The sequence below is a fragment of the Trichomycterus rosablanca genome, chromosome 8 (assembly GCF_030014385.1).
Source record: "Trichomycterus rosablanca isolate fTriRos1 chromosome 8, fTriRos1.hap1, whole genome shotgun sequence".
Taxonomy (NCBI): Eukaryota; Metazoa; Chordata; class Actinopteri; order Siluriformes; family Trichomycteridae; genus Trichomycterus; species Trichomycterus rosablanca.
In genome coordinates this window covers 5,954,371-6,024,133 of record NC_085995.1, presented here as the reverse complement: position 1 = coordinate 6,024,133, position 69,763 = coordinate 5,954,371, and the positions used below count along the sequence as shown (strand labels likewise).

Genomic DNA, 69,763 nt, shown 5'->3' with positions numbered 1-69,763 from the left:
TGAATGACAGGGTAAAAGCAGGCTAAAAAAGTATGTAGAGAAACAGATGGACTACAGTCAGTAATTGTAGAACTACAAAGTGCTTCTATATGGTAAGTGGAGCTGATAAAATGGACAGTGAGTGTAGAAACAAGAAGTTGGTTTTAATGTTATGGCTGATCAGTGTATATACATATCCTTTGGAAGCTGGGATTAATGCGCAGGGTCAGCCATTGTATGGCACCCCTGGAGCTGAGAGGGTTAAGGGTCTTGCTCAGAGGCCCAACAGTGGCTGCATGGCAGATCCAGAACTTATACCCCCAACCTTCCAATCAATAGCCCAAAGCGCTACCCACTAGGCTACCACTGTCCGTTATTCACTGTCCCTTATTTCATTTCAGCCAAAGTATTTGTTTAGTTTCTGGTATGCAGGACGTCCATAGCTCAGTGTAGCCATGTAATTGCTTTCTGTGACCTGCACGGCACTCATTTTTAGTAAGGCTGATGAAAAAAGGCAGCCTTGGTTGCATCATTTATTTTGAACAGCTTTTGAAAGTCTCAGCTGTCATAATTTTCAGTACACCGTAGAATTGATGAATTATCTAAAGCAATCACTGGTTCACATTATTGGTTCGTGGTTTTTTTCATCTCACAAAGTAAGTGACAGTGAAATCCTAAACACATTTCTCATTCCCAGATTGATTGGGAAGTTGATTCATGAGTTTGTTTCATCATGCACTATTTGTATATTCTATTTATGCATTTTCCTACTTTTCTCGCAATCTAGTCGTATCCAGTCCCCTCCAACATGTATGCAGTAGCCAACTGCTTCTTTTTACCTGCAAAAGCAGGGTTGTGCTCTCAATACCATTGTGAAATTGTCTCATTATTATATCTAATAACGCTAAAAACAATTACAATGCTTTGGACAACATGGAGAGAGCTATCTGTAAAAATCTACTCAGTGTACGTATCTACCCAGGAATGTCTGACCTGATGGAATTTCTTCAACACAAGAAGAACTGCAGATATCTCTAGCCTTCGCTAGACCAATCAAGTTTCATCCTTTACAGATGAAGTGCTCTTATTATATTATGATATGAAAAAATATCAGCTTCTGCACAGGGCAGATTCACACAGGGATCAGGATCACGTATGAAGAGTCCATTATTCCCTGTTCCTCTGGAAGCACCATCGACCAGCCTGCAGAGGCTGTAATTGCAGCAGCAATGAGAAATCCCTTTGACCCGCTATCCCTCAGGCATAGCCAATCACGTCTGTGTAGGCGGCCTGCCAGAGGATAGCAGAGCTGAGATTTGACCTCAAGAGCTTGATATCTCAGCAGTCGTTGGCTAGCGTCACCTACACCAACCAGGCATAACATTATGACCACTGACAGGTGAAGTAAATAACACTGATTATCTCTTTGTCACGGCACCTGTTAGTGGGTGGGATATATTAGGCAGCAAGTGAACATTTTATCCTCAAAATTGATGTGTTAGAAGCAGGAAAAATGGGCGTGAGGATTTGAGCGAGTTTGACAAGGACCGAATTGTGATAGCTAGACGACTGGGTCAGAGCATCTCCAAAACTGCAGCTCTTGTGGGGTGTTCCCAGTCTGCAGTGGTCAGTATCTATCAAAAGTGGTCCAAGGAAGAAACAGTGGTAAACCAGCGACAGGGTCATGGGCGGCCAAGGCTCATTGATGCACGTGGGGAGCGAAGACTGGCCCGTGTGGTCCGATCCCACAGACGAGCTACTGTAGCTCAAATTGCTGAAGAAGTTAATGCTGGTTCTGATAGAAAGGTGTCAGAATACACAGTGCATCACAGTTGCAGGACTGTTTTGGCAGCAAAAGGGGGACCAACACAATATTAGGAAGGTGGTCATAATATTTTGTTGAGTACTTTTTTTTTCAATTTACATGGACTTTACCTAGAGTCATTAAAAAAGTAATAATTGGGAAGGTGGAACATGCCACCCTATTTCATCTTCTCATCAGGGTGACAGAACCATCATTACCAGCTAATTATTGTTATGACTAAGAGTTCTTTGCACATTTTGGAGCTTTCTGTCCATAACTAAAGTGAGTTAGAGCTAATTTTTTGACCTGCTATGTATACAGGCACAGTGCATTCTAGCATAAACTTCTCACAGACGTGTTTTGTCATCAGCTCTAATTATTGACTGATGAGGTTTTCTTTGGAGCAGATAATGCCTTCTTGCTCCCTGTCCATTTTTAGAACTCTATTTTCAGAATTTCAGTTTAATCAGAGCACTCGATCGCTGGAATGTCAGTCTGTCTCAAAACGGTCTGACAAGCTGCCAGATCATAGGAACAAGTAGCCTGTCCGGACCTCTGAGCTTTAGATTAACGAGCTGAAGCCAGGATGGACACCACAAAACCAGACTGTCAGACCTGCCAGAAAACATCCAAGTGATTTTAAATGTGCTCATGGACATGATGCCATGTCATAACTAAGGTGCCACATGCAACTGAAAGGTATTGATCTGATTTTAAGTGGTTAGGAGTTACAGAGACACAGTAATTAATTATTATCAGTTCATTTAGCATGTGTGAGAATGCACCAGTCCTATAAATCTTATGAAGTTATAACTGACTTCATTGAACATTGATGTAAGTCTTTAATGAGTAATTATTACTGATCATTAAGTTAATTATTTCTGGTGAATAATTAATCCATATTAATCAGTAAATGTGATATTTTAATATTTTAAGGCTTGTGTTTATATAATTGAGAATCATATGCTAATTATGAATTTAGTAATGTGTCGATCATGTGATAAAGACATTATAATTGAAAATGATTTTGGATGTATTTTTGCTGTCTCTGCATGCATCTCTGCAGACAACATGACCTTGGGATATAATGACAAAGACACATTTAGGGTTGAAAAACAAATTGTACTGCTTTCTGGTGTCATGCATCTAACTATGGTTTATCTGTAGGGTACCAGTGACCGACAAAGAAATGTTGTTAATTTTTAAGATAGATTAAAAAAAACTGTGTGCCCAGGTGGCGCAGCGGGATATTCCGCTAGCACACCAGCGCCGAGATTCTGAACTCCTCGGTTCGAAACTTGGCGTTGCCACCGGTCAGCTGGGTGCCATCTAGCAGGCATAATTGGCACTGCCTGCAGGGAGGGATGACCGGACTATGTGGGTGGGCTCTTCAAACGCAGTGTAAGGACCCAGATTAGTAGATAGAGAGGCGCCTGTGCAGAATGCATGGGTGAAAAAAGGGTTCCGCTAAGGGCTGCACGGAGGCGTGAGCAGCAATATACCCACCTCGACTGCATAAATGCATAAATAAAATAGAAAAAAATACAGTATATTAGAGGAAAACACAGAATCGTGTAAGAGAAGGCCAAACAACTCTAAATTAAAACCTAAACGTATTCTTAAATATGCACAACATAATGTGATTTTGTGATGTTTTGATTTTTATAATGTTTACATTTTCTTCTTTAAATGTCACTGCAATAGAAAATCTGATTTATTAAACCTAACTAACCTATTTGGCCAAAAGTTGGACTCTACACGAGTTCAGGTGTCTGATTCACACCCATTATTAAAGTTGTATAAAATTAACTACAGTATATTCAATAACTCAAATACTTGAATTTTTGCTACAACAGTTTAGAAACTAGCTTTTAATTTTTAGCATAAACCTAGACCCGACCCTGTGCACAAAGTTTAGTCTATAAAGACATGCTTTAGTATGGTTCGTATGAGGGTAAGCATAGTTTTACCACAGGGTTACAAGAACCCTCATGGTCAGACATCCACATACTCTTGACAATATAGTGTAGTTGTTTATTATTAATATTTACATTTTAATCAACACCAGATAATGGTATTCAGAGCTGTAATAGTAGCGTCAGTTTACTCAGAAATTGTTTTAATTATTACTACACAGTCAAGTGACATTATTATGACCACTTCTTACTTTCGATGGCGGCAGAGTGTAGCTCATGAAGGAAGTCATGTTTCGTGAGCTGACTTGGTGGGTATATATGGTGTGTGACAGACTGTCTGCACATATATCCCTCATTGCTGTCATGGGTAAAATCATCTTCCCTGGGGTGGATGGGAACTTCCAGCAAGACAATGCAACATGTCACACATCTAGAAATGTTCAACACTGGCTGGAAGAGAATGACCAAGACTTCCAAGTACTACCCTGGCCCCCTAATTCCCCAGACTTGAGCCCAATTGAGCATCTGTGGGACCACCTCAAATGTCGTGTTTGCTCTATGGGTCCTCGCCCACGCCTCCTTCAGCAGCTGTGGGATGCTCTGCAGTCAGCATGGCTCCAGATACCTGTGACAACCTACCAGGATCTTATTGAGTCACTCCCAGCCTGTCTAGCTGCTGTCCAAGCAGCACACGGTGGTTACTCTAGATATTTGCTGGTGGTCATAAAAATGTGACTCAACTGTGTATATTTATTCAGATGAAATTAGGTTTTATTTTGATAGTGCTTTTAACAACACATTGGTAACAGTGTTAAATTACAGCTTTACAAAGACTTATGCAAGCCAGAATAAACCCTAAAATGTGTTAAGAAAAAACATTAAAAACACAGACTTAGAAGGGAAAGCTGTGTACCTCGGAGCAACAACAAGAAGTGAGACTAAAGTTCTTAAATGGAAGCATAAAACAGGATTTGTAAAGCTGCAACAGTTTAAGTATGGTAAATGGGTCCTGGTGAGATTAGTATTCTTCAGATGGCTCTAAGATAAGGTAAAAAGGTAAGGTAAGAAAGGTAAAAAACTAGCTTGTGACAAAAACCATTTCCATTGTCCCATTGCTAAAGCATGTTACAGCTAATCACCTCTTAAAGAAAAAATCAAGAAAGATGACAGGGAAAATAACTGCTTGGCTACAGATGAGGGATAATCAATTTTACCTCTTAAAAATCCCATCCAGACACACTCTTTGCGTAAGTGTATGTATTACACACACTCCACCCTGGTGAGTGTTTTTTTGTAATGACAATTTGGTTTGGCCTGATAAAAACTCCTTCAGGAAACTACAAAAGATTCTAGAAAAAATAACATTCTAGATAAAATAGGTATCTGGAGCCATGCTGACTGCAGTGCATCCTACCGCTGCTGAAGGGGGCGTGGGCGAGGACCCATAGAGCAAACACAACGTTTGAGGTGGTCCCACAGATGCTCAATTGAGTTTAAGTCTGGGGAATTAGGGGGCCAGGGTAGTACTTGGTAGTCTTGGTCATGCTCTTCCAACCAATGTTGAACATTTCTAGCCATGTGACATGTCGCATTGTCTTGCTGGAAGACCCCATCCACCCCAGGAAAGACAATTTTACCCATGACAGCAATGAGGGATATATGTGCAGACAGTCTATCGCACACCTTACATATCCACCAAGTCAGCTCATGAAACATGACTTTCTTCATGAGCTGCTGCTTTCACTACCACACAACTGTTTTGACTCAGTAGAATATAAATCTCAATTATTCTGAACCGAAACATTACTTTAATAGTCACCTTAAAATTTTGTCATAATATAAGAAATTGTTTATAATATCTAGGCTATATAATGCTGGCATTTCAATTTTAATGCTGTGAGACCACATAAAGAGAGCTCTCTTTAGAAAACTACTCAGTGAATCTACCCAGGAATGTCTGGCCTGATGAAATTTCTCCAAAGGCTCATAAAAACCCATATAGAAAGTCACTAAAGATCCTAGAAAAAATTTATGTAAAGCCTTAGCTAGACCAATCAAGTTTGAACTTACTGGGATCTTATACCTTTCTTTACATACTGTATGGTTTGCAATATTGCTGAGTTAATTATTACCTTGGGTACTTATATTGCAAACTAAGCACTAATGAAGCATAATGGGACGTCAAAAGAAAGAAGTGCTTTAATTATATTAATATAATAAAATAGAACACTGTACAGTCAGTGCTTTGCGGCATCTGTAAACCTGAATTTGACAGTACAGTACAATCTAACTGTTTCAGCCTAAGTAGATACAAATACATTGCTGTTTGTTTTGCAGCTGCAGAAAACCTTGTTGAATATTGAAACCTTGTCGAGCAGGGTTACTGGGGTATGACATTGTTTTGGCCAGATTATTGCACTGCACAGTTTACTGACAAAAATTGTCAACAAATCATCACATCACATTAAATTGCCTTGCCAATTTTTAGATCGATAACGTTATTGCCTGCACAGTTCACTCTAGGAAATGAAGCTGAGCAAAACATGATTATTTCATTACATTAGGAAGGATGTGATTGAGCTGTGGAGATATATTTGCTACTATAAAATCAATGGCTGCCTCAGACACATCAGACTTTTCGTTTGCTCACAGATTTAATAGATTATTAACCTTCAACACCAGCTGTAGTTTATGAGATAGAAAGAATAATCTATTCTGCTACTGATCAATTTTTTGGTCATAAACACCATCCATTACAGATTGTTTGCAGTACTTTATTAATTATTCAATTATAGTCAATTATTACTTTAGGTACATTTATTGCCAATCAACAAGTCATAGCAGCATAATGGGAATCTGAAAGAAAGAAGTGCTCTAATTATATTAAGATAACAAAACATACAATACAAACAATAATTAAAACAAAATAAATTAGCATTAATACATGAAAATTTATACATAAATAAACATACATATGTCATAATTGCTTGGATTATACTGTTATACTGAGAATTATTTAGCATAGACATTTTTTTAATTGGCTGGTATTATTTGATTTTCATGTTTGACATATTAAATCATAACAAAACTATCAGCTACTATTTATTTATTTATTTATTTATTATTATTTTTTAATGCATTTTGTCATATTTTCTCCAGATTTTAGCGTGTCCAATTTTTACCCAATTGCGTTATGTTTCCTCTCTACTTGAGCTGACCCCCGCCCCGATTGAGGACAGTGTGACTGTCACACGCCCCCTCCGACATGTGAGCAGTAGCGGACTGCATCTTTTCACCTGCACGAGGCGAGTTCATATGCCGATCAGCTTTGTGCATGGAGAGCCACACCCTGATCAGCATTATTTTGTATGTTACATTTTTACATATCTGTTTCTATGCATGCTTTTTTAGCCCCCTTTCATGCTGTTCTTCAATGGTCAGGACTCTCCCTGGACCACCACAGAGCAGGTATTATTTGGGTGGTGAATCATTCTCAGCACTGCAGTGACACTGACATGGTGGTGGTGTGTTAGTGTGTGTTGTGCTGGTATGAGTGGATCAGACACAGCAGCGCTGCTCAGTAATTGTAGAACTATAAAGTGCTTCTATATGGTAAGTGGAGCTGATAAAATGGACAGTGAGTGTAGAAACAAGGAGGTGGTTTTAATGTTATGGTTGATTGGTGTATATATATATGGTGTATATATATATGGTGTATATAAATATATATTTCTATATAGAATATAGAAATGAAGAAGAGGTTGATTAAAAGAAACTTGCCATGTCACTGTAAAGTGGTGCTATGCACGTATATAATAATATACAGTAAAACATTGTGCTGTGTCATTGTCCTTATGAACGTATATGTAATTTGGTTTAGCAGTTATTAAATCTTACAGCAGCAGGTATAAATGACCTTCTGTTCCATTCCTGCTCCTACTGTCTCTTACTAAGGTTCAACATGACAAATGTGAGAAGGAAAATAATTCAGACATCACTAACCATGTTCTGTTCTTTTTATTCAGCTGTTGAAAGAGATGAACAAAAATAAAAGAGCAAATTTTACTATAACAATGAACAACCCAGCAGCAGCCGAGGAGGAATCGAAATCCGTTTGGTCGCATGACAACCTTTTCGCTTTATTAAGCATGGCATCAGAAACAGATGGACTGGATCTGATGAGTCTGTAGTTTGAAATAACATTCAATTTACAATTTACAAAAAAAACAAAATTATCATCGTAAGATTACAAATGAAACAAGAAGTCAGGTTTCAAGACTAAATACAGCAGAATCCAGTTAATGAAAACACTTTCCTTTAAATCTCCTTAAGAACAACAGTATAATAAGGAGTAAATAAATAACTTCCAACTTTCCATATTGGACCATATATTACAAGTTTATCTACAAGTAAATGAAACACTAGAATGAACCGTTTACAAAGCATTATTACATTCCATATGCATACGGTTGTAACCAGCAATGCAAGCTTTACTTACACTGTAACTTTATTGCTCAGACATGTTTCTGCATACCCACAATGCATTCTGCAATCCTTACACACAATCAAAGCTAGCTAAAAAACTTCAACTGCACTGCTTGATTAGGAAATAACACTGTCATACAGATTTAGACAAAATGGCAAATAGGACAGATACATCAACAAATCAATATCTAGCTTTTAAACTAACTTGCTAAATAAATAATACTGTCTGTCATTTATCCTCATCTCCAGTAACCACTAAATAAATTAATCAATAATTAAATAAATAGTTCAGTTATTAAATAAAAGTCTATTAAATGTAACATGCTGTCATTTGTCCTCATTCACGTCCAGTAACCCCTAAATAAATTAATAAAGAATAAAATAAATAAATTCTGTTATTAAATAAAAGTCTATTTAATGTAACATGCAAATGTATAATGTATTATTCCACAAAGCTCTGCCATTTCTTCATATAGCCAAGACAATACTGCAGCATGCTTAGTTTGTCAAAATGTCCTTCCCTACGATGTTATTAAAAACCAATTATTTATGCTTACTGTACGTCTTGCACAGATCAGCAACAAAACTGTACACCCCTGCATTGATAAAAGCACATGTTGACCGCTATCGTTAGATATTCCAGCATGATAAGTAAATCAGACTTAAAAATAATTACATATAAAAAATAGTCATGTTATTATAGAGGGTAAACAGCTCTGGTGAACATGCATTATTTCAAGCACTTGAAGGTGTTTTGGTCCACATTATACCATTTAGATATACAGTGTATCACAAAAGTGAGTACACCCCTCACATTTCTGCAGATATTTAAGTATATCTTTTCATGGGACAACACTGACAAAATGACACTTTGACACAATGAAAAGTAGTCTGTGTGCAGCTTATATAACAGTGTAAATTTATTCTTCCCTCAAAATAACTCAATATACAGCCATTAATGTCTAAACCACCGGCAACAAAAGTGAGTACACCCCTAAGAGACTACACCCCTAAATGTCCAAATTGAGCACTGCTTGTCATTTTCCCTCCAAAAAGTCATGTGACTCGTTAGTGTTACTAGGTCTCAGGTGTGCATAGGGAGCAGGTGTGTTCAATTTAGTAGTACAGCTCTCACACTCTCTCATACTGGTCACTGAAAGTTCCAACATGGCACCTCATGGCAAAGAACTCTCTGAGGATCTTAAAAGACGAATTGTTGCACTACATGAAGATGGCCAAGGCTACAAGAAGATTGCCAACACCCTGAAACTGAGCTGCAGCACAGTGGCCAAGATCATCCAGCGTTTTAAAAGAGCAGGGTCCACTCAGAACACACCTCGCGTTGGTCGTCCAAAGAAGCTGAGTGCACGTGCTCAGCGTCACATCCAACTGCTGTCTTTGAAAGATAGGCGCAGGAGTGCTGTCAGCATTGCTGCAGTGATTGAAAAGGTGGGGGGTCAGCCTGTCAGTGCTCAGACCATACGCCGCACACTACATCAAATTGGTCTGCATGGCTGTCACCCCAGAAGGAAGCCTCTTCTGAAGTCTCTACACAAGAAAGCCCGCAAACAGTTTGCTGAAGACATGTCAACTAAGGACATGGATTACTGGAACCATGTCCTATGGTCTGATGAGACCAAGATTAATTTGTTTGGTTCAGATGGTCTCAAGCATGTGTGGCGGCAATCAGGTGAGGAGTACAAAGATAAGTGTGTCATGCCTACAATCAAGCATGGTGGTGGGAATGCCATGGTCTGGGGCTGCATGAGTGCAGCAGGTGTTGGGGAGTTACATTTCATTGAGGGACACATGAACTCCAATATGTACTGTGAAATACTGAAGCAGAGCATGATCCCCTCCCTCCGGAAACTGGGTCGCAGGGCAGTGTTCCAGCATGATAATGACCCCAAACACACCTCTTAGACGACCACTGCTTTATTGAAGAGGCTGAGGGTAAAGGTGATGGACTGGCCAAGCATGTCTCCAGACCTAAACCCAATAGAACATCTTTGGTGCATCCTCAAGCGGAAGGTGGAGGAGCGCAAAGTCTCGAATATCCGCCAGCTCCGTGATGTCGTCATGGAGGAGTGGAAAAGCATTCCAGTGGCAACCAGTGAAGCTCTGGTAAACTCCATCCCCAGGAGAGTTAAGGCAGTTCTGGGAAATAATGGTGGCCACACAAAATATTGACACTTCAGGAACTTTCACTAAGGGGTGTACTCACTTTTGTTGCCGGTGGTTTAGACATTAATGGCTGTATATCGAGTTATTTTGAGGGAAGAATAAATTTACACTTTTATATAAGCTGCACACAGACTACCTTTCATTGTGTCAAAGTGTCATTTTGTCAGTGTTGTCCCATGAAAAGATATACTTAAATATCTGCAGAAATGTGAGGGGTGTACTCACTTCTGTGATACACTGTACATATAAAAATCCCAAAATTAAAAATGAAGGTTAAAAAACTAAAGAAAAAATTTTAATAGCCTAATTTAATAGCTAATACCATCATTTGATAAGGTACAATAATTGACATGTAAAATAAACAACAAAAAAATTTATACACAGCTACAAAAAGGTCTGAAACATTACTTGGGTTTCTGAATTAATTACTCATAAAATGTGGTCTGATTTTTATCTATGTTAAAATAATAAACACATTCAGCCTAACTTATATTACGTGAACAAATTGTATTTTTTATTTATATGGTAATAATACTGATTGTTCACAGTCCAGACTGTAAACCTGTATATACCTTTATGCTAACAACTTCTCCAAAGGTTGAGTAGAATCTTTAAAGAATAAGTTAGAGATGCATTAAGCTGAAAACTGTGACAAATGCATTTTCAAAGATCTAAGTGTTTATCATCCCACTTAAATGAAAACACACAGAAATGAAGGATATTCAATGCTCTCGCTGTTCTCTTTAGAATTAGAGTGCTGCAAAGATCACACTAAAAGCACAGTGTGCAATGCTGAAGGAGAAACAGCAAACGACCTGCAGTAATCTGTAAATATCTGCACTACAGTACAGTCAGTCATGTTACAGTAACAAGGAACCACATAGATGCTTCTGGAAGCAACGCTCTCTGGGTAGGTAAAACAAATGTTGCATTTCTTGTCAAAAATGTTTAATGGAATGTTTACAGCACAAAAGGCACTGCAGGCCAACACCAAAATCTCATCCTGAATGTGAAATATGGTGGAGGGTGCATCATGGTTTATACTGTTACTGACTCAAACAATGAATTCAAACTTGTGTCAAGCGATTTTCAGGAAAAATGATAAGGAATAAGATGAGGATGCAATCCAACAATAAGCCAAAACATAAGGGTAACCATACATGATGGTTTAAACAGGAAGGTTTGTGTCATCCAGACCTCACTTAACCAATGAGCAGGTAATGAAAATATTACTGCTGCTTGTTACTAGTAAATTACTAAGTACAATTGTTTGTTTTATACACAATCTGTCTGTACACAATTATTATGAAAAGAAAATCAGACCACATTATATTAGTAATAATTCCATAAACCAGGTTATTCCAGAGGTTTTACAGTTCCAAGGTTTTTCTTGCAGCTGTATGTAGAGAGCAGTGCTGTGTTCAGCTTTTCTCTGCCAAAAGTTGACATGTAAAGATACACAGTAGCTTCTGAATAGCATGGATTTAAAACAGATTGCACTTAGGGCTAATATCCTAAATCCTAATCAAACAAAAAAACTGATCTAAATTATTTACCCACCCAGCGTTTGCTCAGAAGTCAGTATATGCTGTTGTATTCCTGTTTAAATAAATGTTTTACTGTTATATGAATAAATAAATAATGATACATCACAAAAATGTAAGAATCTTACAAATGCCTCGTTTGTACTTTTAAATTTCCCTTTTTAACATATACACAGGATGGACAAAATAACAGAAACCCATGATTTTGTATTTATAATTGGAATCCAGCTGTTCAGTTCGCAAACTGCTTTGATTCTTCTTGGAAGGATGTTATACAAATCATGTATAGTTTGTGGTGGGATATTAGAAATATATCTAGTTTAAGGTATGAAGAAGGAGGAGATTTACTTCACAGTCTGCACTCCAGTAGTTTAAAAAGGTTTAATTGTGTTTAATTATGTAAAGCTGGTGGTGTGGGAGAATATGGAAGGCACTTGATTACATCCTGGTGTATCAAATCCCTCTGGCATAATATTAACAGTTTATATGGGGGGGAGGGGGGGTCCTGAAATATAAGGACATTATTAGGAACAAGGGTTTGCACTATAGGGACATTGTTATGTCATTGTATTCAACAAATTCCTTCAGATGGTTGTCCATAACCTTTTGGCTGTCTCTCTATAATCAATAGCTGGCAACAAACATTGTGGTTTAATGAAATCATTAAACTTATTTAAACTTAATTTATCCAGATGTAAGAAAAAGGTTGAGGTAAACTTACTTATTCATATTTTCAATTGTTCAGAGGTCCAAGATTTGCTCCATACACCAAGTAATGCATCTCTGTGTGTTGATATTTTATAAGAAATGCTTTCAAACAGCAGCTCTGCAATAAATTCCAGCTTTGTGTAATATAATATACAGTTTTTGTTCAGACTGGCCTGTAGACATTCTGATTCAATTCTGAGCTGATTTATTTGGCAACTATCCTGTAAAGTTCAGTCTATCACTGATGCTGTTTGTTCATGTTTCTCATTCGCCATCATGATGTCTTACAGGTCCAATTTAAACATTTAATAAACCATTTACTTTTATTTAAGAGCTGTTAGCCGCTCCATGCTGCTTGAAATCTCACATATTACACACACACACACACACACACACACACACACACACACACACACACACACACACACACACACACACACACACACACACACACACACACACACACACCAATGTGCTAATTGTCAGAGCGCTCTTACAATGATACATGCTGTTTTTTTAACAATCAGCTGATTATAACTCACCAACAGCTGGGTTTATAATTGTGATTTGGTCACAGCTCTTTTTATTGTAGTGTTTCTGGTTTTTGTCCACCATCTGTAAGTGTTCACACCAGTCCCCACAAAAAATTAATAAAAAAATAGAAAAATAACATTTTCATCACACCCCAATCGGTGATGTCATTAAGGTAGCAATAAAAAAGTCAAAACAAGCACCATTACAAAAAGGCAAGATTTACAAACAAGTAGGTCAAATAAATAATATGCAAAAAATAAAAAAAATTACAATTTATGAAGTACGATACAATAAGCCAAAGTGGTCACAGAAAAGGTCAAAGTTTTTTTTTCATTAGAACTTACACTCACAAAACAGAAACGTTCACAAAACTGCAAAACAAAAACACACCAAACCCAACAAGAACAGCCATATTAAAATAACAAACATATACAGCATATACTTTTAGGCAGAAATACATATTTATATAATTGATCATTTCAAAAGCACAGCAGAAAACAGTGTAGAAAAGAGAGCAGAGACAATCAACGATCCACAGCTTGGCGGCTGGATAGCGTTAAACTGCTTGTGTGTGGAAATGAGCGTAATGGAGTCCCTGGAGTTTTTTTGGCTTCCTTTTTAGTCCTGGATCTTGAGCGCTACTACACAGCATGACTAGTTGGAAGGGACCATGTCCTTGATAACCGGTTCTCTGTTTAAATAGGTGGCCCAGTAGACCAGGTTAAAGCTACCGAAGAGCACGGGGAACATTATGCGGGACATGCGGTCGATCTTGCTCACGCTGTTGAAGGTTTTCTTGTTCTCTACTGGTTTGCTCTCGGATTTGGCTTTGCCTGGATCGGTCACTCCGCCTTTAGCAATAGTGGGGAGGACGGAGTCTTTGGTGATGTTGGGAGCGTAGTTAGCCACGGCCACAGCATATGCATTATTCTTCTTAATCACTGAGGCTTTTTCCTTCTTCTGTGAAAGCAAACAACAAAAAAAACCAAACATTGTTTATTGTTATATATCATTCTAAATTAATCTTTGATAAAAATGGGGCTGTAAAGGAACAAACAATGAGTGGGTCCAAGCTGTTAGTGTTTGCTTAACCTTTTACATTCCATAAAAACATTTAAGGCTTTTCAATTAGACAGAGAACCATGTATAAGCAAAGAAACAAGTGAAAAGCCGTTTTATTCTATTGTTTGGTAAATGGCCAAAAGTTCATTGTTACATTTGTAAAGCTATAGACTGCTGAAATATTGCCAGAAGTCAATAACATCACTATTCCCAGGGTAAGTAGAAAGGATGTATTTTAAAATGCCACCCAATGTAGCCTTGCATTTCCTTTATATGTGTGTAAATAATCATTATTATTGTTTGATAGAAGTGTATACCTGTCCACTCGCAAGCTATAGACTGTATAAGGAATTCATTTTGCAAACCACTACTTTTATTACTGCTAAGTCGATGATTTATTCAGGCTGAAGCTGGCATTTCTGGATATCTCAATTTAATTAAAAACAACCTCATGTTCTGAGCAGTTGGCTGTCTGGTGAGAGCCGCCTGTAGAACAAATCATGTGGGTTTAGAGAGCAGGAGGGGAAAGTGTTCCTCCTTATGCAGATTAGAAATGTAATAATTTCATCCCATAGAGAGGAACACTCTGGTACTCTAGTTCACCGTGTCTCATTCTGCATCTTTGGAGTAAATTCAAAATGCAAGCACTAGGAAAAGCAAAGTACCATGTAGCAAAGGTCAATGTTTGTGCTTTTTACTATACGTAGGTTCCGAATTAGCTACAATGACAGACTATCTTTGGCAAAAATCTTTCATTCCTGCCCTTACATACACTATATTGCCAAAAGTATTCACTCATCCATCCAAATAATTGAATTCAGGTGTTCCAATCACTTCCATGGCCACAGGTGTATAAAACCAAGCACCTAGGCCTGCAGACTGCTTCTACAAACATTTGTAAAAGAATGGGTCGTTCTCAGGAGCTCAGTGAATTCCAGCGCAATGCAAAGTGTCGGATGCAGTGGTGTAAAGCATGCCGCCACTGGATTCTAGAGCAGTGGAGACGTGTTCTCTGAAGTGCATATCACGCTTCTCCGTCTGGCAATCAGATGGACGAGTCTGGGTTTGGCAGTTGCCAGGAGAACGGTACTTGTCTTGAGGGGGGATTATGGTGTGGGGTTGTTTTTCAGGAGTTGGGCTCGGCCCCTTAGTTCCAGTGAAAGGAACTCTTAATGCTTTAGCATACCAAGAGATTTTGGACAATTTCATGCTCCCAACTTTGTGGAAACAGTTTGGGGATGGCCCCTTCCTGTTCCAACATGACTGCGCACCAGTGCACAAAGCAAGCTCCATAAAGACATGGATGAGTGAGTTTGGTGTGGAAGAACTTGACTGGCCTGCACAGAGTCCTGACCTCAACCCGATAGAACACCTTTGGGATGAATTAGAGTGGAGACTGTGAGCCAGGCCTTCTCGTGCAACCTCACAAATGCGCATCTGGAAGAATGGTCAAAAATTCCCATAACTCCTAAACCTTGTGGAAAGCCACAAAGCCACTCTTCCCAGAAGAGTTGAAGCTGTTATAGCTGCAAAGGGTGGACCGACATCATATTAAACCCTATAGATTAAGAATGGGATGTCACTCAAGTTCTTATGCGTGTGAAGGCAGACGAGTACTTCTGGCAATATAGTGTACATCCACAAGGACCTGGACAGACAGCTGTTACTACTTCATCCAAAAAACATACAAATGTTTCTTATATTGCTAATAAGCTGAAATGATCCGATTCTGTGTGAATAGTTGTTTACATTGTCAGACCAAAACAGAAAAACCAGTATTGTATAGTGTATAACACAAACTGCTGCATTAGGCCACGTTTATCTGAAATATAAAAGGCAAGTTTGCACAGTTGGATTTTTAAATTGTATTTATAAAAAACTATAAATAAAATTATTAAAACTTTATTTTTTTTAATTGATTCCTGAAATGAAGTGAATGAAGTTCATTTCTTGTCTCAGCTCATGGATGAGAATTGTCAAAAATAAAACAGAAAATATGGTAAATAAAATGTGTGTGCTGAGATGGGTCAAAATTTAAGTTTATTTAAAAAAATGTCATTTTTGTTTGATCACTTGAAAAGTTGATGCACTCGACTCACGCAAGACACATTCATGAATAGGCAATGAGTTCCTTATTTATAGCCGAGCTCTCCTCCAGACTGACAGTGTGAAATTTGATGGGTCATTATTCCCCTGATGTAAATTGATTGTGGAGGAAAAAAAGGACTCTGTTAGAATCTTAATTAGTCTTTCTGGATATAACGAGACAAGATTGACAGCATGCCAGGAGAAATGTAATTTTCATAGCTAACCTATTTGAACTGCATTACTAGCTGTATTTAGAGCTTAAAAACTCAACTTAAACTGATTTATTAAGAGCAACATCTAAATCTAAATGTGTTAGAAACTACATAAGCAAATCATGAATTAAAAAACATCTAATTTATGTTTGACTGTTTAAGCCATATCAGTAAATAAAATTATGCACACAAACACAGTCTTGACAAACAAACATTTTTAATTTCCTTCCGAAATCAATAAATCTATCTATCTATCTATCTATCTATCTATCTATCTATCTATCTATCTATCTATCTATCTATCTATCTATCTATCTATCTATCTATCTATCTATCTATCTATCTATCTATCATTGCCATTAGACTGGGTTTTACTAAGTGGCTCAGTGTGTTTCTTTTTTGCTAAGTAAATTGGTTATTATAAAGTGGAAAAGTTGAGAAGAAACAGCAGATTAATTACAAAGTGTGAGCTTATAGAACAGATCTGTCGAATTTTAATGTCATTCATAGTGTAAAAATAACCTATCCTCGCTATGCCGTTCCAAACTACCAGGTGAGCAGTGATTTATGCTTCACTGAGTGGCTGTCTTGCATGAACTAGATGAAAGCATTACTGTAGAGTTTGGTGTGTGATAATTATACTACTTAAATAAAGTTTGTTGGGCTAATTTTGATGATGTAAGCTTGATGCCATAGTTCCAGTAAATTAAAATTCTAATGCTACAGAATACAATGTCAGTATTGCACAATATTAGAAGATGAAAATTTGCACAGACTCAGTGGCTCAGTGGGGTTAACTGGAGATACAAAATTGCCCATGACTGTGTTTGACATTAACCTTGTAAACTGATGAATCTTGTGTAGTGAGTAACTACCGTTTTTGTCATGAATGTAACCAAAGTGTGTAAAGTGAAGTGAAGTCTGTTAAAGCAGATGTTAGAACAGCAAGAGATCTAAAAGAAATCTTGCCGTTCTGATCCTCTACTCCAGTGTCATTTGCTGCTATGAGTTTGAGTTTGAGAGAAAGAGCCCTGCAAAACCGTGTGTGCATGGGAAGAAACTCATCACACGCAGACAGTCCGAGTAAGCTTCCAGTTTATTGTACGAAGTAAGGAGTTTAAAAAAATGTATACGTGAGAATGTGCACCTTGTCCAAGCTTAGTAGAATTTTAATAAGAGCAGGGACCAAGGAGAATTAGTCATAAGCAGAACCAAGTTAATGGTTAGGGGTGTTGGGGTTGTATGGACATCTTGATGTTTTACCTAACAGTAGCCACAGTAGACAAAATAAATTTCATATTAACAGCCATGAGTTTAGAATAAGAAGTTGAGCAAGCATATATGGATGGGATGTTTGGGTGTCCACATTCTTTTGGTCATGTAGTGTATGTAGTAGTTGTTTATAAAATGTTATTTTATAAATGCTCTGCATCAGAAAATGCTTTTTTTTTTGTTTACAGGAACCAATCATTGAGAATGAATTCATCTAGAAATATCTAAGCATCTCAGAATACATAGTTGGTTTAAGGTTGTTTGACTTGATGAGAACAGTCACCTCAATTCAGCAGAAGTATTTGACCATTTTTGTTAAGCTCCCTTACAAACTGTAATATTCTTGAACTGTATTACATCAGACTCACGTTAAAATCTTGTAATACTTTAGGAACATATTGGATATTATTACATTTTCATGTGTTTCATGTGTGGTGTCTCATCCGTCAAAGCCTGAGAGAACCACAGAATTTCATTTTCATTGAATGTTTCAAAGAAGATTAATAATAATGGTTTATGCTCCGGCTTTTTCTAAGAATGACAATAAAATGAGCAGAATTATCACATTCAGGTAGAAGGACACATAAACAGACAACCAGACAAATGCAGTGAGAGACATGTAGACATCAAGACAAAAGGCTGTATAGATGAACAGACAAGCAAACAAAAGGATGCCTAGACATACAGTGTATCACAAAAGTGAGTACACCCCTCACATTTCTGCAGATATTTAAGTATATCTTTTCATGGGACAACACTGACAAAATGACTTTTTGACACAATGAAAAGTAGTCTGTGTGCAGCTTATATAACAGTGTAAATTTATTCTTTCCTCAAAATAACTCAATATACAGCCATTAATGTCTAAACCACCGGCAACAAAAGTGAGTACACCCCTAAGAGACTACACCCCTAAATGTCCAAATTGAGCACTGCTTATCATTTTCCCTCCAAAATGTCATGTGATTTGTTAGTGTTACTAGGTCTCAGGTGTGCATAGGGAGCAGGTGTGTTCAATTTAGTAGTACAGCTCTCACACTCTCTCATACTGGTCACTGAAAGTTCCAACATGGCACCTCATGGCAAAGAACTCTCTGAGGATCTTAAAAGACGAATTGTTGCGCTACATGAAGATGGCCAAGGCTACAAGAAGATTGCCAACACCCTGAAACTGAGCTGCAGCACAGTGGCCAAGATTATCCAGCGTTTTAAAAGAGCAGGGTCCACTCAGAACAGACCTCGCGTTGGTCGTCCAAAGAAGCTGAGTGCACGTGCTCAGCGTCACATCCAACTGCTGTCTATGAAAGACAGGCGCAGGAGTGCTGTCAGCATTGCTGCAGAGATTGAAAAGGTGGGGGGTCAGCCTGTCAGTGCTCAGACCATACGCCGCACACTACATCAAATTGGTCTGCATGGCTGTCACCCCAGAAGGAAGCCTCTTCTGAAGTCTCTACACAAGAAAGCCCGCAAACAGTTTGCTGAAGACATGTCAACAAAGGACATGGATTACTGGAACCATGTCCTATGGTCTGATGAGACCAAGATTAATTTGTTTGGTTCAGATGGTCTCAAGCATGTGTGGCGGCAATCAGGTGAGGAGTACAAAGATAAGTGTGTCATGCCTACAGTCAAGCATGGTGGTGGGAATGCAATGGTCTGGGGCTGCATGAGTGCAGCAGGTGTTGGGGAGTTACATTTCATTGAGGGACACATGAACTCCAATATGTACTGTGAAATACTGAAGCAGAGCATGATCCCCTCCCTCCGGAAACTGGGTCGCAGGGCAGTGTTCCAGCATGATAATGACCCCAAACACACCTCTAAGACGACCACTGCTTTATTGAAGAGGCTGAGGGTAAAGGTGATGGACTGGCAAAGCATGTCTCCAGACCTAAACCCAATAGAACATCTTTGGGGCATCCTCAAGCGGAAGGTGGAGGAGCGCGAAGTCTCGAATATCCGCCAGCTCCGTGATGTCGTCATGGAGGAGTGGAAAAGCATTCCAGTGGCAACCTGTGAAGCTCTGGTAAACTCCATGCCCAGGAAAGTTAAGGCAGTTCTGGGAAATAATGGTGGCCACACAAAATATTGACACTTCAGGAACTTTCACTAAGGGGTGTACTCACTTTTGTTGCCGGTGGTTTAGACATTAATGGCTGTATATTGAGTTATTTTGAGGGAAGAATAAATTTACACTGTTATACAAGCTGCACACAGACTACTTTTCATTGTGTCAAAGTGTCATTTTGTCAGTGGTGTCCCATGAAAAGATATACTTAAATATCTGCAGAAATGTGAGGGGTGTACTCACTTTTGTGATACACTGTACAAGCATGTAGAGTCTACACTATGAGACTAGTCGCTCATTTCCAGTGTATCTTCTGATTTACACAAATTTGATTTTGTTAGGTAATTTGATCATATAATATTTGTTAAGGCTAGGATCTGTAAAATATGTCAGCACCTGTTTTACTGAGACAGGACGCCAATCCATCGTGAGGCCTTGCCAGTCATGTCTGTATTTAAGACATTGCTAATCGTGTCTGTCTGTCTGTAGAATTCTGACCAGCCGTTTGCACTGCTAGGGATTCGAACCTTGAATCTCAACAGTAGTGGGATAGCATGATTTACCGCTGTGCTATCCAAGTGCCCACAGATTATAAAATTAAGTGTAAGTGCATTTAACAATGTAAATGTCATGCAGTTGATTGCTTATTTGCTTATACTTACCACTTAACACATATATAAACATATAATTTAGGTAATGAAGATGTTACTTGCAGTCTTAGAAATCCTGCAGTAGGTCATTAACGTTATTAAAATTAAAAAGAAAAAAAATCACTCCCGTTTCTAATGAAATGGTCAGAATATAAAGTAGTCAGATCAATACAGTAACCCTTTCTGTGTCAGATCAGAAAAGGTCACTGGGTAATTATACACGTTCATTACCTTGTCAAAGACCACACTCTTGCCGTCCCAGGCCCAGCCGCGCTTCGTGAAGTAGTTGACTGTTGCAAATTCAATGAGGGCGGAGAAGACAAACGCGTAGCACACGGCAATAAACCAGTCCATGGCAGTGGCATAGGCTACTTTAGGCAGGGAGTTGCGGGCACTGATACTCAGAGTGGTCATGGTCAGTACAGTTGTCACACCTGAATAACACAGAGACATGAACAGGGCTGAATAAACATCCAATTACAATGCAGACTGAATAAAAGAATTGCAAGAGGTGATAATGAATTACTGCAGACTGCAATGTAAATTAAAGGTTTAGCAAAGCAGCAACACTCTTGGAAGGCAAACCAAAAATATCCTCTACACTAGACCTATTACGTAACTAAAAATGGTTACACAGTGTCCTGTAATGCCTCATTGAACTAAATTATCTCTCCTCTCTAATTTCCCTGCCCCTGTCCCCAGTATTCAACACTAAAATGTATTTATAACTGGATTTTGTCTAGAAAATTAAAACAAAGGCTTGTTGAATGGCTGCTGGCCTGGGTTGTTTTTAGTATGTGTAAATAATGCATTGCAGTAACCATATCCCAAAGACAAAACACCAAGCTTCATTAAGCTCCCCTCGCAATTTTATTTCAAGTGTACATTAAATGTCTTGCTTTAGCTTTGCTAAAAATGACAAAGCTGGTGCGCTTGGCTGGAGCAGTGGTCTACCCACCATCGAAGAGCGCTTGAGCTCTCCAGTTTGTTTCTTAGCTGTGCTATTAAGCTGACCAGGTAACTAACAGGCACAGTTGGGTGTGTCAAAGGAGAAAAGGTCAAGGAGGTTTCAATGCTGCTACATAAGTGTGACCTTTGCTGTTTGGGTCATTTACAGGAGCACAGTGTGGCTCTTCATATGTAATACAACGCTCTCTTGGAATCCACTGCTGGAAAGGGGCAAAGAAGTAAGCAGCAACTGCATGTACGCAAGGAGTGTGTGATAGTCTGCGTCAATCCTTGGCCAGTGCAGGAGTGGTGCATGCAGAAAGAAAAATGCATACAATGATATCATAAGGTTTGAGGTTGGCAAGTTTTAGGGGATGAGTGTCACACCTAATCACATCTAAACCTGTGTTCAGAGCAGTATAACTTTGGCATGCACAGAGGAACAAGCTTTGCTCCTAATATTCCTCTCCCAGCCTTAACCCAACAGTTTACAGCCATTGTTGCTTGTAAAATACCCAACAACTGATGGATTAGTGCATTTGACTGACACGCCAACCAACCACACAACCAAGTACTTGTTTTTGAGCCTGGAAATTGAAGAAGCCGATATGAATGTCTGAAAATGTCTTTTTGATATTTTTATATAAATTCTTCATACATTGCATTCTCTAGGTTAAGTTTTATATTCTCTACGACTTTGTAAACATGACTTTCATTTAGACATATTGTAGTTTCAGCAAACTGTCAGACAGTGGTGTCAGACTGAATTGGATATTGGATAAGAAAAAAAAGTGATTCCTGAATAAGATGCCACCCATCATGAAGTATACTAAATACAACCCTGGTGGACAGCTAGAATTACATTATATTATTGTTTTTTCTTTGGAATTCCAAAATGAATGAAATTGTTAATTGTTTATAATAGAAATTGTGAGAATCCTTAAACAATTGAGATAGAACAAAGCAGAGGTGAACGTAATGGACAGAAAAATAATTTGTGTAATAAAGCAGCAATGTATAAAGGGAGTGGCATTGCAGCGGCATTGAGCTGGGTAATAAAGCAGCATTGTATTAATATAGATTATTTGGGATGAGCAGGAAATGCGAATGAATGAGGGGTGCTCACATTTCTAATCACCTCATTTATATTGATAGGAAACGTACTAGTGATAATCTGAGAATTCAGACAGAGTGGATCTCATATAGCTTTGCTTCAAAAGAGGATCAGTCTCCTGAGAGTAAATAAGGGGATTTAAACACCCACTGAATGCAGGGGAATATTGGCAGGTAGATTTGCTTCACCCACCAAATGTGGCACAGATTAATAAAGATGGTTCATAATACCCCTCTTCTGCTCATTTCTAATCTTGTATGATTAAACAGTCAATCATTAGAATGTGACTTTACAGCCTGAATCCATAAATCCATAACATGCCTAAGGTTTTCCTTTATTAAAAAGTTGGATCAGGAACTAAACACATCTAAATATTTTACAGCTGCAGTCTGTCATTATTTTATAAAGCTCTGCAAATTTCAATTCACCCTAAATTACATGTAGACAATATTAATACAGAATAACCTACAGTTTCTGAATAACAAAATAGTATACACTAATATTTTCTTTCTTTTCATATTAACACTAATATTTAAAATATAGTTCACAATTTATTCAAAAATTAAGCATTTCTTTGGTTCCAATATTCTCAAATATTTGCATGTTTTATTGTTCAGAAAAAGCAAAAGATAAAAGTGGTGTATGTTTATGCTGTTAACAGAACTGATTATTCACTACTTCAATAAATAAAGGCCAGTGTCCATTCATGACTTGGATAAGGATCAGATCACATTTTATTAGTAATAAATGTAAAAATCCATGTTATTCCAAAAAGTCTCTACTATTTTTCTTGCAGGTTTGATAAAAACAAGAAAAAGATTAACATGTAGAATGGTTACAAATTGGGTTTCATTTCACAGATTGTTGTCCTGTTGGAATTCTATTTAATAATCATACAATAGCACACGTTCTTACCTAGCCATTCTATAATAATAGCACATAAAAATAAAAAGGCACTATGCATTTTATCAGTCACATACTCTACATTAGTCACAGTGAACCATTGGCCTGACTAAAATCATCCAACAGAAGAGAGATGGTGTTTCTCTCCTGGCATCGTGACTCACATCTGACATGCATCACAACACAAGACCTGTGTAACACTGAAAATACAACCATAATATAATAATAATAATAAAAGACTGACATCTGTAAGCATTGTATTAGTTTACTGGCTATAAATGTTCACATTATACTCTGGCATGGGATATAAAATTTTGATATAATACAGCTGAAAGTACCTTCATACATTTTAAATGAGAAACAAAATGGATATTTTTGAACAATGGTTGTGGCATAAATAGTCACAGTCTCTCTAGAGTTTGTACATTTACATCGGCTTTGTAGACTTCTTTATTCTAAATGTGAAGCACCTCATAGACCTGGGTATAATGAACTTACTTTTGTTTGTTATGTATTATACACTGATCAGCCATAACATTAAAACCATCTCCTTGTTTCTACACTCACTATCCATTTTATCAGCTCCACTTACCATATAGAAGCACTTTGTAGTTCTACAATTACTGACTGTAGTCCATCTGTTTCTCTACATACTTTTTTAGCCTGCTCTCACCCTGTTCTTTAATGGTCAGGACCCCCACAGGACCACCACAGAGCAGGTATTGTTTAGGTGGTGGATCATTCTCAGCACTGCAGTAACAATGACATGGTGGTGGTGTGTTAGTGTTAGTATGTGTTGTGCTGGTATGAGTGGATCAGACACAGCAACACTGCTGGACAGATGGACTACAGTCAGTAATTGTAGAACTAAAAAGTACTTCTATATGATAAGTGAAGCCAATAAAATGGACAATGTGTAAAGAAATGAGGAAGTGGTTTTAATATTATGGCTGATCGGTGTATTACCCGTGAATATATCCACTTCAGATTAACAGATAGTGTTCATTTTGGAACAATAAACTTTATGGCACTAATTCACCCCACCTTGTTTTAATAAATACAGTGTATCACAAAAGTGAGTACACCCCTCACATTTCTGCAAATATTTCATTATATCTTTTCATGGGACAACACTATAGACATGAAACTTGGATATAACTTAGAGTAGTCAGTGCACAACTTGTATAGCAGTGTAGATTTACTGTCTTCTGAAAATAACTCAACACACAGCCATTAATGTCTAAATAGCTGGCAACATAAGTGAGTACACCCCACAGTGAACATGTCCAAATTGTGCCCAAATGTGTCGTTGTCCCTCCCTGGTGTCATGTGTCAAAATCCCAGGTGTAAATGGGGAGCAGGGCTGTTAAATTTGGTGTTTTGGGTACAATTCTCTCATACTGGCCACTGGATATTCAACATGGCACCTCATGGCAAAGAACTCTCTGAGGATGTGAGAAATAGAATTGTTGCTCTCCACAAAGATGGCCTGGGCTATAAGAAGATTGCTAACACCCTGAAACTGAGCTACAGCATGGTGGCCAAGGTCATACAGCGGTTTTCCAGGACAGGTTCCACTCGGAACAGGCTTCGCCAGGGTCGACCAAAGGAGTTGAGTCCACGTGTTCGGCGTCATATCCAGAGGTTGGCTTTAAAAAATAGACACATGAGTGCTGCCAGCATTGCTGCAGAGGTTGAAGACGTGGGAGGTCAGCCTGTCAGTGCTCAGACCATACGCCGCACACTGCATCAACTCGGTCTGCATGGTCGTCATCCCAGAAGGAAGTTGACGCACAAGAAAGCCAGCAAACAGTTTGCTGAAAACAAGCAGTCCAAGAACATGGATTACTAGAATGCCCTGTGGTCTGACGAGACCAAGATAAACTTGTTTGGCTCAGATGGTGTCCAGCATGTGTGGCGGCGCCCTGGTGAGAAGTACCAAGAAACTGTATCTTGCCTACAGTCAAGCATGGTGGTGGTAGCATCATGGTCTTGGGCTGCATGAGTGCTGCTGGCACTGGCGAGCTGCAGTTCATTGAGGGAAACATGAATTCCAACATGTACTGTGACATTCTGAAACAGAGCATGATCCCCTCCCTTCGAAAACTGGGCCTCATGGCAGTTTTCCAACAGGATAACGACCCCAAACACAACCTCCAAGATGACAACTGCCTTGCTGAGGAAGCTGAAGGTAAAGGTGATGGACTAAACCCAATTGAGCACCTGTGGCGCATCCTCAAGTGGAAGGTGGAGGAGTTCAAGGTGTCTAACATCCACCAGCTCCGTGATGTCATCATGGAGGAGTGGAAGAGGATTCCAGTAGCAACCTGTGCAGCTCTGGTGAATTCCATGCCCAGGAGGGTTAAGGCAGTGCTGGATAATAATGGTGGTCACACAAAATATTGACACTTTGGGCACAATTTGGACATGTTCACTGTGGGGTGTACTCACTTATGTTGCCAGCCATTTAGACATTAATGGCTGTGTGTTGAGTTATTTTCAGAAGACAGTAAATCTACACTGCTATACAAGTTGTACACTGACTACTCTAAGTTATATCCAAGTTTTAGTTCTATAGTGTTGTCCCATGAAAAGATATAATGAAATATTTGCAGAAATGTGAGGGGTGTACTCACTTTTGTGATACACTGTAGATAGATAGATAACTTTATTAATCCCATAGGGAAAGTCAGTATAGCTGAAGTTCCCTGACCGGGAATCGAACCCAGGCCGCGGCGGTGAGAGCGCCGAATCCTAGCCACTAGACCACCAGGAATAAAAACTAAAATAAAACTAGTAATTGTAAACGTTATTATATTTACTGTATCACTTTCATTCATTTGTGGTGCTTAAATTTTTTTAAACATATAATTTTTATCCATAATATAAATTCAAAGACAAGTGCTCTAATAATTCACACATTGGACCAATCACACTGTTTATAGCCAAAAGATTTTTGCCATGCCAGTTCTGCTTCAATTTCTACTGATTTGTCAGAGAAGATAGAAAATTATTGGGCTTGGGTTTCTGTCATGAACAGCAATCACCTGGTAGTAGCACAATATAACCTTTCACTATAAAAAACCATCATAAAACATTAGAAACCATCATAAAGGTGATTTAGAGAGATGGATTAAGGACAGTTTTGCACATTTCCATTATACCAGTTACTGACTGGACAATGTACGTCATAAAAACAGGTGAGCACATTTAGAAAGCTTGGATTTGATGGTAACAGAAACTGTCATTTTTATTGAGTATTGTGGAAACCCACCCCCACCTCATTCACACTGCATGATGCTGACTGATAAGAGCAAACAGAATGTCTGAAATGTGACCAAATGGAGCGAATGCCATAACAAATGGGGACCTATTCGGACAGGGTTCAGTGCTCAGGATGATAGAGTTTTGTACCAAACATTTATGGTCTTTTCTGGGATAGGCTTCTAAGACGGATAAGCTTCTAGTGGATTGTTTATTCTATAAAACCAGATGTTTGTGCATTAGTGCATTGTGCTCAGTTTAAATACTGAGGGGTGTGAAAAAGTAATTGACCCTTTTTACCTTTAATCTTAAATTATTCCACAAAACAACACATTAAAGTGCAAACCATTTTGTAAATTGGCATTTCATTTATTTAAAAGATAAAAGGTATCCCATTATTAAATTAGCTAATTCAGCTTGGTATCAGAAAGTGCGGTCTTATAATAAAAGTCAAGCAGTCACCTTAAACTTTCTAAAAAACACTAAGCCACAATCTAAAAAAATCAGAATAAGAAATATCAAATATCACTCTGGAAAGTTTACTAAACCAATCCTAATGTTACAAGACTTTACCGAACCACAGTGAGAGACGATATCTTAAAGATATAGTGATAAATCTGATAACATTTTTCCAAGGGGTCAGTAAACATTTATTTAATAAGACGCCAAAGATCTAATAAAGATCTTAATCATCTTTTGATGTAGAGATGTAGATAGTCTCAGATTTTCAAACAGACAGGGATGTTTGTTCTACCACTTGGGTGCTCATATATAAAATAGACTAAAATAGGAATTATGGAGGTGCAGCAAGTAGAAAACCACACAAAGAAAAAACAACTGAAAAAAGACCTTTTAGGATAATATTGTATTAGCAGGTGAATGTTTTATAAATAACCAGGGATTTAATAGTTATAACATTATAATAACAGTCAAAAATGTGTTGTGTTGACGCCAATAATTAATACAATCAATAAATAGAAGTACATCTTTTACAGCAATTAAACCATTTTTCACAGCCATACATGCAACATTAAGCATATCCAATTAACAAGAAGTACAAACAAGTTTGTAAACTGGTACACTTACCAAACACAGTCCTGGCAGGCACTGACTCACGATTTAGCCAAAAGGAGACCTGGGACAGGATGACGGTCATGATGCACGGTAGGTACGTCTGAATCACAAAGTAACCAATCTTCCTCTTTAGGTGGAAGTGAGCCGTCATCACTGCATACTCACCTGCAAATAGGAGGAAAGTTTTAGTAAAAGCACAGGAATGATGGGTGTGTAAAAATTCACAGATTTTAAATGTTAAAAAGTCATCTTTGACCCATTTACTGCACATATAAGTGTAAATACTGCTCTCCACTATAACAATGCTAGAGATTTCTTACTTTCAGGTCTTTGCCAGATCATACAACACTCAAAATGGAAGAAAATATTACTACTGATATCGAATTCATACTGGGTTCGAATCTCAGCTGTGCTATCGGCTGGCCAGGCATCTACACAGACATGATAAGCTATGTCTCGGTGGCCAAAGCCCAGTAATGGTTTGGATTGGAAACCTGTTGCACCCAGTGTTTGGTGAAAATGTATGTAAATTTTTTGAATCACATACTCCTATAGAATTTTAAAAATATTGGATGTGTGTTGCCCATGGCAACAGAAGAAATATGAGTATGTGGATTCTGGGCTTGAAAAAGGATGCCTTGATGCTGTCACTTGGCAAGTGGGAATTCCTTCTCTGTCTGCCACGTGAGCTTGCAGAGGGATTTTACCATACTTCCTTAAATGCTGTTATTATACAATATACTTAAGAAATATGGGCTGAACATCACAATTACAAATGTGTTTCATATTAAAAAACAGGAAAAAGACAGAGTCCTCAGACCACAGAGGATGCTTTTTCGATTCAGAAAACATTGCCAGTGAAAAGGTGTGTACTGACATCATAGAATGTTTGTTACATTTTGTCCCTGAAATAGGTTCACTGGTCAACTGTCAGTGCTGGATCTGTGGAGCAATAACAAATCAGCTGCAAAGTGATAAACCTCATAAGCTCAAACAATGACAGTGCTGAGTATTACTATTATTAAGTGCCGTCACTTAAATTCCGACTCCTGGTGACCAGATGGATAGCGTTTTTCCAGAACACCCTGTCTTCTTTTTGGGTGTTCATGCTTTGTTATGTCTCATTCATTGTTCCTTTAATTGTATCCAATCTTTATAGTCTGGTTAAGGTGGCAGATGGCAGGCTGGTGTAAATAAGCAGCCAGCTTCTGCACGTTTTGGAGGGGGCGGATGCTAGTCGTTGGCTCTTTTTGGCCAGCTTGGGGGGTGGTGCAAGCAGCCAAGGAATTGCAATAGGGAATTGGAAATGACTAGATTGGGAGAAACAGGAAAAAAAAGAACTGTTTGTCAGAGTAACAGGATAACAATGGTTAAGCGGTTAGCACATTAGCCCAGTGTATCTAGCATTCTGAGCTATAGAAACATGACAGGCTGCCGAGCTTGACAGCAACAGCGAGAAACCCTCACAGGAAAGCATCCACGAAACAAACAGAGAGAAAGCAGGATGCTTGTTGCCCATGGCAACAGAGGAAATATAGGTATGTGGATTCTGGGCTTGAAAAAGGATGCCTTGATGCTGTCACTTGGCAAAGTGGGAATTCCTGCTCCGTCTGCCAAGTAAGCTAGCAGAGGGATTTTACCATTTTTTTCTTCTAGTGCTGTCATTATACAGTGTTCTTGATAAATATGGGCTGAATAATAGGACTAAAATAGGTCATCATTTAAAAAAGAAGAAAAATGTTTTGTGTATATATATATATACATTTGTAAACATTAACACAATACCTAAGTGGGTCATACATATTATGTATTTCTATTATATTGTAAATGACACTGTAAATGACACAAGTTGTGGTCAGTGGTGCAGTAAGGTTCACTGGCTTCAAATGAGTTGTGGTAAGTAGCTCAGGGTTAGAGAAATCCTACATTAAAGCTAGAATTGAATACAGGTCTGTGTTTGGTCCACATTGGCAGGTTAGTTGCATCACTGCAGGAGGAAACCGATTCTGCCAGTTTATTGGCGTATTTGCTTGTCAGAGTAGGAGAAACAGCATGATTTAATCTGATCGAAAATTTTACAATGTTAAATCTTACCAAGTATCATGAATAATTTATTTCTGTCAAGTTTTATCTATTTTTGCCTGTTTCCCACAATTTTAGAGTAGCCAATCTGCTGCTGGGGACCCCAACAGCGTCCAAGGAGTGTGTATATTCACCTGACACACACTCTCTCTGACATGTGCACAGTCCTACCAAACCCTTCTTATTCACCCATACTTCTGTGGATTTTTGTGTGAGGTCGGCCTCACGTACAGAGAGCCATGCCCTGATCTCTGCACTCCTCCACTTTCTGTACAGGTGCCCTGGGTAACCAAGGTCCTTACCTAACCCAAACTTTGAGTCTGGTCTTTCCCACCCAGCAGACTGGAAGCCAATTATGCCTGCTAGAGGGTGCCCAGCTGACCGGTAGCAGAGGTGAGATTCAGCTACTCTGCGCTGGTGTGCTAGTGGATTATCCGGCTGTGCCACCTGAGCCCATTTTAGTCCGTTTTTGTTCACGTACAGGGACATCCCATAATCGTGTTATTATAATAAATAGAACATGGACAAATACAGTTATTAATCACTAAATATTAAACCAGAATAAACAAACAAATGCCTTCCGCTTGTGTTTTTGCCATGAACATTTTTGCGTGACAGTGAATGTGATATTACACACAGCTTATCCAGTTGCACACTGTGATCAGTAAGTTTGTGATCAGGTATTATATTTGCTTACGACTGTAATGAAAATCATTTCACATTATGAGTCTGTTCAAAAACCTAGTAAGCTCTCTACACGCATTTTACGTCATCCTACACTCCTGAGAAGAAGGCTGTTTGAATTCCTTAATAAACTGCCTGAATAACGAGGGAGCATTCAATGCTTTCTTACCGGTGAATGCAATCCCAGCATTCAGTGCGGCAAAACTTCTCACAAAACATTACAAATATGGCGGTTGAATGTGGAGCAACTAATGAGTTCTTTTCAAATGTTGTGCCACCTCAGCCCATTGGTTTGAATGGCCTGAGGATAACTGTGTTAGCTTAGTAAGCAAAAACTGCGGTGACACAGTTGTCGTAATCGCTGTCTAAGTAGTGTTTCTGAATAACCTGCGTTATAAGTTGGTGTCTTATTATAATCCTTTCTAAGTAGGCAGCTGCCCTCGTAGGCAGTAGACAGCAAGGCAGCTCACTAGGTTTTCGAACCGACCCTACGGTTCTTTTAGTTGTAAGGTATGCAAGAAGCATAAAACATGTAGCAAGATTTTAAAGATGTTAAAACATGTACTGTTTTATCAGATCATTTTCTGGAATCAGTATTTTGGCTGGACTCACAGCTCCATTAGAACACACATTAGAGCTGAATCTCTGAGAAAGACACAAGCTTCTTTTTGTAGTATGCTTCAAATGGTCTTTTCAGCTCTGCCACTTTTTTTCACTTTCTTCAAGTTTTTTTACCCATTATTTGAAATATACTAACAGTTTTAGTTCACACTTCACATGTTCTGCTTCTGTCTCCTGTTTGAGAGTACAGGTTTGGATTTATTACTTTTGTGTAAATGAATTTTGTTTAAATTAAATTGCACTGTGGCGATTTTATCTTCAGAATTTAATTTGCCATGGCTCGCTCAGTGGCCGTGTGTGGTGGATGGAGAAGGATGGACTACTTGCCTCACACACACACACACACACACACACACACACACACACACACTGACAAGGAACAATAATAAACTGGGTCAGACTGAAGGAGACAAAATACATACACAGGCAGATACTGTGTGTGTAGGTAGTGGCTAAATGCCACTGTCTGTGTAGCGTAAAGATCGCAATTATGATAGGAAGATGAAAATCGTTACGCGTCTGGTCCCTGCTGACAGCGATGTGTAAGAGGGAATGAACAGCAGTGTGTTCTTTCTGTATTTTTCCCCATTTTTGCCCAATCTAATCTTTGCCAATTGCCTTGTCAACTGTAGCACCCTTGTACTGGTGAAGGAGAGCTGAGACCTGTTCGACACGCATGCAGATGACGGCCCCATCTTTTCACCTGCCAGTACTGGAGCCTCACAGAGAGCAGTACAGAAAGATGTACTATAAACACAATTAATACTGCAGGGGCCTCGATCAGATAACAGAGGTTGATAGCATTGCTTGGGATTTGACCTTTTACCAGCAGTGCCAGTGACACCATATTGAATTGAGATGATGCCATGGGGTGTTTACAGGTAGCGTATCCCACTATACACAAGCTGAGTTTGATAACAATTCTCATTCATTTTTTGTCTGTTTTAACATTGCTTTACCTTACTAAGGGTCATGGTGGGTCTAATTTACAGGGTAAAAGGCAGAAAATACCCTGGAAAGGTTGCCAGTCCATCACAGGGCAAACACACACATACACACACATACCTAGGGTGACTTTGGACTGTGGGAGGAAACCAACACCTCCAGAGGAAACCCACAAAGACATGGGGAGAACATGCAAACTCCACACAGAAAGGACCCAGACAACCAAACCTAGAAACCAAACCCACACTTCGACGCCAAGCCATCGTGCCACCACAAATAGATCAGTATTTCTTGTTTAGCAAATAGTAAACACCCAGAAAGCCTCTGTACCCCCACCCCTCATTTACAAGAACTGGTTTCGATCTGGGTGTTTAGACTGAGGCTGAATATCCGTAAATAGAACATAAATACAAAAGTGGCCTAGATTACTTTTGATTTGTGTTTTCATAAAGCCAGATCTGGGTTACATAGTATCTGTTTCTAACAAGTTCACTTGAATGATAATGATCAGACTTGGTGCTGTGTCAATATCGTTTATTATGGGAACATTTAGATCACGCGTATCAACACAAGCATCTTTCTGCTTATCTGCTACTTATACTGTTCTGAATACATCAACTTTCTCTTTCTCTCCCACTCATTCTCTTTCTCTCTGTCTGTCCTGTGATCTCAAAAAGGACAAAGATCTGGCTTTCTAATTGCTCCTAGTAACATATTCTACCTCCATCCATCACGCTACCATCACCATGGTAATCAGTGACTGAAATGCAGATCTATCATCATCTAACAGAGTGGCAAGCAAAAAACAGGGGGGCGTGAGCGAGGGGGTTTCTGAAAAATGAGTCAAGTAAGAACACTGAAATGATGCCACCAAATTCACATAAAAACGTGTGACACAGTGGTGAGATTTATACAAGAAAGGAGGCAGAGATTGAACGAAGGGAATCACCGAACATGCACACGTGACTTTGAGCCGTCATGCATTTATTATGCTTCCTGTAATCATCCTTGTAGGCTACAGCAATTATCTGAGTGGAGGCTGTTCTAAATAAACCATTATCCCACACAGTCCAATACATGGTGCAAACCTGATTAGTTCAGTTTACTCAAACAGCTCACACAGAACGACTGCCTTGATTACTTTTTGTTGCATGTACTCATTTGCATATCCGACTTCATTATGCATACACTATTTAATTATCGTTTAAATAAAAAGAGCAAGTTACTGTTTCCATTACGTTAATTTTTAAAATCCCTTCGTATGTTTATTTCTTACATAACTTTCTTACATAGACACGAATTCTACGTTAATTGCTTTTGCCATAGATCAGAACCATAGACAAAATTGGGTGGACAATGATGCAACAAATATTAATTTTGTCAGTATGTGACTATAAATAAAGCCTCATTATTTTATATGACCACTTTTTGTTTGGGTGTGTGCACTAGAGACTTAGAGATGCCACCAGCCTGGTTCAGCCCTCAATAGACACAACTGGCAATGTCTAAGTGACAAGGAAGGCCAGAGGATGTCATGCGTAAGGTAGAAGTTGCTGGATGTATATGCAATTAAATATATCCAAAGTGGGAAATGCTTCATGACAGGAACGCTACTCATTACACAAGCTTCACAGTTCACACAAGGTTATATCAAACACAGTCATGGACAATTTAGTATCTCCAATTCACCTCACTTGCATGTCTTTGGACTGTGGGAGGAAACCGGAGCACCCAGAGTAAACCCACGCAGACACGGGGAGAACATGCAAACTCCACACAGAACCTGGGGATCGAACCCAGGACCTTCTTGCTGTGAGGCGACAGTGCCACCGTGCCACCCAAGTTTGGCACAAGAGGGGTCAATTGTAAACACCACCCCAAAATAACATTTGGTTTTTGGGTGTAATGATCTAGAGACTTAGAGATGCCAACAGCCTGGTTAGGGACCCAATAGATACAACTGGCAACGTCTAGGTGACAAGGATGTCATGCATAAGGTAGAAGTTGCTGGAGTGCATATATGCAATTAAATTTATCCAAAGTGGGAAGTGCTAAAATAAAAATTGGGACGTAATTAAACCACTCTTCTGAGAATGAATTAATTTTGACAGTATGTGACTACAATTTTTTGTTTGCGAGCTTATGTTAATATTATTTTTTCACCTGACCCATGTAGACTATTACCAAAAGTAGTATTGTGATCTAGTCATCAACTCAAATCAAATCTACCTGCAATGTATAATTATACAAGCATGAGCACATGCACACATGCCTTCTCATACAAAATTTCCACAATGCTTGCACATCTTGATAATCTAAACAAGCATTTTTTTTCTGGATGGCCTAATTGAATAAGTAATTAAAGCAAAATTCCCTTAAGAACACACAAACATTACTGCCATTAGACAGCCTGAGAATTATCTACACATGGACACAAAGTAGCTGCACCTAAGCACAATATATCAAACCAGAATAAGGAACAGAATTCACACAGCTCTCTTCCAGCGTTGCCTGGACAGCTGGATAATAATAGAGGATTGAGTTCTCTGTAACTATAGGAACCTTTTTACAACAATTCTTAGCAAGAAGTGAATATGATGGCTTATTTCTTTCCAGCAAAAAATCCAGAGGTCTAAAGAGGCTACAGCAAAATGTTTTGGCTAGAATTCAAAGCAGTATTTGTGGAATAACTTGAACTTATTAGTCAGGCATCACCCCCATTATAAATTAGGTGGTGCAGCCTATTATTAGGATGCTTTTTAAATATTGGATAATTACTGGCTAGATGTAACAGCTGCTACCAAGGGTGATTACAACTAACATTTAATCTCAATTTTTGGATGTAATGCACAAGAGTCTTAGAGATTCCACCAACCTGAATAAGCGCTCAACAGACACAATTGGCAATGTCTAAGTGACAAGAATCCCCAGATGGTGTCATGCATGAGGGAGAAGTTGCTGAAGTGCATAGGGGGAATTGAACATATCCCAAACAACTGGTATTAATATAGAGTGCCTTCTGTGTGATTCCCACAAGACTTGTAAGTATGTCTGTGGAAATTTGTGCCCATTCAGTCAAAAGACAATTTGTATGGCTGAGCACTGATGTTGGTCAAGAAAGCCTCTGTTGTTGTTCCAGTTCATTCCAAAGCTGTTCAGTGGGGCTGAGATCAGAGCTCTGCTCAGGAGGGGTGCCCCAATACTTTTGTCATGTATATATTTAAAAAGTACTGTTATTTTCATACTGTAGATACACTGTCCTTCGTTTTTGGCTTTCACCAAAGAAACAAATGTTAATTGTACGTACATAAAATGCAAGTTAAATTAATGAATACAATTAACTTAATTGTATTGTTTTTTTTCACAAACTATTAAGGGTTTATACTAAATAAAGAAGAAACTAAATATTTTTATACAAAACAAGCTGAATTCAAACTGAATTTTATTTCCACTGTGGAATAAGAATGTCTTTTTGGTCATTAAAGCCATGGTCATGGAAATGTTTGTTCTAGGTGGGGAGATTTGTTTTTATTTCCTATAATGGGAATTACGTTCTAAAGTTTAATTACAGTTTTTAAACAAACGTAATCATGAACGAGTGTAATCATTACAACAAGCATAATTGCAATGGATTTTAAAACCAGTTGTATTTTATTTTTAAAAGCACAAAGCTTGGGAGGAATGAAAGGCAGCAGAATAACCATCCATGGATCAACAGAACAGCGGCAAAACGTATTTAACAAGAAAGATCAATACAATAGAATAGGGGAGGCATGACAATAAACCCAAATAATAAACAAACACAATTACACCAAATGCCTTGCTTAATGTTCCTATAAATAAAATAAAAAGCACATTTCACTGGTGTGTTAATTAATACAGAATTAATACTCAAACTGTAGGTAAGAATGAACTAGGGTCAGCAGAGGGGCTGATCTTGGTTTTCCTTCTGTTTGCTTCTCTTTTGTTCTCATTATTTTAAAATTACAGTCCTGTCCTATATCTGAGTTTTTACGTGCTTGAAGACTAGACTCAGCATGTGGCCGAGATGAGGGCTTGTGTGGTGTGCACTACTCAGCAAACCTAATTCTCCAGTCTCCACTTAATCATCAAAGCTCTAATTGTTTCCTCGGATTGTTTCCAGCACTGCCCAGTGACTCGTTAAAGCTATATATTATACTTATAGAATAAATTATTCTGCTTATTACACTGCTACAATAAACAATAAGCGTATAAAATAGGGACACCACTTTATTGGTGTCTGTTATTAAAAAAAGCAATGATAGTTCCAGAATTTACCTTTTTTAAAGTTTGACCAAAATGCATTCTGCATGAGGACTTATACTGCTCAGTCCTTCCATTATTTAGTTTTTGAACACATGATTATACTGTTGAATAAAATGCAAAATTTATTAAAAATAAACAAATACAAATAAAAAACACAATACATTTTTATCAGATATAACAACACATAACAACATGGTTAGATTTTTATTAAGCCATATTGCCTAATCGGAACTACTTATACGAAATTATAGAATTTATGATATGGTCATTTTTGCATATCCCAGCAAACTGGGATCAGAAGGGTCAGCCTCCATACAGGTTAAGGTCATTGCTTTTGAATTTAAACCCTTAGCCTTCTGATCAATAGCCCATAGCTCCAACACTAAGCCTGGACTGCCTGATAATAACAGAGGTCACAGAAACTCTAAAACCAGGATGACCTTTAAATTACCTTATAAAGCTACACGTACAGGTTATAAGTCATTAGAAGAAGGCATCTCTAATTGAATGCTTGAATTAGAAACATTCCACAGGGCCTATTTAGCAAGACAATCAATATAGCATTGCTAGACACATAAGTCAAAATACACAACGTATCCATCTTCAAATATTGAAGGATTTGCTCATGTTGCTGCACTGAGTATTTACATCGTAAAGCAAACACATTTCTTTCCTTTACAAATCCTCATTCTTCTAAATAGAAAGATAAAACCTCAGATTATTAACAACCACAAGTATTCTTTATTATGAATAATTACTTGATGTGACTGCACTTTATTATCAATAAAGATATGTTTCTATTTTAGAAAGCTTTGCTCATGCACTGGTCACCATCACCAGGTCATCTTCTAGACCTTCTGCCCATGTGGTGCTGTTGGCTGGATATTTTTGGTTGGTGGACTATTCTCAGTCCAGCAGTGACATTGAGGTGTTTAAAAACTCCATCAGCATTGCTGTGTCTGATCCACTCATACCAGCACAACACACTCTAACACACCACCACCATGTCAGTGTCACTGCAGCGCTGACAATGACCCACCACAAGGAGGTGGTTTTAATGTTATGGCTAATCGGTGTATAAGAATGTGATTGTTTTTTTTTTTTTAATCCCACAGCTTTTTCTTACAGTTTACAGATGAGTTCACACACAGAGGTATTGAGCAGTGTAGGTGTTTCCCTTCCCGCTTTCTATACAGCTTTTCCATTTGAATAAATAAAGCAGGTAACAGAAACAGAGCCACACAGACAGAGAAAAATCACAACCTATAAAGCAGGAGTTTTTTTTTCTTATATGGACTGCTAGCCATGCAGGAATCAAAATCCAGTAAGATGAATCGGCAGTGTGCTGAGGGCTTTCTGGGCACAGCAGAAGTGGAATATCTTGTCAAGGGTTTCGCCTTTGCTACATTCTCTGCCAATTTTGTATGCTTTACTGAACCGATAAATGGCAATGAGCAAAAAAAAAAAAAAAAAAAACTGTGCTGCAGGCCGCAGCGTTTACACATTGGGAGCAGGAAAGATTGGGTGGGAGGCAAAGTAGGTGGTGGGAATGTAAGTGTTTCTGGCTCCATTGCGTTTAAAGAAGGCAATAAATATTGCGACAGGGAAAATGACATGTGGTATCGACTAAAACAAAGCAGCCATCTGGTACATCTTCCTTCCCTTATAATAATAATAATAATAATAATAATAATAGTGGGGTGGCACAGTGACTCGGTGGGTAGCAAAATTGCTTCACAGCAAGAAGGTCCTGGGTTCAATGCCCAGCTGGAGCGGTCCGGGTCCTTTTCTGTGTAAAGTTTGCATACTCTCCCCTGGTTCTGTGTGGGTTTCCTTCGGAAGTCCATCTATTTCTCTACATACTTTTTTAGCCTGCTTTCACCCTTGTTCTTCAATGATCAGTAACCCCACAGGACCACCACAGAGCAGGTATTATTTGGGTGGTGGATCATTCTCAGCACTGCAGTGACAATGACATGGTGGTGGTGTGTTAGTGTGTGTTGTTATGGTAGGAGTGAATCAGACACAGCAGTGCTGCTGGAGTTTTTAAATACCGTGTCCACTCACTGTCCACTCTATTAGACGCTCCTACCTAGCTGGTCCACCTTGTAGATGTAAAGTCAGAGATGATCGCTCATCTATTGCTGCTGTTTGAGTTGGTCATCTTGTAGACATTCATCAGTGGTCACAGGACGCTGCCCACGGGGTGCTGTTGGCTAGATATTTTTGGTTAATGGACTATTCTCAGTCCAGCAGTGACAGTGAGGTGTTTAAAAACTCCATCAGTGCTGCTGTGTCTTATCCACTCATACCAGCACAACACACACTAACAGACCACCACCATGTCAGTGTCACTGCAGTGCTGAGAATTATCCACCACCTAAATAATACTTACTCTGTGGTGGTCCTGTGGGGGTCCTGACCATTGAAGAACAGCATGGAAGGAGGTAACAAAGCATGCAGTGAAACAGATGGACTACAGTCAGTAATTGTAGAGCTACAAAGTGCTTCTATATGGTAAGTGGAGCTGATAAAATGGATGATGTTATGGCTGATCGATGTATAGCGCATTTCTAATACCCAAGGTCGCTCTACATAGCAATAGGTGAGAGGACAGAGGAGGAGATAGAAAAAATCAAACCACAGGGATGTTTAAAGACATTAAAAGTGTTTATAATGAGTTTAATAACTTTATGAGAAACTGTCACTCACCAGTGCTGGATCGGATGGTCTCATTGCCTACAGTCTGTCCCAGTAGATCATACTGGTTTAATCGGGAGCTCTCCTCTTCTACCACTACTGAGTTTGTGGCATTCTTTGTCCAGGTGTATGTCACTTCTGTCGTCGTGTACGCATCTATTCAAGACAAATTCGAGTCATACATTTAGAATAGTGATCTGACCCCAGTACTCACAAACAGCCCAACCATATGCAAACATCTTCATTTTTAAAAACATGGTCATTAATATAAAAATGTTTCTACTACTACTGCCTTTATTTTCCAAGCTGACTTTCTACTAGATTTAGAACATAATTTGCATTCTAATGCAATTCTTCTAACAAAACTAAGCCAAATCACTGCCAAGTTGCCACTGTTGGGCCCCTAAACAAGGCCCTTAACTCTCAATTGCTTGAGTTGTATTTGGTCAATTGTAAGTTACTTAGTATACACTGATCAGGCATAATATTATGACCACCTTCCTAATATTGTGTTGGTCCCCCTTTTGCTGCCCCATACACAACAAACTGTGCTGCACTGTGTATTCTGACACCTTTCTATCAGAACCAGCATTAACTTCTTCAGCAGTTTGAGCTACAGTAGCTCGTCTGTTGGATCGGACCACACGGGCCAGTCTTTGCTCCCCACGTGCATCAATGATCCTTGGCTGCCCATGACCCTGTCGCTGGTTTACCACTGTTCCTTCTTTGGACCACCTTTGATAGATACTGACCACTGCAGACCGGGAACACCCCACAAGAACTGCAGTTTTGGAGATGCTCTGACCCGTCGTCTAGCCATCACAATTTGGCCCTTGTCAAACTCACTCAAATCTTCATTTTTCTTGCTTCTAACATCAACTTTGAGGATAAAATGTTCACTTGCTGCCCAATATATCCCACCCACTAACAGGTGTCGTGATGGAGATAATCAGTGCTATTCACTTCACCTGTCAGTGGTCATAATGTTATGCCTCGTTGGTGTAAATGCATCTGCTAAATGCTGTACATATAAATGCAAGCATTATGTTTTTTTCTTAACTGGGACACACAGACGTAACCAACCCATAAAAAGCCACAGGTCATTATTTATTAAAACTTAATCTTTAATTTATGAATCTTAAACTTTATAGTTTGCCAGAATGTTTTATTAAACACAACTAAGAGCAGAATAGTTAAGATTGGACAACTGAAATCAGAAACTGTAATTAGTAGTCTAAAGCGCTAACTCACTAATGTCCTGGACACAGATGCATTTTTACAGCTCCAGAACCCACTGCTAGTATGCTTTACACCAGGGGTGGGAAACCTTTTACCCACTGAGGGCCAGATTAATAATTACATATCTGGTCACGGGCCACAGACTACAATGATGCAACATACAGCCAGTTCCTTTCACTTCAACAAAAAAGAAATCCGTTGCCCATTTTTCTTGAAAGACACGACATTCATCATCAACTTTCCTGCGTTTCGACATTTTTACAAACTTGAACAGACCATGAACAGTCATGGTTGTTGCAGCTAATTGGTTCATTTGATATACGCGTCATCATTAATTGCGGCAACAACAACGCTTGGGCTGCTTTGCTTGCCTTGTTGCTACCGCGACCCTGAAATGGCAGAACAGATGATTATGATGATTAATTGCATAAAGCCCAGACAATAAAATCTAGGAAATATATGGCGGGCCACATTTGATTGAGCGGGGGGCCATATACGGCCCACGGGCCGGAGGGTACCCACCCCTGCTTTACACCAATCCAGGTGATGTTTTTTATTGCATATGGTCACTAGAAACACATTGCTGAAAATCCAATCCGGTACATTGCTGAAAATCAGTCTCCTGACTAATAGTTCTTGTGCTGATAATGTATCCAGAGGCAGAGTTGACCTCAGCAGTGTTTGATGCAACCAAGGACAGATGAATTAAGGTATTATGGACATAACCCATGTCATGACTCATTTTACTTCCCACCTTTATCTATTATGACTGGATAATTGTGTGTTTAATTGTATGTGCCTGTTAACAATGGGTGGACACATCAATTTGGAGTCACGCATTCAGAAGTGTATTCTGACCCTCATACTCATAAGCAGTGGGAAGTCTAACACAATATGGTCAAAAGTATGTGGACCCAAACATCCCAAGCATCCAAATACTGTAGTTGTCATTTCAAAATGAGGGTTAATAATAAAACAAAAAACATTAATTTACTGTTATTGCAGCCTTAATGTCATGAGAGTATCAGTAAGATAACAGTAAGATCGGTCACTGGTATTACGTCATGATGTCCAGCTTGAAGTTTGTCTTCTTATTTATTACAATGTCATGTTGTAATAGGATAAAGCCCCAATTATGAGCTGTTTAAACATGGGAGGGTGTCTACATACATTTGGCCATGTATATGTATTTCAGTGTCACAAAATAATCTTGGACCCAGTCAGTCAGTTACACGTAAGTGGTTTTACTCACAGCTGCCAAATTTAAGAGGACAGGAGTGAAAATCCATGGGAAAATCTTCAAGATGCATTGGACACTCGGCATGCACCGTCAACCTGTTTCACACACACACACACACACACACACACACACACACACACACACACACACACACACACACACACGTTAAGACTTTAAATGAAGGAAAAATATGGTGAAAAGTCATTGCTATTTACAGGTTGTTTTTTTCTTTTGATTTGCCCCAGTAATCAAAGGAACAATGCACTCTTACCTGAACACCTGATTTTCTATTAAATCAAACAAACAAAAATCTTCTGCCCGAGTAAAGACAAAAGCCAACGCATCATTGACAATACTCATTCTACCTATCTGGCAGGCACCCTTAAAAAACAGCAGGTTTTGTTGTTGCAAGAGCAACGTGGTGATACTCCATCCAGCCCTCCTTCCTTCAGACACAGCTGTGCCCGTAAAGCCTTTGACCAGGTAGCTGGCTAGTATAACAGACTGCTGTGCCACCTGAGCACCATTATCGAGATCCAGGGTTGCCAGGTTTTTCCTAGGTGGCGCTCTCTGGGAAATAGGGTTTCAAGTTACAAGCAGCCTTTAATCCTAAAATAATTCTGCTGAATTTTATATCAGCATATTTTTAAAGATACTAATTAAAAACAGTTACTTTTATTTGATTTTTGGGCACTTGGATGGCGCAGTGTTAAAACACGCTAGCGCACTGTAGATGCCCTATGGCTATGTTTGTAATGAGAGAATGGCCGAACAGCCCAGCTATTGGGAGGTACATATGTCAGTGCACTCTCAGTGCCAGGTGCCTGGGGTACTGGGTTTAAGCCTTGCATCTGGGCACTGTCTGTGGGTCTGATGAATCCTCTCCATGCCCACGTGTATTTTCTTCTGGTCTTTCAGTTTCCCCCTAATGGCTACTTAATGCCCTATGATATACTGTATGCCATGCACCTGGGGTTTCCGTGGTTACTGTGCAAGGAAAAGCCATTTAAGTTCAAACTATAAATCAGTGATGAAAAACACACTTTTGTCTTGGGAAAATGGTTCGCTCATGGCACATCCTAAATTCTTTCTAAAACATGATGTGCAGGTTTTTTATTACATTTTTTTTACACAGCTGTTCTTTGAATACATATTGTTATATCTATTGTACATTACATTCTTTTAATAATGTCAAATAATTCATTTGCACTTAGATTGAATTCACTACTTAAAAAAGACATTCCAGTAGTTCAGAACAATTTGCATTTCTTAAAAAGGGTTATAATGTCAAGATTTGTCAGCTTTTAGAAATGTTGGCTTCTCTTTATTCTCCCAGTGTAGTCATTTTTAATTATCCATTGCAATTCGTATTTTTGAACAAAAAGGAATGCATAATTGCTCACATCCCATCTGATGTAAAGTCACCAATTGTGTCTTTTTTACCATCCAGAGGCGGGCAATATAGGGCAATTCAGTGTCTCCAGTTAACCTGACTGCATGTTTTTGGACCGTGGGAGGAAACCCACACAGACACAGGGAGAACATGCAAACTCCGCACAGAAAGGACCCGGACCGCCCCGCCTGGGGATCGAACCCAGGACCTTCTTGCTGTGAGGTGACAGTGCTACCCACTTAGCCCCGTGCCGCCCAGTAATGTTTTAGATTATTTTTATTTATTGACCCACACATGAATGACTTCATGTTTAATGCATACCTTCTTACATAGAGTACAACAAAGCAAGCACTTAGACCCACCTCATGGTATAAAGCAGTGTGCCATCATCCTGGATGCGCAGAAGCTTATTAGGCATGGTCATGTTGTGTGCCACCGATTTTTTTCCATTATGAAAGAACGTATCTGGAGTCCAGATTTTGCTGGCCATCAGGTTGTTAAGGCGCAGGATGTTCATTGGTCCCTCAAATTTCAACCTCTCATCCTTCCAGCTCTGTCTGAAGAACACATCTATTGTGTATTCCTGTTAAAAAATTAAAAAAGAAATATAAATGTAATGCTTAATGTGTTTAGAAAGTTATGTTACGCCATCTTTCCAAAATACTGACCATGTGGCAATACAGAGTGTTTCACTGGGATAAAGATCATGGGACCACACACTAAGAGCATAAGTGCTTTTTAATGGGCACACCCTCAGAGATTCTAATTACCAGCTTCTTGAAGCTTCCGCATGTGTAACACAGAGTCGTATCTGAGATTTTACTGCCCATAAGCAAAAACGAATAATAGTCTGCATTTTACTTAGTCTCCTGCTTTAATTTGGCAGTTATGAGTGTCACGGTGACCCAGTGGAAACGGTTTGCATAAAATAACAGTATTTACAGTCAGTAAATGTAACTGGTAAAAAGAAAAAAAGAATAGCTGAGAAGGCAGCCAGATAACTGTTGCTATTAGGTGCAGTATAAGACAAGTGGTACTGCAGTGCTTATCTGGACCTTGAGCAACAGAGGAAACGTCTTTATTTGACCCCCACTTTGCAATCTTTGCACTGAGGGCAAAGTAGCTGCATGGAGACTAAGCTTGTACTGCCACTACTCCATCACCTCCTTTTACCCTGCTCATCCTGCTTCCCTTTTGTCATTTACTCTTATCACTCCTGCTCCTTTTCTCTCTCTCTCTCTGTACATTTCGATACGTCCTACCCTACACCCCCAGGCCTCTCCATGAAAAATGTAAAGACTGAGGCTACTAGTACGGCCCGCATGGAGCAGCTTTATCAATCCAAAGTGAAATACGGCATCCACTTTGATTCATCACCAGATGGCTTCTTTTCCAAGCCTGAGGAAAGCTGGCTGTATCACATGCACACCACAACACTAACTAAATGGATCCAGTGCAATCTGGTGGTGATGTATTATCTATCACAGTCATTGTGGATACAGGAAGAGTAATAGCAACACCTAATGATTGTACCATGCTGGACCATAACTCTAAGAAAATGATCATGGCTGCTCAGGATTTTAGCCTTTACAAGACTACTCTGCCCCTGCATGTTCAATAATGCTGGAAAATAGGTCTGAGTCATCTAGGGACAGTGGTAGCCTAGTGGGTAGAGCTTTGGGCTATCAACTGGAAAATTGGGGGTTCAAATCCAGGCTCTGCTATGCAGCCACTGTTGGGTCCTTGAGCACGGCCCTTAACCCTGTCTGCTCCAGGGGCACCGTACGATGGCTGACCCTGCGCTCTGAGCCCAGCTTCCAAACAAGCTGGGATATGCGAAGAAAGAATTTCATTGTACTGTACATCTGTATATGTATAAATGACAAATAAAGTATATCTTCTTCTTCTTCTAACATAGCTTCGCTCAAGCTAGGCTTTACTTTTATGTTGTCTTCTATTTTTTTGTTATTTTATTTTTTTTACAGACATATGTATTTAATTATTTACTTGCCTTTCACTGATATTCAATTAAAACATCACCAGCAACATATTTTTTATTGGTTTAACCCAGCCTATATTTATGAAACTCAATAAATTTGATAATTTACCCTGTACCAACTTATTTGAAAACAGGTGATGCGGCCATGAATGAAAGGTTCAGTTGTTTGTCACTTTTGCAAAAAAATTTTGTAAGCAAATAGTCCAACATACAAATACAAGAAATGTAGAGATTTCTCCATCTACATTCCATAACATTATGAATGATTTTTTTTCTCACAATTTTTAGCGTGTCCAATTTTTACCCAATTGCGTTATGCTTCCTCTCTACTGGTGCTGACCCCCACCCTGACTGAGGAGAGCAAACTGACACACGCCCCCTCCGACACATGTGCAGTAGCGGACTGCATCTCTTCACCTGCACAAGGCGAGTTCATTTGCGGATCAGCTTTGTGCACAGAAAGCCACACCCTGATCGCATTATTCCCCTATCCTGTGCAGACGCCATCAATCAGCCTGCAGAGGGTGTAATTGCATCACTTATGAGGTCCCTATCCGACATTTCCCTCCCTGAATAAACAACAGCCAAATGTTGTTTATGTGGCCGCCCAACTCAGCTGTATGGCAGAGCTGAGATTCGATACGATGTATTCGAAATCCCAACTCTGGTGTGCTAGTGTGTTTTACCGCTGTGCCACCTGAGCGGCACATTATGAATGATTAAGAGAATCTTAAGTCTATTCCAGAGCACATGTGGTTATATTCATTAAAGAAGCAAGTTAAGGTTCCACTACACAAAGCATAAAAATGTATTAACAACATCCAAAAATGCTGCCAACTTCTCTGGGCTCAAACTCATCTGTTATTAAAATTTAACCTGTAGTCTGATGGGTCCAACTTTCAAATTATTTTGGGGAAAAACATACACTGTATTCTGCAGGTCAAAGAGGAAAAGGACAATACTGATTGTAATCATTACAACTGTGTGATATGGTATGGTGGTGTGTGTGTGTGTGTGTGAGGGGGAAGGCAGGATGTTGGTTCTTTCGCATCTGAAAGGAAACTATTAATGCTGAGGGGTGCAAATACATTTTGAGAGACATAAACTGCCATCTAAAAGTCTTTTTTTTAGCACGAAAATGCCAAACAACTTCCACTGAAAACATGTGATGCATTACAAAGCACAACATATAACTGTAACACTAGACATGTTAAGCAAGTGAAAGGTTGTAAAAAATCAATTACTTTAACAATTACAAACTACAGCAATTGATTTTCTCAGTTTCCAAATAATTACAGAACATTGGTAAAAAAAGGTCATTTAACACAGTAGTAAACGTGCTCATGGCCTAAATGTATTGAAACATGTTGCACCCATCAAGTTTAGAATGAGTATGTACTGTATATACAAAATACAATAAAGCTGATTGGTTGTAACATTAAATCTGTTGCCTTTGTACTGGTTTCAATAGTTGGTAACCAGTGGTTAAGGTTATTGGCTAGTGATCAAAGGTCGCTGATTCATGGCCAACCACTACCAAGCTGAAACTGTTGGGCATCTGAGCAAGGACTCTTAATTAACTCTTAATTTCTTGCATTGTATTCAGTAACAAGGGTAAGTCACTTTTGGATAAAGGCGTCTGCTAAATGAAATTAATGTAAATGTAAAGACAGGTTAAAAAAACACTTTTTCCCTCCTTTTATGACTGGTGGATAGAAATTAGATTAAAATCGCAACAGTATTTGATTTTGTTTTACTCTAAAATTCATGAGAAGATAATGAAATTAAAACATGTCTATTAAATAAATAATTAAATGTATGTAATTACTGGAACTCAGTAGCAATTAGACAAGAACATATTCTACAATCTGAGACATCGCTAAATCCCTGGTGTCTCATTCATGCCATCACTCGCAACCTGATCTAACAAATCTACCGTTATATTGCTTGTAATGTTATCAATTTCTGTTAAAATTGCGAAACCCCAAGCAAACATGGCTAATCTAAACCTTGACATGGCAATGCTTTCCTTGAGTGATATTCCTGTGCTGTTTGTCTGAAGCTCCCACAGTTCAATACAGTATTAACTTTAATGAGGGTTCAGATGACTGCAAAGCAGGAGTACTGAGAATAGGGGGGAGGGGTGCAAATAGATCAGGTCTGGAAGAAAGATTGTACTAAAAGCTTTAAGACCTGAGATATAGCATCGAGGTCTTACATCCGCAGTCAATACCACTCGAAAACAGGAGATAAAACAGCAAGTACATAATAATTCAGTTTATCAGTGCTGAAATGGATGGGGGTGCAATCTCAGGAACAGATAGCGCTAACAAATCATTTCTCACGGACATGAATAATTCATGAGCGACTTCCACTGAATGATCAATGGCTATTAAGCTAAAAGGTTGACTAATGCTGAATGGCTAGCATTTCAGGTAAATATTTAGAAAGATTCTACATGGCCAAAAGTATATAGGCTAATAATAATTAAGTATGTGCATGCTATGTGCAAAATACCAGTCATACAGAGATTCATTTTCCATGGACAAACATGGGCAGTATAATAGGTTATACCTAAAAGCAAACTCACTCACTCACTTTCTTAACCGCTTATCCATTTAGGGTCGCGGGGGGTGCTGGAGCCAATCCCAGCTTTTCAATGGGCACAAGGCACACAGTAACACCCTGGACGGGGTGCCAGTCCATCGCAGGGCACACACACATACACACACACACACACACACATCACCTATAGGGCAATTCAGTGTCTCCAATTAACCTCACTTGCATGTTTTTGGACTGTGGGAGGAAACCGGAGCTCCCGGAGGAAACCCACACAGACACGGGGAGAACATGCAAACTCCACACAGAAAGGACCCGGACCGCCCCGCCTGGGGATAGAACCCAGGACCTTCTTGCTGTGAGGCGACAGTGCTACTCACCGAGCCACCGTGCCGCCCTAAAAGCAAACTGATTCTCCAATTTACTTTTATTTGCAATTTACTTTTAAAGGACATTCTGGAGAACTGTGCTTTTTTAAAGGGTGTGTGCTTTTGGTTATGCATGGCAATTCCCCAATGCTCAGTGTAACGTCTATAATGAAAGGGTTTACCATGTTGTTAATAAACTTATTACCAACCTCAACCCAATTCAAAACTTTTGGGATGAATTGAACATTGTATGCAAGATATTATCATATAAAAATAGTGTCCAGGCCTTGAATAAAAGGAATCCCTGCTGGTCATTCAGCAAATCCAAGTAACATGCTTTTCCATAACAGTGCAGGCTATAAAAACAGTTAAGGATCAACTTAATAAGAATGTCCATAGTTAGACATTCAGGTTCTGTGTGTTTATACACCTTTGACCATGCACTGTGAAGCAGAAGTGCTAACCAGTGTAAATACTCACTCACTTTCTTAACCGCTTATCCAATCAGGGTTGCGGGGGGTGGGGGGTGGATCTGGAGCCTATCCCAGCTTTTCAATGGACGCTGGACGGGGTGCCAGTCCATCGCAGGGCAGTGTAAATACTAACCATGTAAATAGATTTAGAAAAAGAACCACCCTCAACAACCAAAGAAAGAACACAGCATATGTAAAATCCAAAATCCATTAATAGAAGAAAACCCCGTTTCCATCGAGGGGTGCAAAAAATTACTGTCAAACCTTTCAAAATAACAGGAGAAAAATACACATGGGAGAGTGAGAAATAATTCAGAGAAAAGATGAGCTCCAGGGAACAGGTGAAGGGCAAAGAAATGGTGCAATTTGTCTTGAAGAAATAAAAAAAACCTCAAAGAAAAGCCTGAACATGCCCAATTGATTCTGTCCTGTCTGTGAGAGAAGAGACGCCTGTGAATGAGCAAAACTAGGGAAAAAGAAAGAACTACATGTTGCATTTCTTATCTCCCTGTTTTTAAAAAGAAGGAGAGTCTACAGGTCTCTGTCCAGCTAATCCTATCCTGCAATTTAGCAGCACTCTCATGCATAACAGACAAATAAATGAGGGGGGAAGAATTAAAGCACCAGATAATAGATGCAATCTGTGGATTGGTGGCAGAATAGGAAGGGTTTGGCTAGAAAGAGGGACTAAAGAAGAAAAGAGGGGTGGGGAGGAAGGAGATATACAGAATCCCCAAATAAAGCTTTTTAGTTGGTTAAACAATAAACAATCAAATAAACCAAGTGAATTATGTCTAAAACAAAGAAACGTATCCATCAGATTTCTCAATATTATACCATGGAAAAATATAGTATTTATATACCTTGTAACTGTAAGATTATAGCAGTGTACACTGATCAGGCATAACATTATGACAACCTTCCTAATATTGTGTTGGTCCCCCTTTTGCTGCCAAAACAGCCCTGACCTGTCGAGGCATGGACTCCACTAGACTAAGATGTGCTGTGGTATCTGCAGGACCCAAGGTTTCCCAGCAGAACATTGACCAAAAGCATCACAAAACATCACATGGTGCCATGTGTTCCCCAGGTAAGCGACGCACACGCAACCTGCCATCCACGTGATCCACGTAAAAGAAAATGTGATTCATCAGACCAGGCCACCTTCTTCCATTGCTCAGTGGTCCAGTTCCGATGCTCACGTGCCCACTGTTGGCGCTTTTGATGGTGGACAGGGGTCAGCATGGGCACCCTGACTGGTCTGCGGCTATGCAGCCCCATACGCGACAAACTACACAACAAACACTTTTCTATCAGAACCAGCATTAACTTCCTCAGCAATTTGAGATACAGAAGCTCGTCTGTTGGATCGGACCACACGGGCCAGCCTTCGCTCCTAACAGGCGCCGTGATGAAGAGATAATCAGTGTTATTCACTTCATCTGTCAGTGGTAATAATGCTATGCCTGGTCGGTGTATACATAACCTTGGCTACTCTATGCCTATATAAGACTCCTTAACAAACCACCAGAAACTCTTATGGTCCTCACTTTGAATTCTAAGCTGTTTACATAGTGTAAATCTAATAAGGTAAACCAGTCAGGTAACACTATCCCCACTGTAAAATACTGTCGCCACAGCATTATGTTATAGGGACATTATATGTGGAATGTGCAATCTAGTTACATAAATGGACCACAGTACAGAGAGATCATTTTTGCCAAAGAATCTCTCTGTACTGTGGTCCATTTATGTAAAGCGTAAACCTTGTATTATAGTTTATCCACACTGACACAAAATACACGACTATTAAAACAATGAAGTGGTTTGAAATATAAAACTGTGAGTGTTTGAAGAGGTAAAGATCAGGACTCTGACTGAGTCAAAAATCTGTGGCAAGACCTCAAAACTGCTGTACAACCTCACTCCCCTAATCACCTGGTAGAACTTGACGCAATTATGGCTAATTTCACTTTACACTGTTCTTTATCATGCTGTGCAAAATAATTTCAAGTGTATTTAAAAGACTCCCAGCTGTAATAGCTGGCAAAGGCAATTATTCTTTAGTGATGATTAGCATTTCAGTTTTTTATGTTTTGTAACTTATTATTTGTCAAGTAGACGATTTATAGATGCTTTTTTATTATTTTCTAACAAAATTAAAGTTTTCTTTATAGTTTTTTCAGTCAAACTGATCAAAATCCCAAGTTGTGACAATAGTTTATGTAAAAGTGTTTGGGATGAATATTTTACGGCACAAGGTGACCTGCTGGTTTGTCATATTCGGCTCTTACATAGACAGGACAGTGCTGAGGTGCTCCAACTGAGAAAGAACAGCAAGGGGTCACACACATACACACACACACACACACACACCATACTGAAATACCTGAGTAATCCTCACAGTACCCTTACAATCATGGCATTTTATCATCATCATCAATTGGTAAACATCCAATTCTATAACTATCAACGTTAATATGAATTAGGTCCACCTTCACCAGATTTAAAAAAAATGGTCAGTGTTTCAATACAGCCACAAGACCATTAGTGATGTCAAACCTTACTACTGAATTGTAACACTTGACTTGCAGTTTGGCTGCTTTCACATGGACTTGGCATCTGTCAATAACACTATGATGTGATGGACCACATGCACTACTTTGAGGTTTTTTTTTTTGTGTAATTTTCTATTTTTCCCCACTTTCCCCCACAATTTTTCTCCCCTAATCTAGTCGTGTCTAATTACCCTGATTGTGTCCTCTATACTGATTCGACCCTTCACCGCTGACTGAGGATGCCTCTTAACTGACATACGCCCCCTCCGTATGTCAGTACAGACTGCATTTTTCACCTGCACGAGTCGAGTTCATACACTGACGGGCACTGTGTATGGAGGGCCACACCCCCATCAGCATTATTCCTCAGCCCTGTGCAGGCGGCATCAGTCAGCCAGCAGGGGCCGCAGTTGCACCAGTTATGAGGACCTATGATCCGACTTTTTTTACCCTCTTTACCGCTGCGCCACCTGAGCGGCCTACTTTGAGTTTATTATATATTTAAGCATCTTTAAATGACAATTTATTGCTTTTTGAATTTTCATGGTCAGTTTATAAGAAATGCGTTAGCTTACAAACATTTATGGCTGTATCCTAATCCACATCACACTAAACAAAATATAAGGGAAGTTTCAATATTACACAATTGAGGTTACTATTTAAAATAATGATTAGTACATAATATCTTGTTTAAATTTGCTCTTTACATTCAGCACATTTCTTGCATTGGTGGCACATTCCAGTGCTTGGTACTTCACAAGATTGTTCTACAATATCTTACAAGACATTTTTATAACATGTTTATTACATGGTAACATCCATTCTAGTTCAAGTTAGGTTCCTAGCTACAATATGTTTTCATTTTTTTCATATCATTCCCCTTTTCTTGCATTGCCTCAATTTTTATTTGAATGCCTCCTTCATCATGTGTGAAGCTACCTACTGCATCTTCACATCAGCCTAGAGGTGAATTCTTAGAATCTCTTGTTGTTGCCCTGAACAGACAGTAGTAGTAGCTGCAGAGGTTTTATGTTACAAGGCCAACCAGACAATTAACACCACAGACACTTGAGCTTTTGTTTTAATTTGTTATGTTTAATAAATAATACAATTCCAATATTCATTATTTTGCAATTGCTACACAATATGTGGTAGACATACATTCTGTGATCCTACTCCTCCTTCACTATTTATAAATGCCTTTACCTACTGTTGCAACCACGCTGTTCTTGTCTCAGAGCTTAAATGTGTCTGATTTAAACATGCAATAAAAGCTTTTTCTTTTGGCTGCGTTCCTATTTGAATTGATAATGGAGGCAGCTGTGCTAGCAGATCACTGAGTCATAGCTCAGCCTCCTCTGGCTAATCAAGAACAGAGGATCTAATTTAGAATGACATGAGTGCAGTCAGGTGGCATCCCTTATGATTTTGCAACCCAGAACATTGGGGTCTGATCCTCGAGGGACCACCAAGGGCCACTGCCAATTTATTACTGACCCATGCATAAATGAGATGTTTTTTCTCTTCAAACATATGTGGACATCTTGTTGGACATAGTATTCCAAAACCATGAGCATTATTTTGAGTTTTATATCATTGATTTTACACGTTAGCTATGAGTTAGCTGAAATACCGAAAAAATAGGAGTGGTGTCCACATACATTTAGCCATTTGGTGTATTAAAATTTTTAAACCACAACATGTGCTTTAATATTTAATTTATTGAATTGGAGTTATTGGATTTGGTTTGTCCAGTTGGATTTTAACCAGTAAATAGGGTAATAATATTTACCAGGTAATTGTTTAAAGTGTAAAAACTGTTTAAACTCACCATATCAGTATCTGAAACAGGCCCAAAGCTGGTGACGTAGATATCAGTCTTCACAGTGGTGACCCGATCTGTAAAAAATAGTAAATAAGTTTGAAGTGTTCTTAAACATAAAACCTTAGTATCACTTCAGCTCCTTGTATATACATTAGTAAGAACCCAATTTCTGAAAAAGCTGGGACATTACATGAAAGAAAAACAACAATTTGTTAATTCTCTTGAACCTTTATTTAACTGACAAATATACAAAGAAAAAGATTTTCAATGTTTTCACTGACTTATTGTATTTAGAATTTGATGTTTGCAACACACATAAAACTCTGGGCATAATAAATGTACAATGTTTATAAAATACTCAAGCTATACCATTTAAACATTTTACAATAAGGAGGTGAATTCGTAAAGGGTGAGGGTGTTGTAATGGGCCCACCTGCCATGGAGATTGGTGGCAGGAGAAAGTTACAGAATCATGTCATCTGGCCTTGCCATTTATAGGGGCATGGAGGCACAGATGATTAACTTGGAGTGAATAAACTCTCATAAGGTATCCTTCATGTGTTACTTTGTTTCTGTTATTTTGGCCACCCCAGCTATGTTCCCTTTACTGCTTTTCTGTGTGGTGGAATCTGACCATGCTGTTTTTTGGCTTTTTTAGCCACATATTTGTTCTACCCTAATTATGCATCATGCAAATTGGATTCATTTTACCATTCTTGCAGGTGTGGGGCTACACTTGGAATCTCAGTTCGAGGGCAACCTGCCCTATTATAGGTATAATTGGTAAGGTATAAAAGGAAAATACCACCAAAGGTGCAGTCAATGCTACATATATTTGAACATTTGAACAAGGTACAGAGCATTTAGATTCATTACAGAAATATAGCGCTCTTCTAAAACTGAATAAGCAATCAGGCTTTGGAAAAACCCAACACGTCTGTGTCGGCGAGCTTGGTTAGTGAATCTAATTTTATTTTTCTCTAACTCTGACTGAATGTGAACAGCCTCCGAAATCCCTCTGCAACACGGCTCATGTTCAAAATGAATTCTTTTCTGTAGTTCAGTGTAGAAAGTATTATTTAGCATTATTGTTTGCTGTTCTCTTCATTTCAAATAGTATTTCACATAGCCGACTCAGCACTATATTAGTGTGAGTTCACAACAATACAGTGCTAAGTCCAGGTGTTGAACTTTCTATTCACCACAGAGATCTGCCATGTCCAGGTAGGTTTCCTCATGCTGGTAGTAAGCTATTTTTAATAATTACTAGATGTCAGTGAGTGTAAGATGCCCTGGAGTGAATTGGTGGCCAGTGTTAAAATGGGTTTAAATTGACCACAACTCGTTTAGCAAATACTAAAAATGAATGAATGAATTACATTATTCTACATAGATTTGTTTAAAGAAGTGAACCTGTTCAGAAACACTTTATTTTTTATTAGCTAAAAATTCTGTAGAAAATGTCTTTTAGAAGCCGGTTTAAACCTCTTGTGATTCTGCAGGCACTTTTGATCCCTCAATAATTCACAATTTTATTTTCTGCCCTTGTACAGAGTGTATTCCTGTAGGAGATGAAAAGACATCTCAGAGTGTCTGTAAGTACACCTCAGTGCCGTCTTTTCTGGATCTGCTTTGTGTCTGTGCCACTGAAGAACTTTCTAGAGATCTCTTGCCTATTTTTATGATTGTCATTAAATAGACATCTGCTTCGTTCTGTGTCTGTCTGCTTGTGCTCGTCTGTATTTCTCTTTCTCCTGTTCTACTGTTTATGCATGACTCACAAAGCTATTTCCTGCTTTTTGTTCTGTTTGTTGCCACTGTTCCGACTCACTTGTGGATTGTAAAATGGTGCTTATTATGCTACACAACATGCCATCAGAATAAGACCCCTGGGATCATGATTAGCCATGAAGGCTGTTGCAGTTCTGACTCATACGCCAGGCTGTTTCAATCAAAATTTTGGTGATGAATATTTTGAAGTAAAAAAGGAACATCACTTGATATTGTAATTTCTGATGAATGTCTGACATTCCAATGTATGACTAAAAGTATATAGACACATCTTCTAATTACAGGGTTCACCAATTTCAGACACACCAGTGTTAATTTAGGTGCAAAGCCATGTATTCAGGCGTGAATTTTGCCCTGCTGTAGCTGCACCGTTCAATTATACTAAATAGTAATATCAGACCTGCCAGTGCTACAGCTCAGTGTTTAATTATAATTTCTCCTTGATTTCAAAGCTAACAAGTTCCGAATTGCATTTGGAAGCAATAACGCAACACATTTCAATGACTATTCATGCATGTCACAAACCCAAGTAATACAACTTCTGTACAAATACAAATACAGAAAACATGATAATGGCTAAACAGAAATGATATTCCTTTACTATCTTGTAAAAAAAACCCTGTAATTGAAAGATAACATCTTTTTCAAATGTATTATTATCATAAGAAATATCACAGCGGGCTTTATTCAACACCAGACATAATTACAGTGCACTGGGTATGTTTGATAGACGTGTATGAGGCTAAATTAAAGCAGGTACCCTGAGGGGCTGGCAGTAATTTACCGCTTAAAGCTGAGGAGCGCTCTTAAAGCCTCAGGATGCTTTTTCTGGTTTATTAATAGATGTGTTATGTAGGTTGGTTAATATATCTTAAAGGAAGAAATGCAAGCTGCTTTCAGAGACCTTGAATCCTTTATGTTTCCCCTTTTTGGCCTAACTTGCATGTTGCTTTTTTGCGTTCAAATATTAAAAAAACTATACCACATGACTTAAAAGATAGAATCCCTTCATGTAAAAACAAGGTCAAACCCCAACCCTACCACACACGCAGTCTTACATGGTCATGTTGAAATGTTTTCAAAGTTAACTTTAAATAATCACAGTGGGACACAGGTTGGGTAATAGATAATGAACAAGCCGAATATTATAACAGAATATGCTTTATAATACACAATATCTATAAACGCTGGGTTTACCACTGTGTAACGTCACCATCAGTTGTTGACCACCAACTATTGTATTGCCGCAGGCAGGCCAGACAAGCACCTGCACGGCTTTAATACAAAGACATGCTTCTGTTACATGTGTAGAATGTGGCTTGGAATTGTCTTGCGAAAACAAGCAAAAATGTTTTCTAGACAAATGTTGTTTTCTAGATGTTGCTCCAAAATGTAAATCTAAGCCTCATTATTATTGGTGTCTTTACAGATGTGCAAGTTACCAATGTTGTTGGCAAGAACACACCCCCATATCATGACAGACGCTGGCTTTTAAATTGTCCTATAGTCCTTCAGAGTGTTATTATTAATATTATAATATAATACAATGTAAACCCAACCTTAATATGCCACTGATTATTATTAAGAGCCTACCTAAAATATCGTCAAGGAGCGTGAAATGAGCTGCTTCCCATGAAATATGCGATTTGCTGTGAAATTTTAAATTTAAGGTTTGTGTTTAGCGATTTAACATTTTTCATTTAACATTCTGTAGCGTGCAAGTGCCTCACTTTTACTGGTTAATTTGCAAAATGAGGCGGTCCTAGCAGTCCGTCGGCAATTCAGTTAGCAATCGCTTAGTTAAACTGTCCAAGATGTCGAAGTCTAATGCAGCTAAAAACACGACTCAGGTAAATGAATTTGGAAAACTTCCAACCATTTATGTTTTCTTTTCTGTAAAAATGTGGCTCTTTTCTGTAAAAATCCATGAAATCTGTGATTTTTGAAAAACAAGGTCTGTGACAATAATCAAATTTCCCATGAATTTAGTAGAGCCTTAATTATTATGCTTTAAAAAACAAAAAAAAAAACAAATGCACAGTATACAGTATGTTATATTCATTTGTAAAATTAAGTTGTCATTTCAAGTAACAGGACAAACAGTAAAAAGGAATGCTTGTTTCCAACCCTATACATTTTTATGTTGGTATACAAGAACCAATTGATTCACATTTCAGACCTCAGCCAGGTAATTTTCAGCCTCTTCCTCCCCCCTGCTTCCAGCCACAAATCGAGTTTTCTGTAACTGATGGTGTCTGTGGCTGAATGTTAACTGGCTAAGGTATTCTTGAGAAAAGATACACTGCAGTGGGAGCATTTATTTAAAACAAGGCTATGTTCAGGTAGACCGTGTTTATTTGGAAGCTTGCTTTTTCAGTCATCCTACAGCCTGAAGCAAGTCTCTTCTAGGTGAGATGCGTTCACAAACACAGCAGATTCTAACTGCTAGACACTGGGGTTGACCCATCTCTTGCTTCGTGCACAATTTATTCCCCTTCTGTCTCATCTAGCCCTCTCCCGGCTCTCTTCTCTACATTACGGCTTCTTTCTTTATGTTGTTTAGAACGAGAAGTATGAGGGTTTATACTGACATAAACAAGACAGAACAGTGCAGTATGTAGCTTTTCAGTCCTGGCTGGCTTTGAAGTCTTTCACATCTCTCATGCTGAGATGCCAACTGTGCCAGTCTATATGTATGTTCACATTTCTTTTGTAGCATTTGTGTCTGCAAGCAAGCACTTAGTGGCTTTGTGTTCCATGCAAACCTCCTCTTAATAACAAAGAGTTTATATAATGGCTCTTCTTTAAACCATGCTTACTGGAGTGTGGAATAAACGCTACAGGTTTACCTTGAGTCAGCCAATGATCTCCTGAGGGCAAAATAATAATCAGATTTGCTTATGGTGCACCTGGATGTGTCTTTTATTAGCTCATTAAATCATCAGTCCAGTGACAATAAAGCTGTCCGCTCAGACATTGAAAAATGGCCCCTTGATGGCCATTAACTGTGTTAAAGTTAATCATGCAAAGCCCTGAACAGGATTACAATAACACAGGCTGTTTAGCCCAAGTAAGATTTAATGTTTTTTTTTGGCAGGTTGAATATGAAAGGTTGAATCTTCTGCTGTACTGATAGATCACAAAAGCTTGAAGGTTCAAATAGGCTAGAAGTAATTCTCAACATTCCCAAGCAAAAAGTAGACATGGGCAACACTGCAAAAAGGATTAAGGTCAGACATTGGACAATTTTTGTATGGGGGGATTTTTATCCTGGAATATTGGGACATAATCTGAAAAGTCTGTGTTCGTTGGCTGGTGGAAGACCATGCAAAGAATGTCTGTGTCATTATGGATGCAGAGATGCCCCCCCCCCCCCCCATTTTCTCCCCAATCTAGTCAAGTTCATTATGCGGATCAGCTTTTTGTACAGAAAGCCACACCCTGTCAACGCATTATTCCTCGACTCTGTGCAGGCGGCACCAATCAGCCAGCAGAGGTCATAGCTGCATAAGTTATAAGGAACCCTGGTCCGGCTTTCCCACCCTGTGTACAACAGCCAATCTTTGTTCATGTAGCCGCCCAGCCCATAGGATGGCAGAGCTGAGATTTGAAACGATGTGTTCGAAATCTCAGCTCTGGTGTGCTAGCGTATTTTACCGCTCTGCCACCTGAGTGGCAACATAGAACATGCAGTTGATCATAAGACCATGCTACTTTTTAGCATTGCTCAAGAGTCCATGTTTTGTGCTTCTTACACCAAATTATGTGATTCAGATCACCTTTTCGCTTAGGTAATGCCATTTTCCCACATTTGACATATTTGACACAGCTTTTTATTTCAGTGTTTTTATATTGTATTTGTGTTATTTTTTGTGTATAAGTGTCAAAAACAACCCCATTATTTTACATAAGCCTAAAATATGCAAGTCCACGGGACCATGGAACGAATTAACCATTTTCCCCTACATTCTTATGGGAAAAAATACCTCGAAACTTAATGCCTTTTAAACTCAACGCCAGTCCCAGAACCTAATGACATTGAGTTTTAAGATACCACTGTATCTCAATTAAACAAGATAAACAAGATGAACAGCTTTGGTATGAACCGGAACGTCAATTGAGGCTTTTTTGACCAACATCAGTGCCCAGCCATACAAATGCTCTTTTGACTGATCTTTTGACAGTATAGTTACAAATTCCAACAGACATGCACAGATATTCCATAGATACAAGTCTTATAAGAAGCCTTTTTAGAAGAGTGGCTGTTGTTTTTAAAATAGGATGCCCAACAAGCTCACAGTCAGGTGTCCAAATACTTTGCATTGCAGTACGCTGCATTGCCAATAGTCATTTTTCAGTGGACTTCCTATTTTTTGCACAATTCTTGCTTATTTGCATATGCATGAGGGGGAGAGGCTCCTGCTGCAGTTTTATACATAATGCAGGTTGGTTGTTTGTTTTTGCACAGATTGTGACTAGACTGCACTGGAAATCATGAGCAAAGAGCTTACAATACATCTGGCCGTTAGTTTCTTTGGGATTTATGAGTAAGCAGACCCACCAATCACACCTTGCCCTTTTACATCTCCTGCCTGAGGTGCGGTTCCTCTCTGGGGACTGCAGGAGATGGATTGTGACATCCATGAGAGTTCTGATAGCATTCCTTGTGTATGTTTCTCATCCTGTAAAGTCCAGCTAATTAATAATTTAATGCTAAGGTAAAATTCAAATCATACTTGGCATTTCTCTTTTAAAGTGCTTACGCAGTGTCTGAACTGTGAATGGTTACAGTAAAGCAATCTCTGACTGTTATTGATTCCCTAAATCTTCCCTAAAGCTTTTAGTCTGTTCTGTACCTGTCAGACTGGGATTTGAGTCTTAGTCACACTTTTGGTCATTTTGTTTGTTTGTTTATTAGGATTTGAATGTCATGTTTTACACACTTTTGGTTACATTCATGACAGTTCAGGTAGTTACTGGTTACACAAGATTCATCAGTTTGAGCTCATTGTCAAACACCATTATGGAGAATTTTGTATCTCCAATTCACCTCACTTGTGTTTTTAGACTGTGGGAGGAAACCAGAGCTCCTGGAGGTAACCCATGCAGACACTGGGAACATTTAAACTCCACACAGAAAGGATTTGTCTCCCGCTGCTGAGGGATACCCGATTGCATCCGAGGAGAGCACGTCTCTGTACACGCCTCTTCCGACACATGCATAGCCCTCCTCTTCTCGCCCCTGCATTCTGCACAGGCGTCTCTTCTGCCAATCAGGGTCCTTACACAGCTTATGAAGACCCACCCACCCACACATAGTCTGGCCCCCACCCTGCAGATACAGTGGCCAATTAGTATCTGCTGCAGGCACTGGCAGTTATGCCCGCCGACAGGTGGCAACGCCGAGTTTCGAAACGAGGAGTTCAGAATCTCGGTGCTGGTGTGCTAGCTGAATATCCCGCTGCGCCACCTGGGCACCTAAAATCAAACATTTATATATAGCAACACTGATGAGTATTTTGGGGGTGTAAAATTTATTATTTTTTTCCTAAAATTGGGCTGAAAATATCTAATTACTGTTGTTTAATGTTCAGAAATAGTTCTGTTTTGCTAGACAATAAATATGCTAGACAATGAATTATGCGGATTAAGTTCATTATTAAATATACTGAATATATTACCGTATAAATCAATGGTTCTTTTGTTGTTTGACAATGTGCAGTGCAGCTTGGAAAGATGTCCCCAGAAGGTCGCACAGGTTTAAAACAGAATGAAGAGATAAATAGAGTGGCAGGGTGCATGCTCGTGGGTGGAATTCTTTTCCAAAAAGCAATAAATAGAAGTGATGTTTACTTCACAGAACACAGGAGGAGCACTGTTAATAATACAGCTAGTCTGTTCTAACCACTTTACTCACAATACTTCAGCACAATTAAGCTTACCACAATGGAAAGACTGAACGGTAGTGCTAGTTAGAGCTGCCTAGTTGCCTACTGCCTACCTGGAAAATTCTAATACGACATCGAATTTATAAAGCAGATTATTTAAACAGCGATTACGGTGATTACATCACCACAGTTTCGCTTACTAAGCTAACACAGTTCAAATCAATGGGCTGAGGTGGGACAACCCCCTAGCATGCCACCTAACATCTTTGTCACTGACACGCCCAAATTTTCAAATAAATTACACTTGTACACCTTTATACAAATTAAAAATGAATGAGAATTTAATGCTGAATGTTGGTTTTGCCTTTACCGCTAATGAAGCATCAGACTCTCCCTCATTATTCAGTCAGTTTATAGCTTAGAAATACGGCACCATAGTAGGCATCATTTTAAGGTATTTAAGAATTGACATGCCTTCTTCTCAGTAGTGTGTACGATGACATAAAATGCGTCTATGTAGAGAGATCACTTGGTTTTCAGACAGACCCAGTGTAATGCTGCTGCAACACTAAAACTGTCATCATTTTCTAATAACAAACAGAATGACTATCGCTACAGTGCTCCACTGTGAGAATACTTCATGTTTTTTTGTTTTCTACCATACAATTGCAGTCAGGTACACAATCAATCTGCACACGAACTGTACGGATTTACAGACTTTAGTTCACAATTTAGTAATCAGACAACACCATTTTATAGACAATTTTTATTTTACTTCATACTCCCTCTTTAACCTTGTTGTATTATCTGTTTTTATGCACCCCCCCCCCCCCATTTTCTTTCCAATTTAGTCGTATCCAATTACCTGATCATAATTCGCCTCTACTGCTGCAGACCTCTTATAAACACTCCTGACCAATTAGGATTGCAGCAACCGGCACACCCCTCTAATATATGTGCACTACCAACTGCATTTTTTCACCTTCATCCATTATACCCTGTCTCACTGTGCAGGCCCCATCAATACAGGTTCCCAGTTGACTGATAGAAGATCTTTGGTTTCCTCTACATGTTTACTCTATGGTCAAAAGTATGACAACACCTGACCATTGGTTTGTTGACAATCCCATTCCAAAACTATGGGTATTAATATAAAAAGTTGCCCCCTTTCAATATTCTCTACTTAAATGGGAAAGCTTTTCACATAATTATGGACAGTGTCTGTCCTACGTCAGTGTCTGACCTTACACATACTCTTTTAATTGAATGGGCACAGATTCCCACAATTAACCTTCCAATTCAAACAAAATTTATGTAGTTCGGTTAGGATAGGGTCAGTGGAGGCCTATATACATATTTTTTGATAAAGTGTGAGTGTGTTGTCCAGAGTGTCCTGCCATGTGTCCTACATTTCCTGTGATTTGTTCCAGACACACAGTAACTTTCACCTGAATGAAGCAATTCATTTAGTTGAATTAATGAATTGCGTTGAGCCAAAACATTATGACCACCTGCCTAACATGCAGTAAAAACAGCTGCTGTGCACTGAAATGCACATTAGAGGGGGTGGTCGTAATGTTTTGGCTCATCAGTGTATATTTTATAAGCTGAAGCCGTGCTACAATGCTTATTGTTCATTTTCTCCATTCAAAGCCCAGGCACATAGTTTACATTATCATTCTGCTCCATTTACGATGTTAATATTGTCTTTCAGGTCTATTGGTACATCTTTATCTGGCTGTATTTGTATCATTATTGTTACGCTGCATAATGAATGGATCTTTATATGTCCAGCAGCTGTAGAACAGACTACAGGATAGTGTATATTATTGCTAAGTGATTGGTTCCCTACTGAATATGATAATCTAGTCATGATTACTGGCTGCTGCTTATTAGATCTAACGTTATTAAGCTACGGCAGCCAGACAGCTTAAATGGTAAATGAATATGACTAAACACAGCCATCAAAGTTACACAATTCACTCCACAAATTAAAAAAATAAAATACCCATTAAATCATTAAATTATAATTAAATTTGTATCCGCATTTTTTCTTTTACATTCGCCTTCCTCCATCAAACAGTGACTTAAAAAAGCATTTAGCCCTAATCATTTGACCAAATTAAAAATTGTCAAAATGGGTGCAGCATACCAACATGGGTCCCAAAAACCTGGGTTCCATCCCTGCTCACGGTCACTGTTTGCAAGTAGTTTAGCACATTTTCCCTGTGTCCATGTGGGATTTTCTCAGGTACTCTTGGCTTTTTTCCACCTGCTTAAATAATGCCGGTCTCTATTTCCTCGTCTGCCCCCGTTAGTGGTCGTTGGCGGATCGTGATCCGCAATATTGATTTGGCACAGTTTTTACGCCGGATGCCCTTCCTGACACAACCCTCCCTATTTATCCGGGTTTGGGACCGGCACTACAATGGACTGGTTTATGCATCCTAGCAGCTAGGTACAATAGGACAATTCAGTGTCTCCAATTAGCCTGGCTGCATGTTTCTGGACTGTGGGAGGAAATTGGAGCACCCGGAGGAAACCCATGCAGACACGGGGAGAAAATGCAAACTCCACACAGAAAGGACCCGGACATCCCCACCTGGGGATCGAACCCAGGACCTTCTTGCTGTGAGGCACAAATACTACCCACTTAGCCACCATGCTTAAATAATTCCAGTCAGCTGTAAGAATTCCGCCCTTTCTAGGGTCTGTTAATACACCATACAGTCAAAGTATAGAGACATGGGGTCTCTCGACCAATGGGTTTGGTGGATATTTCAAAATCATGTGCATTAATAAGGACCCCCCATTCTCCACAAGAATCGGAACTGTGCCTGTGAGTATTTGTGATCATTCAGTCAAAACAGCATTTGTGAGGTCAGGCCTGGCTCGCAATTCACATTCCAATTCATCCCAAAGGTGTTTTTTTTATTCTGACATAATTCAACCAGAAATTGCTGGTATAAAAGAGTATTACTTTAATAGTTGAGCATAAGCCAGGCTCTCTGCTTTTTGCTTACATTTTGCTATTTAATAATAAAAATAAAAGTGCCTGTTCCAGGGTAAGTGAAGTGTTTGTTGTAAAATTGTGCTGATGTAACCACCTGTCGAGAGTCCCTAACATCACAGATGTAATACAAAACAGCAATTGTCTGACACCGGGAGCAGATTTATTCAAATCTGTGTACTCTAATTGCCTAGTTTCATTTTTTCAGCTTTATTACACTATATGACTGTCTACAACAGATGAAAACATAATAAATAAAAATCAACAGTGTTAGCGCACGCAATATGAGACCATAGAAAGGCTTTTTACACAAAGCATAAAAATGAATACAGTCTGTTTATGGTCATTTTACTGACTTAAGGCAAAAGGAGAAAAGCAACAATTTCACATTTACAGTAAATTATAAACTCAAACTACTTGTTTATATAACTATAAACAAAAATCTGGGGGCGGCACAGTGGCTAAGTGGGTAGCACTGTCGCCTCGGCGGTCCGGGTCCTTTCTGTGTGGAGTTTGCATGTTCTCCCCGTGTCCGTGTGGGTTTCTTCCGGGTGCTCCGGTTTACTCCCACAGTCCAAAGACATGCATGTGAGGTGAATTGGAGACACTAAATTGTCCAAGACTGTGCTCAATATAACCTTGTGTAATGAGTAACTACCGTTCCTGTCATGAATGTAACCAAAGTGTAAAACATGACGTTAAAATCCTAATAAACAAACAAACAAACATCTGGGTGAATCTGCATTGTGGCTGTGATCTTAATTGTGTGCCCAACTTAACACACACACACACACACACACACACACACACACACACAAATGAACAGTGCTTGTTTAGTAAGTTTTATTTGTATGAGTTTTGTAACAAGCTCCTAAGCTCCCAAGTACCTACTGTAGAGATTGGCTGCTTGGCTCGGTTACAGAATCATATCCCTCTTCCTTTTTTTTCAGATTTGGCTGGCAGATAAATATAGAGGAGCAGATGACTGATGTGTCAGATCCTCTTAACTGACAGTCACTTGTGCCTCATTATAAGTTACCTCGCTCCAGGTGGGAGAGTTTCTATTAACCAGGGTTTTCTCCCTCACAGATTTTACTGTTTTTACTGTTTACACAGCTCTACTGTTGGAAACTCGCTTTCTGCTGGCATATAAGCCTGGCACACTTTTTATCTTTTTCGGGAACCCACCTAGTGTTGTGGCACTTTTTGGGAGTCATAAGGGACACCAGAGAAATGGGGCTCTGGAGGAGACACCATGTTTGCACAAGTTTGGATGCACCAGTTAGTGGGGTACTGTCTGTAGTATTGCATTTTTGAGAATAATTCTGGACAGTGGGTGTCTTTTGGGGGGCCCTTTCTGATAAATGCCTTTTTTGTCATATATACGTATACATGTGTACAGTACAACGAAATTCTTTTTTCTCATATCCCAGCTTGTTTGGAAGCTGGGGTCAGAGAGCAGGATCATCAGCCTTAAGCAGAAAGGGTTAAGGGCCTTATGGGCTACAGTCAGTAATTGTCTATACACAAAGTTATTGTATGGTAGGTGTAGCTTATAAAATAATCAACGTGCATACCAGATACATGTACCTAATAAAGTGCTCTGTAGATGTGTTTATATGACCTTCTAGTCAGTATAACAGTACCTTAATTACTAAGTCACCAATTAGTCACAATGTACGTCATAAATTGCCACAATGCCATTTATATTTAGTAAAACCATAAAGTATTAGATTGATTTATTAGAATGCTGGCCAGTACGTATTTAAAAATTCTAAAACATTGATTTGACTTTGGTTCAAGTCACATAAAGACACACGCCTTTGTGGGTCCCATATCTCACCTCCTAATCCAGGTCTGAGCCGATTATCATAACCATCCAGCAATCGGTCGAGGATGCGTGTGAAGAGGGTGATGTTGTTTTTGAAGGCATCTGTCGAGGAGTCTGCAGTTACTGACCTACACAGTGAAAGCAAACAGGTGAGCATATGCTGAAATTAATTACTGTATTAAAAAAAACTTTTTATCATGTTAGAATACTGAGTGCTTTAAGTGCTGGTGGGTCTTATTATGCTGAAGGTATATTTTTAAACCACAACTCTCTAAGAGCTTGTTGCTATTGGTAACTTCTTAAGTGGTATCTGTGATTAAAAGTAAATTAAATATCAAAGGATTAGCATGCAAACCATTACCAAAGTGTTTATTACAGAGCAGCAAACGAACTGCTGGTACCCTTGCCCCCTAGCAACCAATGTTCTGTCCCTGCTAGTGTAGAGTTTAACATGTTCTTGATTCATCTTTGTTATCCTTCCAGCTCCTAATATATATCAGTAGTAAGACAGGCCTCTATAACTTTTTATCACAAGGTGTGTTCTTGCATGTAACTGACATTATCTCATGGTTGTCTTGAGACGTAAATTTTTTTTTTTTCTAAATTGGAAAACATTATTGACTATAGCTGGTGACTTTTCTGTCAATATAAACAGGGCTAGTCTGCCATCCTGCAGGCTGGGTGCCTACACAAACAACGATTAGCTGTTGTTCAAAAGGGGTGCCGGAGGGGATTCCTCATAACTGATCCAATTACGACCTCACAGAGTCAAAGGATAATGGATAATGTGTTGATCAGGGTGTGGCTCTCTGTACACAAAGCTGATCCTCATATGAACTCGCCTCATGCAGGTAAAAAGAAGCTGTCAGCTTTTGCACATGTCGGAGGTGGCGTGTGTTAGTCACGGCTACCCCCCGGTGAGAGTGGAGGTCAATGCCAATAGAGAGGAAGCGTAATGCAATCGTATAATTAGATATGACAAGATTGGGAGGAAAATTGGCGGAAAACGCAAAAAAGAAAAACATATATATGAACCGCGCTAGTTTGTTTTTACCCATTGTACATACCCAAAAGTACATACATACATGGTTTCTAAACCACTGTATGCTAAAAGGAAATGGAAATTTGTCATAATTGTCAGATGAAATTCAAAAACCACCGAAAAACAGATCTGCCATGAAGAAATTAGAACACAGCTCGAAACTCAGCTCTGCCATCTGGCTGGGCGCCTACACGAACAATAATTAGCTGTTGTTCAAAGGGGGTGCTGGAGGGGATTCCTCATAACTGATGCAATTACGACCTCTGTTGCCTATACGGAATCTGAGGATAATGTGTGATCAGGGTGTGGCTCTCTGTACACAAAGCTGATCCGCATAAAAAAACTCACCTCAAGCAGGTGAAAAGATGCACACGTGTCGGAGGGGGCATGCGTCAGTCTCACTCTCCTCAATCAGGAGTGGACAACTAGTGCTGTTTATATATACAGTATATATATAATCTCACATATAACTGTCACCGTATGCTAAAAGGAAATGTCATAATGGTCAGATGAAATTCAAAAACCAAACTGAAAAACAGGTCTGGCATGAAGCAGTTAGAACACAGGTGACACAGTCCACAGTCAAGCAAGCATTACATAACCATGGGCTTATATGCTGCTTCAAAAGTGGCAGCTTAACTGAAGTTGATCCATGTTAGAATCTCAGCAGTGCTATCGGTCGGCCAAGCGTCTACACAAACGTGATTGACTATGTGTGTGTGTGTTAGGATGAATTGGCACTCGATCCAGGGGATTCCTGTGTTGCACCCAGTGTTTCCTGGTGAATCAAGACCTGCTGTGACAATGGTTGATGATTAAAAAACTAAGAACTTTCTACAAAACTTTACAACAATCTGGGCCAAGAAAGATTAGCATGAAAAAAATAACTCTAGAATGCATACAAATAAATCTTTAGAGCAAGCAGACTATACAGGGAGACACATCTGTTTCTTTTTGAGTTCTATAACAGTAATGTGTGTCAGTGCTGTAAAATATTTTGTTCAACTGTTTAAGCCATGGTGTAGCACCGAACAGATGTTTGTAGATGTATCATCATAATGTGTGGTCTCTATTACCGCACTTTGAAGCACAAGTGCACAATCTGTCACCACTATTCTCACAGCATTAACACCAGTCTTAATGAAACTGTTACACACCCCCACCTAGAGGAACCAGCTCTAGTGTTAATGAGTAATTAATAGAAAATAAGCTTGTCTTTTTTCAAATCGATGGATATTGAACTTAGACAAATTAGCAAATAATTAGTAAGAAAAACGTAATTAATAAAATGCGCGTAATATGTGCCGGTTGCGCATGTACAAGGTTGGAGATACACATGTGCTATTTCACTATGGAACAATTTTTGATAAAATCGACTCCAGTTTTAATAATGTATTAATAATGTGAGTATATATGGGTAGCAGAATAAAACGAGCAGTGCAGAGATATGAGGGTGGCAGGGTCATTTGTTTTCTTACCTGGTGCGCCAGAATAATAGCAAGGTGATGCACAGCACCAAACGGTGAAATGTGATCAGATTCCCAGTCATATCCAAACCCCTATGGGAAAAATAATGCATACATGACAGAAATAAAATAAAAAGACAAAGCATATGAAACCACAGGTACAAATCAGATTATAACCATGTGCAAAAAACGTGCAAAATTGCGCTTGTGCTATAAAGGAGCGCACATAGGCTACATGCACATATATGTAAATATGCATGCATTTGCATATATTGTGCATTTCATAATAATGTTTCATCCTCGACATGCTAACAAAGAGCACTTGTTTGTTATTCACTGACACGTAAACATGCCTGCACTGAATAATAATTCCTCCAGCTGATCCAGCTTCCTTTCTTTACTCAGTTCACATTATTCGGTGCATTTTGCACATTTTACAAGTACACGCCAGTGAGACGACGCAGCAGCTGGACTTATTCCCAACGATTTAGAACATATCTCTGACCTGCAATTCAACCCATGAGTTATTCCATTTCGACCAGTCAGCTCAAAAATAAACAAGACTATTGACTGCCTGGCTGGCTGTATGAAACCCCGATAGTGTTAACAGTAATCCATACAGCGCACGTTTCTTTTCTTTCAAATGCATGCAAGGCAGCAACATGGATTATCCTCTGGTCACTGTACGCGAGACCTTTAACATGTTCTCCCAATGCCCGTGTGGTTTTGTATGTGAATGTGTGGTGGTGGTTTTTTTCTAAGATGGATATTTGCCCTCTCCAGGGTGAATTTCTGCATTGTGGCCATTGTTTAATATCTACCATGCTGCTGTTTTAGTGCCTCTACAGGATTTCTTGCAATGCTCAAGGAAACATGTTTATTTTGATAGAAGAAAGGGGGAGACCAATACAGCCTTGCTGTTGAGAGGTGCACTTGTCAGTGCGCTTTCAGTGCCGGTCCCTAGATAAAAATAGAGGTTGCCTTAGGAAGGGAATCGACCTCAAAAGAAAGGCAGACAGACAGACAGACAGAAAGAAATCAGTTCACCTTCCACCTCTCTAAAACATACAGAGCCAATCGGCTCTTCCAAATTGCCCCTCATCCTGAGTGCGTAATTTGGGAAGTGTGTTGCTCTACTTTGGATAAGTGCCCAGTCCTAACTTAGCCTGAACCTGTGAAGTAGGTAGAACTTTTTCCCTATTACAGTTTGAAGAAGTTTAGCATGTTTTCCCTGGGTCAGCTTTGGTTTCCTTTGGGTAATCTGGTTTCTTTCCAGTTCCCAAAAACATGCAAAAGGTGGATTGACTATTCCAAATGTGCTCCTAGGCGTGAGTGATTAAGTGAGCGAGTGAATGTGTGAGTGTGTTGCAATAGACACCGCAACACTGACCAGTATTAAACCCGTGTTTTAAATGTATGACAAACAAAAACCTAAAAGAAAAAAATGTATGAATCCCAAGGCTTTTCGGATAATTGGTGCGAAATTGTGTTATACTTCACACCAGTGTAACGCATGTGTGCGTATTTATTCTTGATTGGCACCTTTCGGTTAGACGCACAAGCGCAAAGTCCCTACCGCCCATGCATTTAATAAAACACCCACCTGATACGCCCGCTGTCTGTTCCTCCTTTCAGTCTTCACAAGAACAAAATGTTTCCCAGCGTTTAACAGATCTGGACAGGTTTGGAAATGTTGATGTTCCACAGAATCTCAGCGTGCAGCTATAAAATCTGTTAAAACAGAAAAGCGCGCAGGAGAGACCGGTCAGAGGAACAACGCGCGGTGATAAATTCCCATCAGCAGGATTGTTGGGACGAGCCAGACCACCGGTGGATCTGATGGAAAAGCCCCTCTTATTCCACAAAATGTGTCCGAGTGAGAAAGAGAAAGAAAGAGCGAAGCGTCTCAGACTATCACACCATCACATACTGATCATTCTACATGATTCC

The 69,763-nt window shown here is 39.1% G+C and overlaps 1 protein-coding gene and 1 non-coding gene across 2 annotated transcripts; both read right to left on the bottom strand.

Annotated features, from left to right (window-relative positions):
• Nucleotides 1–13,465: 13,465 nt before the first annotated feature.
• Nucleotides 13,466–67,896, bottom strand: LOC134319661 (gamma-aminobutyric acid receptor subunit alpha-2). The gene is made up of 9 exons (XM_063000955.1): nucleotides 67,826–67,896; nucleotides 65,318–65,433; nucleotides 52,792–52,859; nucleotides 43,363–43,583; nucleotides 41,620–41,702; nucleotides 39,141–39,284; nucleotides 27,822–27,974; nucleotides 20,738–20,940; nucleotides 13,466–14,114 (listed from the first exon to the last, which is right to left on the bottom strand). The coding sequence occupies exons 1-9, from the start codon at nucleotides 67,894–67,896 to the stop codon at nucleotides 13,809–13,811; spliced, it is 1,365 nt and encodes a 454-aa protein (XP_062857025.1). The 3' UTR covers nucleotides 13,466–13,808.
• Nucleotides 26,176–26,247, bottom strand: trnae-cuc (transfer RNA glutamic acid (anticodon CUC)). Its single transcript has one exon. It is a non-coding gene; the product is annotated as a tRNA-Glu (tRNA).
• Nucleotides 67,897–69,763: the final 1,867 nt, after the last annotated feature.

Coding starts and splice junctions, on each gene's coding strand:
- LOC134319661 (XM_063000955.1), bottom strand. CDS start 67,896: ATGACTGGGAATCTGATCACATTTCACCGTTTGGTGCTGTGCATCACC. Junction 65,434..67,825: donor CTATTATTCTGGCGCACCAG/GTAAGAAAACAA, acceptor TTCACTGTGTAG/GTCAGTAACTGCAGACTCCT. Junction 41,703..43,362: donor ACACTGCTTTATACCATGAG/GTGGGTCTAAGT, acceptor TGTGTGAAACAG/GTTGACGGTGCATGCCGAGT.